Source organism: Miscanthus floridulus, chromosome 14, assembly GCF_019320115.1.
Source record: "Miscanthus floridulus cultivar M001 chromosome 14, ASM1932011v1, whole genome shotgun sequence".
Classification (NCBI taxonomy): Eukaryota; Viridiplantae; Streptophyta; class Magnoliopsida; order Poales; family Poaceae; genus Miscanthus; species Miscanthus floridulus.
The window spans coordinates 74,295,650-74,367,071 of NC_089593.1; the positions used below are offsets into that span (position 1 = coordinate 74,295,650).

Below are 71,422 nucleotides of genomic sequence, written 5' to 3' on the forward strand. Positions count from 1 at the left end.
CGCGGATCACGCGACCCATCTTCTCCGGCGGCGGCGGCGGGAAGGGGATGCGGAAATGAGCGTGGTGCGGCTTGGGTTGGACGAGGGAGGAGAGAGCTTTATATAATGCGTGGACGGGGTTTGGGGAGAGTTACCCTAGGGCGGACGGTGGAGATGGGGTTCACGGCTGGTTTGATCCGTCCGATGAGTGGTGGGACCGTCATGTCAGTGTGATTGGAACGAGCGAGAGACTGAGAGAGGCTGCGGCCTGCGGGAGGAGGAGTGGGCTGGTTCTGATGGGCCATCTGTGTGAAATTGGGCTCTGTAAGTGAGCAAAACAGCCCAAATTCGGTTCGGCGACCATTTGCCCCCGACCCCGACCGAACGCTCGTCTCAGTACGGCTGACGGGCTGAGTAGCTGACATCCGGTTCGCCTTTTACATTCCTGTACTAGCTAGCTCTGCAGGGCGTAGTACGCTGCCGTGCTTGCTTTTTTCTTCTTCTTCTTTTTTCCTACTTTTTTTTGTTTTTAAAGGTTTATATGTTCTTCTGATCTAGTTGAATTGAATTTTATGTTAAAAAATCTCATGTGCATATATTTTTTCCACAAGTCTTTGTATGTGTAATTTTTACTCACAAATCTTGTGTGCACAATTTTGTTTCACACGTCTTGTGCATAACATAATTTTGTTCATAAATCTTGTGTCTGTTTCACCATCTATGCCGAATTTTATCCACAAATATTATGTGTTTATTTCACAAATATTGCGTGCATAAATTTGTTTAAGGATGTTACATTGCATGCTAATATGTATGTAATCATTGTTTTGCCCACAAATCTTATTATGTATAAATCTGTGTGCATAACATAATATCTTATGCTCGGAAGCCATCATGATAAATATAATCATAAGCTTGTGCCACAAACGTCATGCACAAAAGTCTTATACAAAAGTTATATATATGCTTTTCAAAAAAAAGTAGAGAAGTTACTGAAACAAAGTTTCCTAAAAAAAGAAAAGTCATGGAGGATGTCTCATCATTTGTCAGTTTTATTCCTGACGAATGTTCGTTGATTAGTGGAGTCAACAAACATCTGGACGAGCATTGCTAAAGTTTTTTGTGCAAATGGTGGGCTAGGTTTTCTATGTATTATTCATCCAAGCATTTTAATTATTGTTTTCTAAGCTTTATACTCTTAACTACCGACCTCCTTTTCATGGCAATTTTGACATCAGTGTCTAATGTTTGACCACTCTTTTTATGTGAATGTTTGTACAAATAGCCAACAATATGTGAAACATTTAAAGTAATTTTGATAACATGAATCCAACGATGCATTTCTCACTTTATTTACTTAATAACTAAATATTTAAACAAATTTTGTCAAAGTGTCAATGATAAAAGTTTAAAACGAACATGTTTTTCTCTTGAATTGATTAATTTTCTCATGGAATGAAATTTATCAAGATTCTAATCTTCTTATGAAATCTTGATCCGACACAAATGATGCTTTGAATTGGTGATTAGAAATGATGCTTTGAATTGGTGATCCCAAAAGAGAGAATTATCTATTTGGCACTGAAACAAATCGCTCTTCCATATAAGGCACTAGAAATTTTGAACTTTCTTATCTGGTATCGAGTTGAAATTTTCTTCTATAAATGGCACTACCGTCCACTTGAGCTAGTAACAGTGTTAAGTGGCTGGCAAAATGACATGAATGCCCTTATTTGTAGCAGAAGTCTATGGTGCCAAATACAGAAAGGATAAATAGATAGGTTGTCAAATAAGAAAATCATAAATATCACAAACATACTTGTTCACTAAAACATGGGATTTTGGTAATCAAAGATTGCAAATAAATAATTGTTGGGTATCAGTATTAGGGATACCTGGAAGAAGAAAGTTGATGGCCGTTGTCGATGTTTCACCACCGATAGCCTGCCACGGGGGTACCCGGGGCAGTATGTTCGGGCTTCGGCGTATGCTGAACTCGATGGTTAACGCAAGAGACAGTCGATTTATCCTAGGTTCAGGCCCTCGATCGTAGATCGAGTAATAACCTTACGTCCAGTCGGCGTTAGCCTTTGCGTTGGATTGATTGTGATATGTTGTGTTGTACAATTGTCGTCCTCTTCTCTCAGGAGCCCTGCCCTCCTTTATATAGTCAGGAGGCAGAGTCCTAGTCGGTTTACAATGAGATTTCCTAGTAGGATTACTTAATAGTTCTACTACTAAGATTACATGGGAAGAATCCTAGTTGGACTAGATCTTCTCTCTCCCTTGCGGGGTATCCTGTGGGTCCCGCATCGACAAGCCCCCGAGCACTTCATGGTTGAGCTCTGAAAGTCTCGCTTTGCTCCTTCAAGTCTTGTTGAGTAGGAACAAAATGTCATCCGAGTGCTTTCTGGAGTGAAACCTTGTAGCGCTTCTTGGGATCTTCGAGTGGTGAGTGCTTTTTGAAGAAAAAGTACATCCATCTGGTTGTAGCCCCCGAGCCTCTTGCTATTTGGAACAAGGAGCTAGGAGGATCTTGTCTTGAAGTTGCTCTGATTGTTCGTTGAAGTTTTATAAAAAAGAACTCGAATATGGCTCGTTCCGGGTTCTTTTTGTCGTAATGTCTTGAAGTGGTCTGCGTTGAGGAAGTCTTTTGGTGACGTGCGCTTTTTTGAAAAAAGTGCACTCACTGAGTGTAGCCCCCGAGCCTCTTGCTATTTGGAACAAAAAGTTGGAGGGTCTTGATCCTTTATGTTGTTTGAAAATTTGTGTTCTGAAGTAGTCCCCGAGACTTGGATTATGTCATGTCATCATCCTAGTAGTTTTGCGGCATCTTTCCGAAGCGGCCCTTTAGTCTTGGATTAAACCATCATCCGAGTAGTTTTGCGGCATGCAGCCTCCGAGCTTATGTCCGGGTTCTTTTTGGGTGGGTGCAATTTTTCGTAAAAATTGCACTCACTGAGTGTAGCCCCCGAGCCTCTTGCTTTTGCTTGCAAAAGTTGGAGGGTCCAGATTCTTGTCTTCAAAAAATTCTAGGGCTATGTATCTCGCAGCCCCGTGCTTTCTCCGAGTTCTTCTCTTTAGAAAAGAAGTCGGATGAAGAGTCTTGATGTGTTGTCGTCGTTGTAGTCTTGAGTTTCTTGTATTCTTGGTCCTTTGTCTTTGGTTCCGAGCCTCCGGGAGTAGTTGAAATGAAGGCCGAGCTCCCTAGCTTAGTGTTGATTAAGCTATGATGCTGGCTGAGCCCCCGAGCGTATATCCGTGTTGTTTTGTTCAGGAAGAACTCGGATGCGAGGTCTTGGCGTATTCTTTGATAGTCTGCTGTTGTCAGATGTAGTTGTATGGTGGTGGTTGAGTGTAAATGCCTTTTGTTCACGGGTTGTACTGTGCTGGTATATTCTTCTGAATATGCCCGTCTTCGAGTACTGTTTCCTCTCGCCTGAGTCATCCATTATTGAGTCCTGTCTTTTCACTGTGTCCTTTGTTAGGCTTATTTAGTTGGTACTCCTAGTCCATGTGCGCCGCTCCTTTGGTCTATAAATACTGTCCTGGAGTGCTTGTTTTCATCCATTGGACATTCTGTTGAAACCTTCGTGGTCATGAACATGGTAGTTTGTGAAGTAGAGCAGCCCCCGGGCATATTTTTGTAGTTCCTGTGTGTCTTGTCATAGCTGGAGGAAGTCTTGTGATAGGGATTAGAGGTAGGCTAATCCCGCGACAGCATTGTGCCAGGATGTACGTGGCGGTAGTTGGAGGAAGTCTTGTGATGTGGGCTTCGTTTCTTCATCGGGCAGTTCTGGGTTGATCCTCGTCGCCTGTCTGAGACTGTCCGGTGCAGATCAACATCATATCCAGCATCACATCGGTCTTGGGTAGACAGATGCCCGCCGGCCTTCTCTGCTCCATGTTGTCTTATCGTGCTGCCGATTTCCGCCTTGGATGCACTGCGTCCGTCCTTTGAAGAAAATAGTGTAGCTGATGGCGGTTTGTCCTTCCGAGTAGCAATTTGGGACACGTAGTCGTTCCAGAGCCTAGCCGTGTCCGTGTTCCTCTTTGCTACTTTGCTTTTCGTGGTGCCGAGTTCGTTGGGTCTTGTAAGATTTGTAATCTTCTATTTTTGAAGTCGCTTGTAATGTAACGAATCTTGTCTTCTGAGTTGTCTTTTACTTTTCTGCTGTGATCCCTGTCGTTCATGAGATTACCGAGTTCTTTCTTAAATAACCGGGTTCCTTTGTTCCTTGCAAGGTAGCCCTTTCTTTCTTCTTGGTTTGACGAGTTGTTCTTGTAGCGATCTGATAACCTTGCCGTGGTGCTGGATGGATAAGTCTGAAATCTGCCCGTTGGTTTGTACCGTTGTGTGGATTCGTGCCCTCCGTCGTTTTAGCTGCAGTCGGTAAATGGACCGTTGCGTTCTCACACTGTGTTTTAACGGGCCTAGTGGGCCATTTTTATTACTGAAAAATCTATTTAAAGACCTTTCATCTTCCTTTCCTTTGCTGCTCAGCTCCTGCCTTTAAACCCTAGCTTTCAGAAATCCGCCGCCGTCATCGTCGCCGTCACCCGAGCACCACCATCCTAGCTTCATCTTCCCTAGTGCCTTTTTGCTTCCGCTAGTTCATGGGAAAGAAGAAAACCGCAAGCAAGTCTCAGGTGACCTTCGTGGACGAGGAGTCATCCCTTTCTTTGATCGAAAACCAGGAGTTCGTGGCCATGAGGGCTGCTCAGAAGGTTTGGCCGGCTCCAACAACAAGCGAAGACCAGCTGTGCGAGCTCGTTAGCGACGGCTTGATCCAAAGCAAAGTCATCACTGAATGGAGAGTTCCGGGCGAGCATCGGGTTCCAGCTCCGGGTCCTGGTGAGATTGTCCTCTTCGTTTCCTTTGTCCGCGCCGGACTTTGCCTTCCTGCTTCCGCCTTCCTTCATTAGTTTCTTGGTTATTTTGGGGTTAGTCTGAACCATCTAACTCCTAATGCCGTTCTCCATCTTTCTGTTTTCATTCATCTTTGTGAAGCTTTCCTTGGAATCCCTCCTTCTCTATCTCTTTTTTCGCTTTTTCTTTCGTCTGAAACCTCAACCTCGCCGCTGAAGAAACCAGCGTTCTTGGCGGTTGCGGGATTCAGTTTTGCCAGGGTCTCAAGATTAAGTTTTTTGACTATGACCTGGTCGATTCTGTAAAAGATTGGCGTGCCGAGTGGTTTTACGCTGCCAATTTGATCCCTTCCCTCGTCGTCCACTCTGGATCTGGTCCTGTGGTGAATGACCGATGGGACAAGAAGCTTGAGTCACCTGCTGAGATTCAAGTGATCCAGCCACTCCTTGATAGGATTAGCATGCTGAAACAGCAGGGTTTGACCGGCTTCGGATATTGTTTCGAGCTTTCTTCGTCGCCGGGTTCAGCCTTTGAAAGAGCGGGAGCATCTTGGCTTTGAGTATTCTGGGGCCGAGGATCCTTCACGCATGGTCCCAGCTCTTGAGCTGACCGGTGAGGAGGTACTCGAGCGTCTCCAGAAGATGCTGAAAGGAGTGAGCGTCATTCCTCCTGCTGTCTCGAGTTCTCAGCCAACAACCCGCCCCCAGCTATGAGTTGTCTATCTTTTTGTTTGAGTACTTTATGTACTCTTGCTGCATCCGTTCTTGCTTAGCTTTTCTTTGTCTCGGTGTTTTATCCTTTTTCGCAGGAGCTTGGGCGGAACTTTGTCGACCCGATCCCTCTTGATGTTCTCCCTACCGTGGCGGAGACTGGGGATAAACTTGCTGGAACTTCTGCAATTAGTAAGTCCCAAACCTCTACCGCCCTTCCTGGGGTTTCTTCCGGATTTGTTGATGTATATGAAGAATATGTTCCTCGTCTAGTCCCTCGCGGTCCTCGCAGTGTCCCGAAGAGGGGGTGAATGGATGGGTCTTCATCTGGCCTGCCTGTCTCCAAGAAGCCTCGCAAACCAAGTACTCCCTCAGGTACTCCAGTTGTTGCTAGCATGCTCTTAGGTGAGCACATTTAATACTCTTTGTTCCTTTATTTTCCTGTTTCTCTCTTGAACCGAGTACTTTTTATCCTCTTTTCAGCAGGTGCTCTGGTTTCCTTGGCTGAGGAAGAAGAGGATGATGAAGTACCCCTCATCATGCGGCGGTGAGTTGTTTTTCATATTCCTGTTGCATTGAATTTCTCTTCTTTGTCTTGACTTTTAGTCTTGAACTTTTTGAAGTAATCGGAGGTCGGGTGTGAGTTCTTCCGAGGCTCCCGTGCCTGACTTCTTCTGAAGCTCCGGTGTCGAGTTCTTTGGTAGCCTCGGTACCGAGCTCTACCGCTCCTCCAGTGCGGAGTTCTTCCACGGCTCCAGCCCCGACTTCTTCCGCGGCTCCAGTTGTTCGGCTATCCCGCTCCCGTCGCCAGGGTGGCGGGGATGTTTTCGCCGTCGTGGTTCCCCCTGTGAGGCCTTCTTTTGGCTTCGCGAAGAAGAAAGTGGTCGGGTGAGTAGATTCTGGCTTTTATCTTTTTGGCTTCTATCTTCCTTCTTCTGGTTCTTATCGGTGCTTCCTTTTATCACTTTTTAGTGTTTCGTCTTCTCTTGTTTCTTCATCGACTTCTTCTCTGCCTCCCGCCGTGCCAACGAGTTCCGAGCCTCAGGACTCACAACATTCTGTTGATGAGGTTGCTGTGGGGGCTTCGGAGCTACCTGGCGAAGTTGCAGGACTTGGCCGCTCCGGAGGTGACTGTGGCCAGTCGTGCCGGGTCCTTCTGAGGGTTTGGCTCTGGCTTCCCTAGAGGTTGCTTTGGTTGCTCCTTCTTCGCCCCAGCCGGCCTCTCCTTCCCCTTCTCTTGTTTCTGGTGGTCCCTCTTTTTCCGGTGATGTGGTGCAACAGTTCGACGCCACCCATCGGTTATCGGAGCTGACCACAGCCTGGGGGAGCTTGTCGACCCTCGCGACTTCTTTTGGTGAAAAGCTCCAGGTATGTTTTACTGCCACTCCTTTTTTGCGTGCTTGTTTTTCTTCTGTCCTTACGCCTTGTTTCTCTTTGCCTCTTTTTGCTCAGTCTTTTCTCGTGATCATTCTGGCTTCTTTTTCTCATCTGAAAATGAGAGAAAGTTGTCTTCTGAGGTGGACGCTCTGAAAGCCGATCTCGACCTTCTCCGGGCTGAGTTAGGAGACAGAGCGTCAAATGCACCAAAAGGAGGAGAAGACCCTTCATGCCCGGGTAGTGGAGACGGAGAAGCAGAGAGATGCCGCGGTGGAGTCTGCGAAGAATGAATGCAAAGGTGCCGCGGGTTCTGTCTGTTTCTTCTTGTATTTTGACTTCTTTTTTTGCTGACTTGTTCTTGGGTGTCTTGTCTAGTTCTCCGAGTTGAGAAGCAGAAGCTCTCGGAGAGTATCGATGAAATGAAGGCTCTTGTCCGCTCCAGTCATAACAAGGCTGAGGAGGTAATTACTCATGCTGAGGAAGAACTCGCCCTTGCTAAGCTGATTAGGCGTGGAGCTGACAGAGATCTTGTGCAGGCCCAAAAAACTATTGAAGGCTTGTCTAGGAAACTGGCGACGGCTACTGAAAATTGGAACGTTTTGTGGAAATCTTTTCGTTCAGTAGCTGATGTTCTCCGGACTCTAGCGGATGACGGGCAATCTTGGGCTCAGTTCATTCCTCGGATTCCGACTCGTTTCCAAGAGTTCGCGAAGAAGTGCTCTCAAGTATGTACCAAGAATGTGCTGGCCCAGGTCCGGGTCCTTGCTCTAGAGGCGCCTCTGTCCAAGATAGCGGAGGAAGCTGATAGCCAAGAATACCTTGATGCTGTTGAGAGGATGGAGTCTGAGGTCGAAGGTTTAGCCAGTAGGGTTGTAGACAGTCTTAACATTGATATTTCCCTTCCTGATGACAATGCCTGATCCAATTGATCAGCCTCTTGTAATATTACACTCCTCTTAAAATGAAGATTCTTTATTTTCGTTGATGTATTCTTTGCCCGGGTGTGGTCGGATTTACTTGACTTGCTGAGTACTTTGTCCTGTTTTTGTCTCTGGTCAACTCTATGTGTTATCCTGACGAAATCCCTCGATTTGTCGAGTACTTTTTCTTCTTCCTCTTTTGTGATCCGCCGAGTACCTTGTCCGCGCTTGGCAAACTTCGGCAGACTTGTTAGGTGTAGATCTTTGCGTTGACAACCTTTCGTCTGCGCTATGTAAAACAACTTGGCATTGAATGTTGCCTTGACAAACTTTGGCATCCGAGTGCTTTCTTGAGTGGCGCTTGTGCTTTTCTGAGGAAAAGAATATTCCTATCTGGATGTAGCCCCCGAGCCTCTTGCTTTTCGAAACAAAGAGCTGGAGGGTCTTTTTAAGCTTAATTTTCGGTCGACTAGTTTTGGGTGTTAGTTTTTAGCTACCCTCATCGGCGGGTTCAAGCGTCTTTTCAGCTATTTTGTTCTTGGCCGGGATGCTCAGGCATGTTTTCAGCCATCTTGCTTCTTGTTTCGGGTGTTAGCTTTTAGCTACCCTCATCGGCGGGCTCAAGTGTCTTTTCAGCTATTTTGCTCTCGGCCGGGATGCTCAGGCATGTTTTCAGCCATTTTGCTTTTTGTTTCGGGTGTTAGCTTTTAGCTACCCTCATCGGCGGGCTCAAGCGTCTTTTCAGCTATTTTGCTCTCGGCCGGGATGCTCAGGCATGTTTTAGCCATTTTGCTTTTTGTTTCGGGTGTTAGCTTTTAGCTACCCTCATCGGCGGGCTCAAGCGTCTTTTCAGCTATTTTGCTCTCGGTCGGGATGCTCAGGCATGTTTTCAGCCATTTTGCTTTTTGTTTCGGGTGTTTAGCTTTTAGCTACCCTCATCGGCGGGCTCAAGCGTCTTTTCAGCTATTTTGCTCTCGGCCGGGATGCTCAGGCATGTTTTCAGCCATTTTGCTTTTTGTTTCGGGTGTTAGCTTTTAGCTACCCTCATCGGCGGGCTCAAGCGTCTTTTCAGCTATTTTGCTCTCGGTCGGGATGCTCAGGCATGTTTTTAGCCATTTTGCTTTTTGTTTCGGGTGTTAGCTTTTAGCTACCCTCATCGGCGGGCTCAAGCGTCTTTTCAGCTATTTTGCTCTCGGTCGGGATGCTCAGGCATGTTTTTAGCCATTTTGCTTTTCATTACAACAACTCATTGAAAGTCATGACAAAAGATGCTGTGGATGAATATCATCTTTATTGATCATGAATATAAACTAATACATATGTTGTCGAAGAATATTGTCCTTCATCGATTGTGAACATTGGTCCCTTGTGACTTGCATATCCATTTTCTCTTGAGTTGTTTTTACGCGTAGAATCTTCTTAGCTGGCTGATGTGCCATGTATTGCTGATTTCTCTTCCATCTTCGGTTATTAACTTGTATGTGCCTGGTCCGGTGATTTTGTGACAATGAACGGACCTTCCCATGGACTGAGTAGCTTATGTCGTCCATCAGTCTTTTGTATCCTTCTTAGCACTAAGTCTCCGACTTGTAATGATCGAGGATGGGTACTCTTGTTGTAGTGTCATCTTAAACCTTGTAGGTATCTGGCTGATTGGAGGGTAGCGTTTATTCTGACTTCTTCTGAGCTGTCGAGTTCTAATCTTTTTATGTGTTCTGCTTCTCCTTCATCGTATTGTTCTATCTTTGGTGATGTCCAGATCAAGTCGGCAGGTAGTACGGCCTCTGTCCCATAAACTAGGAAGAAGGGTGAGTAGCCTGTTGCTCTGCTCATTTGAGTTCGTAGCCCCCATACTGCTTTAGGCAATTCTTCAATCCACTTGGCTCCATAGTCCACTAGTTCTTCATATAATCTTGGTTTTAATCCGACTAGTATGAGTCCATTAGCCCTTTCTACTTGTCTGTTGGCTTCTAGATGTGCAACAGACGCGTAGTCTATACTAAAACCACAGTCTTGTGCCCAGCTTTTGAATTCTGTAGCCGTGAAGGGAGAACCTAGATCTGTGATGATTCGATTGGGCATCCCAAAGCGGTGTATAATGTCTTGGATGAACTCGACTGCTTTTGTTGCGCTGTATTTTGTGAGTGGTTTGTATTCAATCCACTTGGCGAACTTGTCGATTGCTACAAAGATGTACTCGAAGCCGCCTTTTGCTTTCTTCAGAGGTCCTACTTGATCCAGCCCCCAGCAGGAAAAAGGCCAAGCGGGTGGGATGCAGATAAGATTGTGAGCTGGCACATGGGCTTGTCTTGCAAACATTTGGCAACCTTTGCATTTTCTGACAAGTTCTTCTGCATCTTTCAAAGCAGTTGGCCAGTAGAATCCGGTGCGAAATGCTTTGCCAACTAGTGTTCTTGAAGCGGCATGATTTCCACAGTAACCTGAGTGTATTTCGTCTAGGATCTCTTTTGCTTCTTCAAATGAGACACATTTTAGGAGTACTCCTGATGATGCTGCTCTTCTGTAAAGTCTATCTCCTACTAGAACATAGTTTTTGCTTCTGCGAACAACTTGGGTGGCTTCTGCTTTATCTGCTGGCAATTTATTTTCTTTGATGTAGTCGATGAAAACTTGGCTCCATGAAGTGTTGATTACCAAGATCTGAACTCCTTTAGCCTAAATTTCATGGGTTGTTTCATCGGGTTGTTTGATAGAGGGAACTGATAGCTCTTCTATGAATACACCGGGTGGAACCTTCGCTCTATCTGATCCGAGCTTGGCGAGGACGTCTGCTGCAATGTTGGAATCGCGCAGGACATGTAGAATTTCTAATCCTTGAAAATGTTTTTCAAGTTTCTATATTTCAGCACAGTAAGCACTCATGTTTTCTTTGGTGCAATCCCAATCTTTGTTGACTTGGTTGATGACTACTGCTGAATCGCCGTATACGAGTAATCTCTTTATTCCGAGAGTAATTGCCACTCGTAACCCGTGGATGAGGGCTTCATATTCTGCTTTGTTATTTGTAGCTTGCCATAATATCTGAAGGACGTACTTGAGTTGTTTTCCTTCTGGAGAAATGAGGAGAACGCCTGCACCGGCCCCGCCTAGTTTGAGTGATCCGTCAAAGTACATCTTCCAGTGGTCAAGGATTGTATCTGATAAAGGCTGTTGAATCTCTGTCCACTCGGCCACAAAATCGGCGAGGGCTTGAGATTTGATTGCTTTCCGCGAGGTGAAATCGATGTTAAGAGCTCCGATTTCAACTGCCCACTTGGATATGCGCCCCGTGGCATCTTTATTGTGTAGGATGTCTCCGAGTGGAAAATCTGTCACCACGGTAATCTTGTGGCTTTCGAAATAGTGGCGAAGCTTGCATGAGGTGATGAGTAGAGCGTAGAGTAGTTTTTGTACATGCGGGTACCGGATTTTGGATTCTGACAGTACTTCGCTAATGTAGTATACGGGATGTTGCACTTTATACACGCGCCCTTGTTCTTCTCTTTCTATGACTATTGCTGTGCTAATTATGGTAGAAGTCGCCGCAATATATAGCATCATATCTTCGTCTTTCTTTGGAGGTGTCAGGATAGGCGATGAGGTGAGGTATTCTTTAAGTTTTTTAAAAGCTTCGTCGGCCTCTATTGTCCACTCAAACTTGTCTGTCTTCTTTAGTAGTTTAAAGAACGGTAACCCCTTTTCGCCGAGTCTTGATATAAAACGGTTGAGGGCCGCCATGCATCCTGTTAGTTTCTGCACATCTTTGATACTTCTAGGTAGGCCCATTTCTGTTATAGCTCGAATTTGCTTGGTGCTGGCTTTGATCCTGCGCTGACTGACCAAAAATCCGAGTAGTTGTCCTGAGGGAACTCCAAATACACATTTGTTTGGGTTCAATTTCCATCTCCATCTCTTCAAGTTTTCGAAGGTTTGCTTTAAATCTTCAATCAGAGTGTCTGGGTTCTTTGTTTTCACCACTACATCGTCCACGTATGCTTCCACATTTTCACCGATTTGATTCCCAAGTCAAGTTTGGATAGCTCTTTGGTACGTGGCGCCAGCATTCTTTAGTCTAAACGACATGGTCTCGTAGCAGTAGGCACCAAACGGGGTGATGAAAGATGTCTTGCTCTGGTCTTGTTCTTTTAGTGTGATCTGGTGATACCCTGAATAGCAATCGAGAAAAGATAATAGTGCAGATCCTGCTGTTGAGTCAACTATCTGGTCAATGCGTGGTAGCCCGAACGGATCTTTTGGGCAATGTTTGTTGAGATCTGTGTAGTCGACGCACATGTGCCACTCGTCCGTGTTTTTCTTCTGCACAAGGACCGGGTTTGCTAGCCAGCCTGGATGAAGGATTTCTCTGATGAATCCGGCTGCCATCAGTTTTGTTATTTCCTTTTTAATTGCTGCCTTTTTGTCGGGTGAGAATCGTCGTAGCCGTTGCTTTACAGGCTTGGAGCTTTCATTAACATCAATTCTGTGCTCAGCCAACTCCCTTGGGACTCCTGGCATGTCGGCCAGCTTCCAAGCGAAGATATCTTTGTTGTCCCGAAGAAAGTTGATGAGCGCGAGTTCCTATTTTGCTGAGAGGTGAGCACTGATGGTTGCTGTCTTGGAGGTATCGCCTATGCCTAAGTCGATTTGCTTGATGTCGGCTTCTTTTGGTGGTGCGATGATGCTGGGCTTTTTAGCCGGTATTTCTAATTCTTCTTGGCTTGTCTCTGCAGCGATTGCGGCTATTTCTTTTCTTCCATTGTCGGCTTGTGCTTTAGCTGCAATTTGGATCGCCTGAACGTCGCAGTCAAAAGCACGCTTCAAATCGCTTCGAAGAGAAAGGATACCGTTGGGTCCTGGCATCTTAAGCAGTAAGTACGGATAATGTGGTATTGCCATGAATTTGGCCAGTGCTGGGCGTCCGAGGATTGCATGATATGACGAATCGAAGTCAGCGACCTCAAATTTGATAAACTTTGTTCGGTAGTTTGAAGGAGTTCCAAAAGTAACTGGTAAAGTAATTTGTCCGAGTGGCATGGCTGCTTTGCCAGGTACTATTCCATAAAAAGGTGTGCTTGTTGGCGTGATCATCCCGGCGAGTTGTAGTCCCATTTTCCTTAAAGTTTCTGAAAAGATGATGTTGAGTCCAGCTCCCCCATCGATTAATACTTTGGTGACGGTCATACCAGCAATAGTTGGATCTAGAACCAGTGGATAGTGGCCTACGTTTCCCACGCTAGTCCATTGGTCTTCTCTGGTAAATTGGATAGGATACTGTGACCAATTGAGATATCTTGGGGTAGCCAGTTCTGCTGTCATAATGGTCCGTAGTGCTAGTTTTTCTTGATGTTTGCTTCTGCAATCTAGAGCCCCTGAGAAGATCACTGCTACCGTTCCCCTGGGTTTTTGGAATCCTTTGTCCTCGTGGTTGTCTTCATCTCTTTTTTGATTGTCCTCTTTGGTGTTTTCCTTACTATCTTTTCTTGTGTATCGATCATTGAAAGTGTAGCAATTTCCGATGGTGTGCCTCCCATTAGGGTGCAATGGGCAACGTATGTTTTCAATGTCATCATATCTTCTGGGTTTGGAAAACTTCTTTGATTTGTCGGCCATTGCCACAGTATTGTCTGGTCTACGTTTTCTTTCTTGATGTCTGCTATTTCGGTGATTTTGCTTGTCCGAGTTGTCCTGGTTGCTTCTGTTCGGGAACCTCTCTCGTGTTTTTTCTTCTGCAGTAATCATCTTTTCTACTGTTCATCTGAATTCTTCATTGTTTCTCGGATTTTCTTTGCAGAAGTCTTGAAATTACCACCTAGCCATGATTCCGTGAGAGAAAGCTTCAATTACTTCTCGTTCGGTTATGTCATGCACTTGAGCTCATAGTTCGCCGAATCGTCGATAGTAATTTCTGAGACTTTCACCTCCCTTTTGCTTGAGTCCTTTTAGTTCTGCATGACTGATTGGGTGTGTAATGATTCCTGCGAAATTCTCACAAAAAGCTCTTTGCAAATCCTCTCAATTTCTGATAGATCCTGGATTCAGTTTGTCGAACCATTGGAGGGGCATGGCTTCCAATGCCATGGGAAAGAAGAGGGTTTTGATATTGTTGTCTCCTCCGACTAGTTCAATTGATTGTGAATATATTCTGAGCCATTGCCTTGGTTCAGTTTTGCCATCATACTTGGAGTGGTTAGACGGTTTGAATTTGTGAGGTAATCGTACCAATGCAAGCCTGTTCACGAAATAGGGGAATCTGTCGTGTGTTCTGGTTTCTTTGAATTCGCATTCGGCACCTTCTTCTGGCCAACTGTCGTTTTGATGGGAATAATCTTGCGAGGTTGTCTGGGTAGGCACCCTACTCCTGGTCTTCCTTGGTCATTCAAATCGGTGGCCTTGATTATGTTCCTTCCTACTTCCTTCGTCATGGCTTCCACCCGGCCCAAGTCTTTCGAAAGCAGATTTCCTTTGATTTTGATCTTCTTGCCTGTGGGTTGTTGATCTGGCGGGTAGTCTTGATCGAGCTCTCTCTTCATGCGTTCTCGGGATCATCGATCGGAGCAAGTCCTGGAGCTGTTCATACTTCTCACCGAGATGTGAAGTTGCTCCGAGTTCTTCTAATGCTTCTCGAATCTTATCGTAAGGCGTATTTGCCGTGCGTCTTCCTTCGACTTCTCGCTGCGATTTTCTTTTGTCGTACTCAACCAACTCTGACTTATATCTGATCCAAGCTTCCCTGCGCTGCCTAGCACGGTGTTGGCGCCCTTGCTTCAACTTGTTTTTTCTTTCTCTAGCTTGTTTTTGACTCTCGGTTTCTCCATCGTAGCCCTGGGCAAAGGGTGATATATTGGATTCTGATTCATCTGATGACCTGACATCGGGTGCTTCCGGGGGATTTAATGGTGACCGAGGACGTCGAACCATGAGCACTTCTCGTGCGTGAGCCGTTCTGTTATTGGCGTTAGTTCTCATGTTGTCGGAGTCGCTGATAACTTTAGTAGATGCCTCGATGTCGTAGATCGAGTCTCCTTCTTGGTAAGGTAGAATAGCTGTTGTTGTTGTGCCGACTAGTTGGGTTCCGCTATCTTCAGGAATGGAACCTGGCCAGTGGATGATACAGTCTTGCGATGTTATCGTTAGCACGAGACCCTCCTGGGCTCCTGTCAGTGGTATCCCAAACATTGGATTAAAGGATCTTTCGAACTATCCCTGATAGGATTTTGCCATGTTGTCGAGCCCAAATGGAAAAGAACTCGACTTCTTGAAAGAACTCTGAGGGTAATCCGAGTTGTTTTGGGTTGTGCTCTAGAATCTTGCCAAAAAAGAACTCGATTTCTTGAAAGCACTCGGATAAAACTTCGCCTTGGAACTTGAATTCGAATCGGATACGTGTGGCCGTGAAATCTGATTTGAATCGGATACTATGAGCTGCGCGAATCTTCTGGTGAGCTGATTTGTCATAGTTGTTGAAATAGGAAATTCTTTATGATGATCTGGATCTTTGAGGAGATGGCCCTGAAGCTTGCCGTTGTTGTCTGCCTCGCAGATCCATGAGCCGAAGATGAAAGTTGATCCCGTCGGGAAGATTATGTTGTCGAGGTCCATCGAGCTCTCGGATGCAAAGTCGCCGAAAGCCCCTACCTGGCGCGCCAGCTGTCGATGTTTCACCACCGATAGCCTACCATGGGGGTACCCGGGGCAGTATGTTCGGGCTTCGACGTATGCTGAACTCGATGGTTAACGTAAGAGACAGTCGATTTATCCTGGTTCAGGCCCTCGATCGTAGATCGAGTAATAACCTTACGTCTAGTCGGCGTTAGCCTTTGCGTTGGATTGATTGTGATATGTTGTGTTGTACAATTGTCGTCCTCTTCTCTCAGGAGCCCTGCCCTCCTTTATATAGTCAGGAGGTCAGAGTCCTAGTCGATTTACAATGAGATTTCCTAGTAGGATTACTTAATAGTTCTACTACTAAGATTACATGGGAAGAATCCTAGTTGGACTAGATCTTCTCTCTCCCTTGCGGGGCATCCTGTGGGTCCCGCATCGACAGCCGTGAAAGCTAACTCGCTTGGATGGTCAAGAGCGTATTTTGGTCTCGCCCGACCCCGAAGGTATGGGCTCCAGCTCGCCCGACCCCAAGGGTGCGTGCTCCACGTCGCCGACCCTGAGGGCGCAGACTCCATCACGTCTGACCCCGAAGGTGCGGGCTCCGTCTTGCCCGACCTTGAGGGCGCGGGCTCCGTCACGCCTGACCCCGAGGGCGCGGGCTCCGTCTCGCCCGACCCCTCTGGCGCGGACCTCGCCTCGCCAGACCCCTCGAAGGAGGATTACGCCTCGCCTGACGGGGGTCCATACCGCCTCCAACCACTACGGGTCTAAGAGTATGAACCTAGGGTTAAACTTCTGACACCAGAAAAGGATTGTGCACGTCTTGACGTGACCTGTGGCCACGATGGGCCATACCTAGGAGTTCACGTCGCCGACAGCGTCGAGCAGGGCAACAGTGTGCTGCCTAACCCTCCGCATAACTTTCGTCAGGGGTACCTGTTGACCATGCTGCCCGCCGGGACGGAATGGGGCGCCACGACTGGCTAACGACGCCCGCGTGTAGCGCCAGTGGCGAACAGGGTCCCGACGTGGAGCCGTTTCCATCATCATCTATAGAACCGACGGGACCCTCGTAAAGGAGATGAAGGACGACGCGACCCCGAAGGACTTCCTCCTCATTTCTCTCTCTATCTTTCTCTTGTGTAACATGCGCCTTCCCCCTTCATCTATAAAAGGGGAAGCAGGACGTCCCACGAAGGATACGACGGAACGAGCTCAACGAGACTCAACTCTATTCGATCCTTCCATCAGAGACTTGTGACCTTCTCTCTCTCGCCCGTTTGTAACCCCTACTATAAATAAGTACTGATAACACGAGTAGCCTCAAACTGGACGTAAGGACATTCTACCAGAACCCGTATAAACTCTTGTGTCCTCTGAGCATACCATCTGGGATAGACGTGCAAGCACAAATTTATTAGTCAGCGGTTCGAAACACCGACAATAATCAATAAATTTAAAATTCTAAGGTAACAACAGTTACACGTTAGTTTCATGCACATGTTTTTGGTGAGGTGAAAATTAATTATCTTCGTGGAATAAATAAAAAAGTTTATAATCTCATAGAAGACGGAGGCACAAGAATTTTTGTTTTCGATCTCTCGGTCTTGCATGTTTTTTCTTTTTTTTTAGACTATATTGGAACCCATTCTTTTTTCCTTTTTTGAGACTGTACACATTACGAAATAAATCACACACGAATTTTTTACGGATAAGGCGAGACTAATTTTCTTCCAAAAGCTAAAACTCTAAAAGGCAGCGCGTAACCTCTCATCATCATTAAAAAACAAATGAAAATGAGAGAGCCACATGCTGACTCCGTCGGTGCAGAAGAGAAAAAACATTCAAAATATTCAAGCTTTTATCTGATGGGAATGCCGAACGATATCCATTCTTGATCTCGCCGCAGCAGGACTGCCGCGCGCCTGTGCTGTGTTCATGCTAAGTTGCCGCCGGCGGACTGGACCGGAGACTGCACGACTGGGACCGCCGCCGGGGGAGGCCACCCCACGGGCCACGGCATCTGCGCGCGGAGCCGTAGGGCCCGTTTGGGGAGGCACCAGGCGACGCTGCCCCGCGGCCAGTGCGCGAGCCTGCCCCACCGCGTTGGCCGCCCCACCGCAACCACCGTGCCGCGACATGGGGCTAGCGCCGGCTGGCGAGCCCGCCCCGCCGCCGCATCCCCTGCCGGACCCGCGCCTGGATCTGCCACCACGGGGCGAGCTCGGCTGACGGACCCTCGCCTCGAGCTAACGGACCCGCGCCGTGATTTCCTGGGCGCCGGCGGCCGAAGGTTCCTCCGCCCCATCCTCATCTCCTCCGGCGTCCATCTAGTGTTTCGGTTTTTATTCAAAGAAAAACGACGGGGGAGAAGGCCAGAAGAGGAGAACGACGGGGAAGAACGGGAGATGCGTCCGCCCGTGTCCAGCATAAGAGTTGCGTGCGACCAAATAAAACAGGGTATTTCGTACTTCTAAAGAAAAAGTGACATGATCAAGAGGGTCAAACAGATGGATGGCTAATGGACGGCACTGCCATTTAAGGTAGAAATTTTCAAGTTGGTGCTAGAGAGAAAGTTTAAAATTTTTAGTGGGAATTTGTTTCGGTGCAAAATAGACAATTCTCTCATGTCTAAATGACATTCATGAGATAACAACAACTAGACCACTATCATTAGAAACTCCAATGCCTGAACCTCATCCTACACCACACCACGAAGCCGACGATGGTATGCAGTGCAGCGAAAGACACAAGCAGTTTAATGTGATCTCCAACATGCAAGGTTCAGATCACCAGCAGTAGCTATGTCATGACCATTGTCAGCTGAAAGCGTCCCACCAAATTGTTGCTCTCAAATTCACACACCCACGCACGAAGCACAGAAACAACATAGCGTTTCAGTCCCATTCAAGTTAGGGTAGGCTAGCACAGAAATAACAATCATATATCAAAATGTTCTTTCAAGCAAAAGTAACTTTCCTAGTTACAGGTCCTCCGAGTTAAGTCTCTGACAGAAACAGAAAGTAACCAACCAAAATTACAGGTCCACTTTTCTAACTGATGCTCACTTCGCTGCAGTTCATGGTGTGGTGAGTAAATGTGAACTTGAAAAGCTTTCGCTCAGCTCAAACTACCAAGAGTTCCTCCAGGCAAAACCACCAGCTACACCGTCAACTGCGGCCTATAACTAGATCAGCGTCTCTTCTTGCCTGCTTTTGAGCTGCTCTTTGATGGGGTCGCAACAAGGTAGATAAACAGTCCAACAAACGAGACAACAGACACAAGTGACCCGTATTTCGCCACTAGCCTCTGCACATGGATAACAAATTTGTTTGGTTAGTGTCCAGCTCAAATGAATGCTAAAATCTACCTGAGCAGCTTAATTAGATGAGCTAGGAAAATTGACCAAAGCAGAAGGAAAGAAAGAAATACCTTAGCCTGAACATAGTATGAGAGCATATTCAGATTTCCATGCGGAGGTAGCACCAGAAACAGCATCCAAACATCAGTATCAGAAAGAAACATGAACTAGGATGTGCATATGCAATGGCGTGATTACTTACCCATTCAAACTTCTTCTCTGGAGGTCTCTCAGCGAGAATATCCAGCGGGAAGATGGGAGTTGAGTAGGCCTCCTTCAACATATACAAAACATTGATTTAACTAAATACCACAGGTCAAGCAATAGCGATGTAGAAAATAAGAGGATAATACAAGATGCATAAGCATAACATAAGAAACACTACTCAATTATGTACAATAGAGGTAAAAGGGGGGAAAACCTGAAGAGCTGTCTTTGTGGGAACACGGTATGTAATAATAGCTGGTGAACCCTGGAACCTGCCCTGTGTTTTGGTCTCCAGGACATATGTGTGTGAAGCAGTGGCACCACTGAAAGAGTCAAAGTAATGAAATCATTTTCTGTACTGATGTACATGAACACATAAAGCAGAGATATGCATCACAAAATGTACTCACGGGTCAAGCCTTTCCAATGTCTTCGATTTCTCTCCAGTGACAAGCTCAAACGCTTCTGTTGGCCAAGAGTCGTCATTAATGGACACATCATAGGCAGTCCTGCAATAGGTATTACAAGTAAGTCCATGCCGATGGTATGAGAACATATGATATTGATTTGCCATCATATGAAACAGAAAGGAACACATACATCATGCAATGAATCCAAATCAAGAAAAATACCAAATTTGAGCACATCAAGTATTACTGGAACCATACAAGAGAAATCAGTAGCACATAGTGATACCAACAATTGTTGTAGGAGAAAGGGAGTAAATCCGCTGCGCATATACATATAGTAAAAATTCTAGGTCACTTTATCAGGCGATTTAATGTTTAATATAACCAACTAGTCCAAAAGTCATGTGTTTGGACTTCCAGATCTAGCCAGATATATACTATAAGCATGTGACACTACAGGATATATTGGAACAACAAGATATCTTTAGGTAAGCAAAGGACCACAAATTGTGATGTCCCATACAAAATGACTAGTAAAAATAGAATGCATGCAGCTGCAAAGGTACCAATTGCCTTAAACCCAAAGCAAACTTGATACGCAGTTCTGTGAATAAATAGAAAGTTCATTTCCTTTTAGAAGTGTGGACCAAAGAGTAACCTCCTTGGGAAACCGACAATGCATCAATTTCTGTATGAAATAAATTGCAAAGCTCTCTTTTATGCAAAAACACATTACAAATAAAGATATCATTAACCATCTGCATGATGACAACATAAAAGTTCTAGTAAGATGTAGAAGACAAAATAGACGATGCAATGTTCCACATGGACCCTATGAACATTTTCTTTGTGACACAACTAGTACATGCAAGTTAGCACCAGTGATTTGGATGGAGTGATTGAAACGTTGGCCTTATTAGTTGTTTAGCTAGATAACCATTAGCATGCGCCGAATATGCACGAGAATCATTGATTAGTTCGCAATTGAGGACAACAAATTCTTGATCTAAAAGCAAGGACAGCACTCTTGATCTAGTAGTCAATTAAGAGCAAGGACAACACTCTTGATCTAGTTGTCAATTAAGAGCAAGGCCAGCACTCTTGATCTCGCAGTCAATTAAGAGCGACGGCAGCACACAGGGATAATGGCCTGCCCCCGTTTCCAGCAAAGGATAGGGAGAATTGGGGATCTATAAAAAGCAGAAGAGCAGGCGCAGGTTAAAAATTATCATTTCTTCGCTTCTCTTATACACAATTAAGCAAATCTATCATTCAGATTTAGCGGACCTACGATTAAAAAAAATTGGACAACTAAATCTCCGGCTAAGGTTTAAGAAGTAAACCTCGCATCACTCGCTCACCGCATGATGCAGATCCAAGCAAGTGGAGGCGCGTTCAAATCTCCCAGGAAAGGAAGGCATGCCGAGTCAGATCAGATCCCGGGAGCAAGCGAAACAACTACAAGCAACAAACGAAAAAATTGCAAAAATGACACTCGAAAGATTGACTCTTGACTATGATGACACTCATGAAAGTGGGTCCATGTGTATATAAATGTGGGTCAAAGTGTCAAATCTGCAAACGACCGACGTTCGTTTGGCTGTGGCCGGTTGTAAACGATCCTAAATTTCCAGCCGATTTTTCTCCGTCACAAAGCGACCGGCCGTACTTCTTTACGACCCAGCAATCCGAACAGGCTTTCGAGTCCCTTTTTTGCAAATCCAAACAAACCGGATCGGCGGTGGGGGGCTGCGGTACTCACGCGGATCCCTGGTTATAGAGGTCGAGGGAGACGGCGACGCGCTCGACGCCCGGCTTGGGGCGGGAGAGCGAAACCTTCTTGTGCGCGACGACGAAGGGCGCGTCGGCCGCGGCGGCGGCGGCGACGAGGCCGAGGAGGAGGAGGGCGACGAGCGCGAGGCACCGCGCCATGGCTGCTCTCTCCGCCTCCGGCTTGCGAGCTAGGGTTCGGGGTACGAGTCGAGGCGCAGCGGCTGCGCAGTTGGGAATGGATCTCGTCTCGCTCCCTCGCTCGCCTCGTCGTCTGGTAATAGCCGCCGGGGGCGTGACGCGGCTCGTGAGGCTGCACGTGGGGCCCACCACGCAGCCGCCACGCCTCGTCAGCACGCGTGCGAATGCGTGAAGAGGCTTGTCTTTCTTTCAGTTGCAGCCAGCAAACGGCGAGCCGCGAGCATGATAATTGCTTTTTTTTTTAGTTTTTCTTCTTTCGTCCCTAGTTATCTCTGATAAAAAGACGGAATCACATGAAATCTCTCTCTCCCCTTGTAAATTGATCAAGTAAATCTCTCGAGATCCTGCAAAAGCCTTCGTTTAGCATTGCAACATGTTAATTGTAAAAAGCGTTCTCAAATTTTTCCTTCTCCTTTCACAAAATTCTCCAAAGTTCGGCCGCTGGGCCATGTATAGGCAAAACTGCCATTCCCAATAGACAGTAAATTCAACCATGGCAGAAGAACACGTAATGCATTTACACTATCAAATGTCAAATGATCTTGCAATACAATATAAGCATATTCGAGTGGAACAACGAGCTTCAGCTCCTTAGATTTCACGCGCTTGTGCTTTGATTCGTGGGCAACTGCAATCAGTTTCTTGAATAGCCAAAGCATCGGAGCTCCGGCAACTGGAGAGAAAATACGTACGCCGGAGCAAAAATATTGTGTATGTGTATCTAGTTTAGATTAGAAGGGCCTCCCTGCAGCTTCCATCATCTCCTTTGCTCGGATCAGCTTCTCGATTTGCCTCACGATCTGGGAAAGAAATCAAACTTACGTGAGAATGTGTCCAATGTTAAAATCAGTTGTATTCAGGCCTGTTTAGTTGGCGAATTTTTTTGGGAAAGGGTACTGTAGCACTTTCGTTGTTATTTGACAATTAGTGTCCAATCATAGTCTAATTAGGCTTAAAAGATTCGTCTCGTGAATTTCGTCTAAACTGTATAATTAGTTTTATTTTTTTATTTATATTTAATGCTTCATGCATACGTCTAAAGATTCGATGTGACGGAAAATCTTGAAAAATTTTGCAAAATTTTGGGAACTAAACACTACCTAAGTTACAAAGTGCGCTGTGCCTAATTGTCCAAAATAAAGACATGTGTGGTCTGAAAGGAAATAAAATATCACTGACTTACTTCAAGGACCATGTCCTCAAGCGTGACCGAGTCAACGCTGCTGTACCCCCGCTGAGAAGCCACACCTGAAAGGTGTTGAGGCATCTCAGAAAAAGTTACACCCGATTCTAAATATTTACTACCATTTATTAGTTGTAACTCAAAACGAATGAAAGGTGGTTTGAGGATCTATCTTTACTTTGTACTGAAACAGTAATATCAGAAACTCCATAGCGCTCTTTCAGTTCATCGTACCGCTGGCGGAGCTTGCTCATCGCCTACACATGTAGATAGATAGTAAGGTCAGGCTAAAAGATAAACATGCTAATAACTAACTATCCAGATGACGTGGCAGCATGTTTCACAAATAACACTTGAATTTCAGTCAGTCGTCACATCCATAGAGAGCATCAAACAACTGGCTATCGGAAATATAGGGTAACCTGAGAAAAAGAGTCTGGATCCATAGTAGCTTGTGTTCCCGTGCTCTTCAACATGTCATTTGCTGCCATTTCGAGAGGGACATCAATCCAAATGGAGACACCATGCCTCAGCAGCCCTCTGGAGATTCATTAAATAATAAACACCAGCATCAGTAGACTTAACTAATAACTTAACATGCGTGACAAAAGTAATAGACAATGGAGATACATCCATACATACAGATTGGTTGAATTCATAAAAGCGCCATCTCCACAGCACAGCACAAGGCTACCTATGGACGTGAGCTGCTTTAACCCTTCGGTCTAGCAGCGAGACAGAAGAATGAAAATTGGTGCTAGGTAATGTAGGGGCAGTAACATTTCGGGCAAGAAAACTAGTAAAAAATAGAGGGAGAAAGAAGGAAAAACACCTCGACTTCAAGATAACCGTTCTCATCAGATTCTTTGAAGGCTCTGAGGGCGTCCTTGCCACCAAGAACATCCTCAAGCAGTTCCTCACTGCAGAGGTAGCGGTATATTATGGAATTCGCGAGCAACTTGGCGATGTTGCGCTTGGCTGTGCAATCCGTACCTATGCATGAAGGAACAATCCAGTAAGTGTCTGCATCTTACTGGCCTGGATTAGCCCTATTTGTGCCCCCCCCCCCCCCCCCCCCCCCCACCACCACCACACACACACACACACCACCCCAATGTCAAGAGTGAGATGTTATGGTTCTAGTAAACTCAGATGGGAAAAAATAACATGGATCATAATGAACACACTCCGTGATGAGGCGGACAAGGAATTCCACTGCTGTCATGCTAGCTAATGACAGCCAGGTTAAATTCTTGCATGAGCATGAAGATTGAAGCAGATTTAGAATAGCAGGCTGGACATGGTACTTTGAAAGAAATTGCACAGGCAGTGTACATCTTGGCCTAGAGGAAAACTTGGAAGGTTGCAGGCTTGCAGCAGAGCTCTTCAGAACAGGACCTGGATGAAAAGGGCCATCCCTTCAATAATTGTAGCATTTTGTTAACCTTTGGTCCCCTATTCAAGGCACAGATTTAACACATGAAGAGAAGACATCCTGGAGCTCATCTGCTCGTGGAAACTACACAGAAATCCGCTTATGAGGAAAAAATGTTTGGTTGGTTAACAAAAAAAAGATTGGATGCTGATTTGGATGTCATAGGTTGAAATCAAATGCAAGTTTGAAAACAACTGTGGCTCCTAATGCGGAACAAAGTGGTCACAATGGACAAGCTACTGTCAAGGATTGTAATGTCGATCAAATTTGCAAGCTCTGTAGGAACCAGAAAGAAACAGACCTTCCCCTCACAGTAATCTACCTTTTCTCTCAAATAGTTTGGCAGAAATTTGCAGGCAGGGTGTGGGACTACAATTACTTAGCTAGATGACAACAAATCCCTATTCTAGTGGTGATCAACCGTAATTGTGGGAACACAATGACAGCAAAAGGAATTGGACACTCAACTAGAAAAAGTTTGGCAACTTGTCTTCATTTGCTGTAAATTGTGGTAGTCAAAGAAACTGCTGAGATTTGAATTCAACAATGTCCTCACACCAATGACAGTTATTTTCTCTTGTGCTGTTTAGATGCATACTGACCTGACATTTGTATATAGGCACCTTGTAAATACTCTGTCCATTATAATAATTATAATGACAAGGCAGATCACATCGCATATATTCCCGAAAGACTCATAACCAAGACCTGGGCTAAAAGATGTCGGTTGGATCGAGAACAAGCCCAATTTTTTACGAGCAGTTTCCTCACTTTTGGGATGCTAAGTGTAATGTTTGTTAGTTTGTTGTGCTACCAAATTTAAACTGTGTCTAAATTTGATTGTTGTGGCTAACAATTGGTTTGGTTGAGGCCTTTTAATCCTCAAAAAAAAAAAATCCAAAGGAAGCTGAGAAGCATACCAACAATATAGATTGGCGTTTTCCTGAAATCGCCGACGGCCTCCCCAGTTTTCCTCTGCATTAGATTGCAACCAAGAAAACCATGCAAAGTACGTCCATAAGCAGGATAAATAGATGACAGAAAGAAGGGGGAGGGAGAGGGATGGAGCCTACGAGTAGATCGATGGATGGGTTGAGTTCCTCCAGAGGTATTTCCGAACCTGGGAATGGAGCGAGAGGAATGGGAAATGGGAACACCAAAAGGACGGAACGGAGGGATAGCAGCACTGTACTTGGGAAGGCGCGGAGACGATGGCGCCGGATGCAGCGCACGGGGGAGAGTGACGCCGGCGTTGTGGCGGACGGGAAGCGCCTCGGAGAGACGGAGGACGGAGAGAAGAAGCCTGTCGCCGCCGCCGTAGCTGCTCGCATCGCCATGGTGCCGTCCCGTCGCTCGCCCTCCTCCCCGTTATCCGCAAAGGCGCAGAGCCGAAGGAGGCGAAGGCGAGGCCTTCTTCGCCTTTGATGCGAGAGTGGACGGTGCTTGATCGATACGCCTCGTGGGCCCCACGTTCCAGAGGGACACGTTCGATATTTTAGCACTAATTGCCAACAGTCAAAAGCACCGCATAACAGTCTTTCTAATCTATGTTTTTAAAGTTCTTTTCCACTTCTGGTCTTTTTTTTCTAGAAACTTTTCTCGAATTCCTAATTTTATTTTTTATTTTAAACTTTTCATGCAGATGCAGTATTAAAAAGAAATATTTTTCATCATCTTTTGAGAATATTTCCCTCAGATATAAACAATTTGAAAAGATATCATGATTTCGCAAAAACATTGAAAAAGGACTTTAAAATGCACATAATAGTCCACATGTTTTATGATGTACATCGAGTCATCGACAAGTCGAGCCGGCAATGATTGCTCGAGTATGCATTCGATGGGTTCTCCCAAGCCGGTCACGCCGCACTCGTCAATGGCAATGACCACTCGAGCACATCCTTGACGGGCTCCCTCGAGTAGGTCACGTCATTTTCGACTATGTTGTCGACTACACTACTCGAGCACGCCCTCGACGGGCTCAATTTGAGCAGGTCACACCGTCATCGACCATGTCGTTGACTTTGACCACTCGGGCACGCCATCGTCAGGCTACCTCGTGTCGGTCACTCTATCATCAACCACGTCGTTGACTTTGACCACTTGGGCATGCTGTCGTCAGGCTACCTTAAGCCGATCACACCATCTCCGACTACATCGTCGACTATGACACTCAGGCCGCCGCCATCAGTCCTCACCTGAATCGTCATTGGGTATGCTTAATGCGTACTCAGGATCAGAAGAATACAACGACTTCAAGTCGACCCTTCGACCGATTCTCCAAATCGCTCGAAGGCTCAGGGGCTAGACCCACCGAGTCCGCTCACGCAAACCCAATCTACTATGACAACAAAAGAGCATTTGGCCATAAAAAGTGCTCGCATTCAAACTTCGTTAAAGACTAACACTCCACCTGATTCTCCTAATCGCACGAAGGCTCGGGGGCTACTGTCATTGTTATGGTACCTAGGTACCTCACCGCATGGAAAATAGCCCAAATAGGATGAGGTACACCAAGCAGGCTACACGAGAAGTCCAAAGCAGATGAGGTACCTCATCTACTTGATGGACAAGGCATAACAAGATGTACTTAGAAACCAACTTTATCCTATAGATTTTCTTAGAGTTAAATACACCGGCGGCCCTTAAACTTGTAGCTCTGTATCACTTAGATCCACGAACTCTCAAAATCGAAATCTAACTCCCTTTACTTGTTAAGTCATGCACTGCAGGTCCATACCCCCTCATGTGGCTGCTGACTAGGGATAAAAATTTATGAAAAAACACCTCCAGCAATGCCCAGCTTATCCTCCGAGTCCCGGACTCCCGATTCACCTGCTCCAGCTATGACGTGATCTCCTGCGCATCAAAGGGGCTCTGGCACTTCTCCACGAACACACGCAGGGCGCTCACAGCGTCAGCCATGCGGTCGTTGTATGCCGGCATGTTGGTCACCCTGGCCAGCGCATACGTCGCGGAGCGGAGGCAGTCCTTGTACAACGCCGTGCAACTCATCACCAGGCGATCCGCCGGTGTCCCTCATGCCCCGTAGCTAAGGTTGAACGCATGCAGCCTCACCGATCTCCTAGCGGCAGTCAGCGCGACGATGGTGAGCTCCCGGATCGTCGTGGCGCGCTGCGACTCCGGTTGCTGGACTCTCAAGTAGGGAGACTCAGAGGCGCTGGTTGGACGTCCTGCCATAGGTCTGGGCGACCAGGGACGTTATTCGAGTGAAAATTTTCATGATGGAAAACCTGTTAGTTTTAGTAGATGAATGATCAGTCTCTGGAGAAGGCGGAGGCCGGCATCATACGCGCCCAAGCTAGACGCGGACTCCACGTGGCTGTGCACCACGGCGACGTACCAGGTGGCCTTCGGCCCACAGCCACGCCAGCCCATCTGGTTGCACCTATCCTACGAGGTGGCGGCGTTGGTCGCGTCCTACGTCCGCGCGCGTGGGGCCTACTCTCGTTCAGCGCGCGGCCGCCGCCACCGCAGGCGCGTCAGGGCAGGCTGTACAACTCGGGTGTGGCCACGGACATGGCCGCCTCGACAGTGACGGCGGTGGTGGCCGCCAAGGATGAGGTGCAGCAGGAGGTGGCCCGTGACCTGCGGTCGCCGTTGTCGTCGCCGTGCGAGTGGTTCTTCTGCGATGAGGCGGACGTGCGGACCCGGTGCCTCGGCATCCAAGGCTCTGACTCGCTGGTGTTGTCGCAGGGCAACCTCCTGTTCGAGCCCACCGAGTTCGAGGGCACGGGGGTGCTGGTGCACCGGGCATATCTACGAGGCGGCCAAGGGCATCTACAAGCAGGTGATGCCAGAGATCGAGGCTCACGGACCACTCGCTCGGCGGCAGCCTCGCGGTGCTCGTCAGCCTGATGCTGTTGGCGCGCGGCGTGGTGATGGCCGACGCGCTACACCCGGTGGTCACGTTCGGGGCACCCTCCATGTTCTCTGGTGGGAGCCACGTTTGGACGTCGCGAGGCGCATGTTCGGTCCGTGGCCATGCACCGCAACGTGCACTGGGCCTTCTCGTGCCGCTACCCGGGCCACGCCATCGCGTTGTGCCTCAATGGAGTGCTCCGCAGTCCGTACTCACCCGTGCCTCAACACGCACAAGGTGCTGTACACGCCCATGGGCACGAGGTACATCCTGCAGCCCGACAGCGGCTTGTCCGCCGCGGCACCCGTTCCTCCCCGAAGGCGGGGCGTTGTTCCGATTGGACTCGGAGGATAAGTTGGGCATTGCTAGAGGTGTTTTTTATAAATTTTATCCTAGTCAGCACCCACATGAAGTGCACGACTTAACAAGTTTAGAGAGTTAGATTTCGATTTTGAGAGTTCGTGGACCCTAGTGGTACAGAGCTACAAGTTTAAGGGCTGCCAGTGTATTTAACTCATTTTCTTATAACGAACTAGAAATCCTTTATGGAAACCGACCGAGAGTCTATTTGTAACCTCACCCCTTAGACTATATAAGGTGGGGTAGGGAGCCGCTATTAGTACCTCGATAGATCTCATTAGATCAAATAGTAATCTAGGCTTTTATAGCTCGACAAACACATCAGTGCCCTTGTAATATCTGAGCATACAAGATAAGAGATCGATTCTTCACCGGATGTAGGTGAAAGTGCATTTAGCTCTTTAGTGTTTTTTGGATTAAATGACAACACGATTAAAGGTCTAACAAGTTTGCTAAGTGTTGAATAGGAAATTGAGTATATTCCATACACTTGAAGATTGTATAACGAAAAGTGTATCAAAGGTTCAACAAGAAAGCAAACTCGATGGCATTTCACAATGTGTTCAAGTGAAGGTCAAAATTGTGCATTGTTGTGTTAGAAGAATATGCATGGAAATAATCTAGTTCAAGCACAAGACAACAATACAAATGGAATTGATGAAATGGCTTCCATGTTGTGGGATATCATGGCATCATATGAAAGCAAGCATATTTAACAAATGGCAAATGAATCTTAAGAGGAATGAATATGGTTTGGTCTCATATAGGTGGTTTGCTTTACATGAACAAGAAGGTATTGATCAAGAGTGATGCTATTATGAAGATAAATATTGAACTAAGTGTTAGGAGTGTGAAGCCAAAATGAAGAGGATATAATGAATGATGAATTAGCTTGACTATATTGATGTTCATCAAGATATGTGATCAAAATAAGATGAGCCAAGTCATGGAAGTGTGATGGACAATACTTAGGTATGAGTTAGTTATGGATAATGATTGTTATGGGACTTCAATTGAATGCTTAATGTTGGTTCATGATATGATGTGACTTGAGGATGTCTCAATAGGGTGAAGATAACAATGAAAGAGCTTCGAGGGACTAAGTGAAGGTGAAGGACAAGCGATGGCTTAGAGACTGAGGTACCATGGTAAAAGTGAAGAAGAGAGTACTTGTGTTGAGTTGATGTACTAATGGAGCTATGAGGAGTCATATTATGTGGAGGATCAAATCTTTGTTGATTCATAAGTGGAAGTGACCTGAATCCATGAATGGATCTCACATGTGTTGAAATGCTTCAAGTCACATGCTCAAGGGTGGGTTTGCTCAAGAAGAGTGAGATAAAGATGTTTGCAACTCTTATGAAGAGATATTCAAAAGAAATTACATATGAAGACACTGAAGACTCAAGTGGTTGAAATAGACATATACATTTGATCTTGAGTATAGGTATGTCATACTATCAAGGGGGATGCAACACAAATCATAGACAAGTCTTAAGCGCTCAAACTAATCGAACCCCGAGTGCTAACATGAGAGAAACAATTACACAACACTTGCACCTATTGATCCTGGGGATTGTTCTTGGTTGGGTTGGATAGCCCTTGGAATAAGATTTCAAAAAGTCAAAGATCATTGAAATCAGAGTTCAAAGCTAAGAGTTATGGCATTTTTAGTAATGTGACCTGTGCAGTTTTTGAGAATTGCGGAAGTTTCATAGAATTATGCGGAAGTTTCATAGAATTATGTGGAAGTTCCATATTTTTACATGGAAGTTCCGCACTCTGCAAATCATAACTAGTTTTAAAGCTCCAACAACTAGTTTTGGGAGTGGGGGTTGTTGGGGATTTGACTTCACCGAGAAAACTTAGCCCCTAGAACTTTGGAGTTGAAATTATGATTTCCATAACAAAGTTTACCTACAGGAAAAAACAGAGTGAAGATGAAAGTTTGACTTCGCCAAGAAAAGTTCATCTTTGCTGGGGAAACTTCATCTTCACTGGAGAAGACAAGGATTTGACTTCGCTTGACATTTTGAAGGCAGAAGAAGATAAAATGAAAAATAGCCAAGTCCAAAAGACGAAGACATCAAGAAGATAGATAACCAAAAGTTGAAGAATGAAGGCTCAAAAAGAGAAAAAGACCACTTCGCCCTTGTAGTTGAAAGGGTTGTAATTATGAGAGTTGGGGGTAAAATGGTCATTTTATGTGAGATACGAAGACTAGGACCTCTATAAATACCCCCTCTGACATGTACAGTATAATCATGAAATGAATATAACTTTGGTTTGTGTTCAAACTTTAATGCTTGAATAATTGTTTTACCCAACATCTGGCGCCCACCGTTTGTGTGTGCTCGAAAAACTCCCAAGACCACGCGAAGCTAATGGTCAGGCCTAACAAGAAAGTTACCACTGGGATAACCAAAGATGACCCACCAACAATCGAAGACCAAAGCCTTGAAAAAGATGCACCCAAGACCCAAACTCTTCATGGGCAAGCAAAGCCGAAGAACAAAGACTCAAAGAACTAGAAGAACAAGTGTTGAGAAAGCAAAAAGAACTCGAAGAATGTCGCATAAGAGCAAGAGAAAAGTCTTTCAAACAAAGAATAGAAGAAGCCAAAGCCACCCTTCACGAACTAAATGAACAACTTCAAAGCGCAAGTCACGAAGTCATACATTTGGAAGAACCAAATTCAGCAACCAAAGTCTCTTAAGAGAAGAATTCCCAAAAGTCATTCATATCAATTGACACAAGATCTCCCTTGTCAATAAACTTGCAGCTAGCTCAATGGCCCTTGGGATACGAATTTAACATGATACCAACATTTGATGGCCAATCTAACCCAAGGCAATTTCTGATGAGTTTTGAAGCCATAATAATTTCTGGAGGCGGCGATGAAACTATGTTAGGAAAATCTCTTGTCATGGCAGTTAAAGGACCAGCACAACAATGGTACTCTTCGCTAAAAGCAAAATCCATACATTCATGGGATCAACTTAAAACAAATTTACTTGTTGACTTCTAAGGATTCCAACTAGCTGGCCTCATAGACATATATTCGTTCAATTGCAAGCAATAAATCAAAGAGCCCCTGAGCCAGTATTTCAAAAGATTCATCCAAATCATGGCACAAATTCCAAATATCCTAGACGAAGTGGTAATAATAGCCGCAATCAAAGGGCTTTGAGTAGGCCAATGTGCTTCCTGTCTCGTCCGAGAAAAACCAAGTATAGTTGCTGAGTTTTACGAAGTCATTCAAAAATATGGCAAGTCTGATGATGATTACAGAAAAAGAATTGAGGAAGAAAACAACTTCAGGGCTCAAATTAAGCAAAGCAACAATAACTTCCACCCTCCAAGACCAAACAACTATGAGCAAAGACCATTTACACCGCACAACCAAGTCAATCAAAACGAGAATGACAACAATTCAACAGCTGAAAGTGATTATGCTCACCAAAATCAATACAACCACCGAAGTCAATTCAATGAAAGAATATTTAAAAGAGGAGGCTTTGACACAAGAGGAAGAGGAAGAGGAAGAGTACCTTTAAAACCTAAAGATATGTACTGCCTCATTCATGGCAAAGGGGCTGGACATACATCCAAGATGTGTCCCAAAGTAAAGAAAAGCATTGAAAAAGCCTAAGAAGAAAATAGGGCACCAAGCCAATCAAAAGTTGTCAATCATGTCAGGCAAGAGCAACAAAGTTCTCATCAAACTTATTACCCAATGCACTATGGACATGCCCAAGCACTACTTATAGGGCCACCACCCGCATACAGCTATGAACCCCTAGCAATGTACCATCCAATGCAAAATCAATGGAGGCAAAATCAACCTCAGCAATCCAATGTTCAATCAACACAACCTAAAGCTTCGGTTGCAAACAACAACCCACAAAACAGTCAAGCCAAACAAGAAAACAACTCTCCATCAGCTTCAGCAGTGAACAATAATGCATTCATCCCAAGCAGAGGAAGAATATTGACAATCACGGGAGGAAATACCATGGACCATGAAAATAATAGTCAAAGAAGAAACCACTTTCGAAGAGTAAATTCAATTTCAGTGGAAGGCCCACATAAGAAAACAAGATGGTCCCATTTACCAATCACATTTTCAGAAGAAGACCTTCCGCTGAAAGATTACCCACATATGGATGCTATGAGAATCGAAGCAAACATTGATGGATGGGTAGTTTCAAAAATTTTGGTTGATGGTGGCAGCTCAGCAGACATTATATTCACATCAACAATAGACACCATGAAAATTGATCGCAAAATATTGGGGAGAGCAGAACACCCGCTTTATAGCTTTGGTGGGAAAAAGATACACTCAATTGGGAGAATAGTTTTACCAGTCTCCTTTGGAACAGTAAGCAATGCAAGAACAGAGCAAATAGCATTTGATGTGGTTGACATGTATTATCCATACAACGCACTCTTCGGAAGAGGAACCTTAAATGCATTCGAGGCAATCATAAGCTACTCTTATTTGTGTATGAAACTGCCAGCAATAAATGGAGTAATCACAGTCCACAGAGACCAAACTGAGGCAAGAAACATTGAAAAAGAATATACTCCAGGACAAAAGAATGTTCATGCAATTACTAAAGAAGAAAAAGAAGAAACTAAAAATGCGAAGCCTCAACCCAAAGCTCAAGCTTGTGAAGAGACAAAAGAGTGCCTCTTGATCTATTAGTACCAGACAAACAAGTCATCATTGGTACCAGATTTTCTCAAGAAGAAGACAAACTCATAGAATTTCTTTGAAGCAACAAAGATGTATTTGCTTGGTCATCCAATGACTTAGGAGTCAATAGAGACATAATTGAGCACAAACTAGACATTGATCCAAAATTTAGACCGATAAAGCTAAAGTTGAGAAAACTAGCCGAAGACAGAGTTTAGGCTACCAAAGCTAAAGTTCAAAGGTTGTTGAATGCAAAAATTATAAGAAGAGTTCAATTTACAACTTGGCTAGCAAACATTGTCATGGCCAGGAAAAAGAATGGAAAATGGTGAATGTGCATCGATTTCATAGATCTCAATAAAGTATGCCCAAAAGACAATTTCCCACTACCAAGAATCGACACATTAGTTGATCAAGCAACTAGAAGTGAAATGCTAAGTTTCTTGGATTGTTTTTCCGAGTATCACCAAATTTGGATGAGAAAAGAAGATGAAGAATTCACAAGTTTTATCACACCATTTGGGACTTACTGTTTTGAAAAAATGGCAGAGGGGCTTCGCAATGCTGGCACAACATTTATCAGAATGACTTCAACAGTGCTACATAATCAAATTGGCAAAAATCTACTCACCTATGTTGATGATATAGTAGTCAAAAGCAAGAAAAAAGAAGATCACATTAAAGATCTCTAAGAAATATTTGCAAATATCCGAGAAGCAAATTTAAAGTTGAACCCCGAAAAGTGCACTTTCGAAGTTTAAAAAGGAAAAATCTTAGGCTGCATTGTATCAGTAAAGGGAATTGACCCAAACCCAGACAAAGTTCAAGCAATCCTAAACATGAAAGTTCCAAAAAATATAGAGGATGTCCAAAAGTTGACAGGAAGACTAGCTGCCTTAAATAGATTTATCTCAAAATCAGCAGAACGAAGCCTGCCGATATTCCAAGCACTCAAGGGAATAAAAAAAATCTTCACATGGGGACCTCCGCAACAACATGCATTTGAAGAAATAAAAAAGTACTTATCAAAGCCAAATACCCTAGCTACACCGACTCTAGGGGCTAAATTGCTTCTATATGTCTTAGCAACAAAAAGTGCAGTAAGTGCAGTCTTAGTTCAAGAGCAAGAAAATGAACACTCAAAGAAACAAGTCCTGATTTACTTTATTTCAGAAGCCATACCTGGCTCAAAAATCTACTACTCAGAGATTGAAAAAATAGTTTATGCAGTCTTAATAGCAGCAAGAAAGTTGAAGCACTATTTTCAAGCTCACAAAATCAAAGTACCAACAAATCAGCCTCTGAAAGAAGTCTTGTAAAGTTGCAGATCATCTGGAAGTTTTGGAAAATGGGTAGCAGAACTATCTCAACATTACATCGAATTTGAAAAAAGAACATCAATAAAATCTCAAGTCTTGGTAGACTTCATAGAAGATTGGACTCCATCTAAAAGTCTAAGCGAAGAAAAGAGGCAACCAGACTAGATCATATATTGTGATGGAGCATGGGACTTCGCAGGGGCTGGCGCAACAATAATAATCACATCACCTTCAGGGATAAAAATGAAGTACGCTGCAAGACTTGTATTCTAATGCACAAAAAAAATTATAGAATACGCATCCATTTTACTCGAACTCCGAAAAGCAAGAGCAATGGGAATCCAAAAGCTAATAATAGAAACAGACTCACAAGTTGTGGCTGGACACATCAAAAAAGATTACAAGGCAAGAGATCCTAAGCTGGCAAAATACCTACAATTTCTAAGAGAACAAGAGAAATATTTTGAAGGTTTCACAGTCAGAAACATCTCAAGAACAGATAACTCAGATGCTGACAAAATAGCAAAAGTTGTATCACAAAATATAAGTTTGCCTTAAAATGTCTTCTTTCAAGTCCTAACTCAAGCTTCTATCAAAACAAAGCAAGAAGTCCCAAGAGAAGTTCATGTAATACAAAGTGAAGGTTAGTGAGCACCAATCATGGCATATCTTCGTGAACATTATGAACTAGAAGACGAAGTTAATGAAGTCAGAATGAAACACAGAATAAGGAATTACAAAATCATCAACAATCAGTTGTACAAACAAAGAATTTGTGAGCCACTTCTCAAATGCATATCAGCAGCAGAAGAAAGAGAATTGCTATGAGAAATATATGAAGGAATTTGTGGTACACATCCAGGTGCAAGAACCATGGCAGGAAAAGCATTTTGACAAGGATTTTATTGGCCCTCAGCTCTAAGTGACAGCAAAGAAATAGTCAAGTCTTGTCACAATTGTCAAATTTCTACAAGCAAGATAAAAGATCTAGCAACAAACTTATAAATAATAGAACCAACTTGGCCACTCGCAAGATGGGGAATTGACATAATAGGCAAATTGCCTTCAGCCCAAGGAAATTATCAATACGCAGTTGTGGCTGTAGAATATTTTACAAGATGGATTGAAGCAAAGCCAGTAACAAACATGTCATCTTTCACAATGAAGAAATTCCAATGGCAGAATATCATATGCCGCTTTGGGTCCCAAGACACTTTACATATAACACCCTAAAATTTGCTTCTCTTGAAATACAACTAAAATGATTTAATTTTGTATTTTTATGCTCAAGAAAACATGGGGAAATAATAAATTTTCATTAGATTAAAATTTATCTTAAGGTAGAAATGTGTTTGTTGCATTCATGCCGGTCGCACCTTGTGTTTCTACATGCAAAATGTGTTTTTTTTAAAATACGTTTAGGAGACGAATATATATCTCTAGGAATTTTCCAGCTTCTTTCTGGAATTTAATTCCTACATCCTTCACCTTAATCTTTATGTTCCAAGTTCCCAACAATCTTTCCATGAGCTCCAAATACTTTATTTGGCTTCATCATGTTCCAAAGTGTCTCTGGGAATTTTGACCAAATTTTCGGAGGTCTCGGAGTATTTTTCGTGGCTTAAATATCAATTCTGGACTTTTTAGAATTATTTTATTTGCGAAATTAATTAATTTTGAAAATAAATAATATATCTCATTTTCCAACCAACTCTCAAAGCCCATGTGCAATAATCCTAATAAATCTCAAAGGCCCATGCATTTATTTAGTAATGGGCTTTAATGATTATTTAGGTCTATTAGTAAATGTGGTGGGTGCAACATCAATTAGTACCATATTGCTAGTTGATATAGATCGTAATGTCAATGGGGAATTCCCTGTCGGGGGTTACTGCCCCATCCCCGTCCCCGCGGGGGCAAATTTCCCCCGTCCCCGTCCCCGTGAAGGCTCACGAGGAGCACTTCTTCCCCATCCCCGTCCCCGCTCGGGGATTTAATCCCCGTGGGGATCCCCATCCCCGCATCAACCCCTCCCCCTCCCCGCTCGCCCGTGCAGTCCCCTCCCAGTCTCCCACATAGTCTCTCCCTCCCCCCACTCTCTCTCTCAATCCCTCGGTGGCCCTCCCTCTCCCTCCAACCACGCCGGCGGCCCTCCTCGCTCCCACCATGGAGGCACCCTTCCTCCCTCTTCCTCCAACCACGACGGCGAGCGCGGCCTGTCTCGCTTGGCGGCGTGCGTGGTGGCACGGATCCGCCCCCACCTCCTCCCCGGTGGCGGATCTGGTCCCGACCCTGTCCCCGGCGGTGAATCTAGCCCCTAGCCCCCACCTCGTCCCCGGTGGCAGATCCAGCCCCCACCTCATCCGTGGCGGCAGATTCGGCCCCCACCTCATCCCTAGCAGTGGATCCAACTCCCACCTCATCCCCGGTGGTGGATCCGGCCCCCTGCTCGTCCCCGGTGGCAGATCCGGCATCCTCCTCTCCGGCGTAGGTGGATCTGGCATCCTCCTCCCCGGAGCCAAGGCTGCCGTCGTCGCCCGTACTCTCCCTCTGCTCCGCCCTCTCCTCTCCTCCTCTGCTCCACCTCCACAGAGGGCTACTGAGCTCCCTCTCTCTCTCTTTGCTTCCCCTTCTCCCTCTCTACTCCGCGCTCACCGCCGCCCACCGCTCTGCTCCCCTGTCGGATCCGGGAGGGAGGGAGAGCCTCCCTGTGTCATCGTCGATGGGCTCGGGAGAGAGCTGTGCGCCTATGCCGTCGGTGGGAGAGGGGCAGCCTCGGGAGGGAGGGATAGCCAGCAGAGATGAGGAGGCGGGCGTGGAGCTGCGTGCCTACGTGGCGTGAGCGGGGTGTTGGAGACTTGGAGCCTTGGAGGCGCGCGCGGCGCAGCGCAGAGAGGAGGGCTGTCAGCTCACGGACGCTGCCGCCTCCCGTGCTCATGCTCGGCTGGAGGACGGGATGACCGGATGGGGAATTGGGGAGTGAGGAATTAGGGTTTGGACGACCGACGACGCGTTATATACCTCCATGACTTACTGGGCCTTTACATGTGCTGGCACCGCTGCCTGTTGCGTGCTTCGTGGCCTCGCGGGGTGGGTTGGTGGGGATCGGGGTCGGGGACCAGGCAACCATCCCTATCCCCGCCATCCCCGATGGGGACAACCTTCCTACCAAATGTTTCCCCGTGGGGATTAATTTCCCCCCATCCCCATCCCCTAATGGAAGAATTCCCCACGGGGAATCGGGGATCAGGTCCCCGTTGACATCTTTAGATGTAGATGTGGGGCGTTTTTCTCCCTATAAATATGTACCAACCCGTTGGGCAAAACACATAAAAACTACCATAAGGGAGCCCCTAGTTTGGGAAATCCCTCGTGTAGTAAATTAGATTTTTCTCCTCTTTCTCTCACTGTCGCCATCGCCGCCGTGCTGCCCGACGCCGTAGACCCACCATCGACCGCAAGAAGGCCCTAGGTGAGTTCACCGTCTTCTCCTCTTATTCCCTGTGCTCTCGGCTCATCAAACCGTGGCCTCTAGGACCCAAACCATGCGCTCCGGGGAGCTTCTCGCCGCTGGTAATGGAGCTCCGCTGCACCGGTTTTCTTCTCCGACTGGTGACTCTCTCTCCCCCTCCTTTCTAATTTGGGCCGTCTAGATTAAATCCAACGGTCCAAGATTGCCCGTACCCCTTTGCCAGGTTTATTTGCAAAAGAGCCCCTACAGTTTCGCATAATATAACCTGCAATCCATGGCACACTTCCAGAATACGTTTTCCTATTCTGAAAGCGTAGTTTCTTTCTCGTAGATTTAGAATACGTTTTCTCTTTTAGAAAGCGTAAAATCCCTCTGTTAGATTCAGAATACATTTTCTTCTTTTAAAAATGTAGTTTCTTCGGTTAGATCCAAAATACGCTTTCATCTATTTATAGTTTTGCCACTAGTCTTATTTAGGCCATAAAATCTTCGTTCTAACTCTGTTTTGATCCATTCAAGTTACGTTAGATTCATAATTGAGTAATCTACATGTTCATCCTACTGTTAACTATATTTTCAACTTTTGAAATTTGAGGTTAGATTTAATCTATTATTTTATTAAAGGAAATCTTGTTTAATTCATAACTTTTTGGTTATAGCTCCGATTAGAGTGCTTTTCGCGTCTGTGTGTTCATAGCGAGATGTAGATTCGTTTTACAAACTTTTCATCTTGATTTTATGTTTGATGTACTATTCTAATTTAGATCTATTGTTTGCTTCGTGTATGATTGCATGGATGCTTGTGTGGTGCTTTATGATCATGTCTAGTCGGTGAGCTTTGTGTTAGTGATATAAAAGAAGTTGGTGATCCAGAAGAAGTCCTTTGGAGGTTACAATTCAATAGAAGAAGAATTTGAGTTTAAGGCAAGTATAGCATGGGATCTTCCTTATTGTCCTATTCACTTTAATAATTTAATCATATGCATGTGTCTATCTTGGCAACCGTAGTAATTTTCCTAGCTATTTGATATCCTAGATTCCTTGATTCTTATGGGTTATTGCATTGGGTAGTATGGTGCTAGTGCTCAACTAAAGCCATGATCTTGTAACTTGACTAATGGAATATGCAATGAACACTAAAAGATGCTTTTTAGCAACATGGAACAAGGGGTTAGAGCATTGGGCTATTTTATGGTGCTCTAGATTCCTCTCCCTAAGGACTTATCTATAAGCGAACTTCTAGGACTTATAGTACAACTGTGAGGTTTACATGGCTCTGGCTTTAGCTCAGTATGAGGACTTTTTCTAGCTTGTTAGTGGTTACCTTTATGGCGCAAGAGGGGCTCTGACAGGTATGATCTCGGCCTGCCAAGAGGGTGCACTTTGATTTCTTGGTATTTTGTTAGTCACTCCTTGGAGGGGGGTTCATGCTTATTGATGGGGAAACCTTAGTGGCCCTAACTTGTGTGATGAACCTTTGAAAGGCTTCATAGTGAACCCTGCCAACCTTGGTAGTGGGTCAAGAGGTTGGCTGCCTTGGACAAAAGGGTAAATCATGACTCACAGTGAAAGTGTACAACTTCTGCAAAGTGGAAAACTGGTATATCAGCTGTGCTCATGGTCACGAGCGGCCTTAGACCCTTACGGAATAGATGATAAACACTGATAATACTGATGATGAAGATGCTCACTAATGATTACTGTTTATACTATTCATTATTCATGTTTACCTGATCATGTGTTTATGTGGGCTTGTGGATAAACTTGTTGCCACCCTATTGCTAAAATCATGACTCATTAAAAGCTAATCGCCTTTAACCAGTGTCAGCCTTTTGAGCCTCATGAACCCCATGTTATATTTGTTGAGTACGACATGTACTTACGCTTGCTTTACTTTTTAAATCTTTGGAAAAATCTCGGATGGGTACCAGATTGCTAGAGTTTGGAGGAATTAGGCTTGTGATCAACTAGTCAGTTATCCCTGTGGAATTAGAGTCTTTACCCAAAGATCAGAGTTGTCTTTCTGCTGTTTGCTGTCTAAGGTTATATCCTTTATACTAAGTAGTTATATATTAAGTAATGCTAACCTATCTAGATAAATATTTTTGTTTACTTTCGGTTCTTTCAAATTCACTAAGGTGAAATATGACTTCTAAGCGAAGTCTATGTGTTGCCTTCGCAAAAAAGTGAAGGGATGACGTTTTTCAAATTCACTAAGGTGAATTATGACTTCTAAGCAAAGTCTACGCGTTGCCTTCACAAAAAAGTTAAGGGACGACGTTTTTCAAATTCACTAAGGTGAATTATGACTTCTAAGCAAAGTCTACGCATTGCCTTTACAAAAAAGTGAAGGGACGATATTTTACAAATTCACTAAGGTGAATTATGACTTCTAAGCAAAGTTTACGTGTTGCCTCCATAAAAAGTGAAGGGACAATGTTTTTCAAATTCACTAAGGTGAATTATGACTTCTAAGCGAAGTCTACGCGTTGCCTTCACAAAAAAGTGAAGGGACAACATTTTTCAAATTCACTAAGGTGAATTATGACTTCTAAGCGAAGTCTATGCATTGTCTTTGCAAAAAAGTGAATGGACGGCATTTTCCAAATTCAATAAGGTGAATTATAACATCTAAGTGAAGTCTACGTGTTGCCCTCACAAAAAAGTAAGGGGACGGCATTTTCAAATTTATTAAGGAAAATTATGACTTCTAAAGGAAGCTCGCATGTTGCCTTCGCAAAAACTTTACACATCAATACAAAAAATATACAAACTCCAAATTCACTTTGAAATAGAATCATTTATTACAGATTATAACATAGGGAGGCAAATTGTACATAAAAAGTTACAATCAATCACTTTTTGAAGTTTCAATAGTTGTAGCTTCACTAATTAAGTCTTCAACAACTTTATCCAACACATGATCAACTTCTAAGCATAGAAAGTCTTCAGAAACAAAGCTTTGTGAAGCACTTGAACAAGATGACTGGGAAAAATAAAAATGTCAAAATATTCCTATTTACACCAAAATTTGGGAAGAAGAACGTGGGAACTCAAAGCTTCTAGGATTGTGTCATCAAGGAATCGATTGGATGAGAATCGGTATCAGCTGATTTAGATGTAATGTCAGAATCGACTATTTTATGGATGACATCAGCAGACGGCGTCAATGGGCTATACTTGAGTGGCGACAGGGAGACGTGTCGAACTCTACGAATAAGGAAAATTAGGGTCCAAGTTATTATTAAGTTAGAAAGTTTTCTTTTATTCCAAGAATTGTAATGAGTCGTATTTGAGTAGGATTCATGTTTAGGTTCTGGGTATAAATATTAGACCCTGGTTATTGTAAAAAGGGACGAACACACAATCAATACAATCTTTCTGGCTTTTGCCATCGCATTAGGAGTAGGAGTACTGTAGATCTCGGCGAGTTCTTCAGCAAACAGGGCTGCATCGATCTGATCGACCTCCAGCTTGCTTGTGAGTACCGTCATGACTTGTATTATGCTTGTAAAGCTTGCATCAGCTGATTGATCTTTTATGAGCCATAATATAAGTTAGTTATCGATCTGTATCGTAGTTTGTAAGGCTGCATCGGTTGATTGATCTCTTACGAATCATAATATAGATCAAAGTTATCGATTTTGTGTTAGATAATTTATTGTTTAACATAATATCACCAGTTATCGAATCTGTTGAGATTAGTAAGATTTTTCTTGCTATTTTTGGTTGATTCACCAGTTATCGATCTTGTTATAATTAATGTTTTATTAATTATAACAAATCATCTGATTGAGATAGAGATAGATTGACATCATATCATCCTAATTGGTCGTCTTCTAGTCTAGTCACGCTTTAAATTTTATGATTGATGGCTTAATTCCGCTAGATCGGATGTTCTATCTCTATTCTAATCAAACATAGTATGCATTCAAAGACATGTTTCAATCTTGAATAAACTTACTAGTTAATGAGATCTAATCTAATGATACTACCATAGCTGCATCGATCTGGTCGGACCTCACTGGTAAGACTTTAGATTAGAGATTATCGATTAGTGGTCTTGTTCATGATCAAGATATGTACTTTAGTTTGTTTGCTATGGCCGCATTGGCTATTTCAGTCGATTTACCTATACTCTCACGCATACAACATGTTTTCATGAATCTGTCGACATGTAGATGGTTTTATAGATTCTTTGGCTTTAGTTTATCATTATTATCATAGCTGTATCGATCCGATCGAGCCTCACTGTTGATGATAATAGATTAGATTCAAAATATTTGTAGATTCATTTATACTAGACAGTCGATTTATTCGTATGTTATACTCTTTTCATCAAACTTATTGGTTCAACACTTTATATCGATCATGTTCCATTTAGATGATGATGCTTTATTGTATCACTTCTTATGGATACGCTGGATATCAGACTATTTAGTCGATAGTCTCATTGAATCGGCTATTTAGCCATACATTTGAAACTGTTCGGTGCAACACCGACATGTTCCACCTTAAATTACTGATAATATTTTCTCTCCTTGTCAATTGCAGGTCAAATTGACTGGCACGTCATTGGGTTTTTAGAATCGGCTGGTTCTGTGTTGAAGCCAATCAGATCTCTGGTCTCGTTCCACTCAGATCTTCTGGCTTGCTGTGTGTTGATCACATCATCACATTTTTGTGTCAACACACTTTTTGGCACGCCCGTAGTGGGACCACAATCGTCATGGTGGTTCACAACAACAAGGACATTCTTATGGTGCTCTTATGAAGACTTGCCTACTGAGGATAAAGATTGTCATTGGTAAAGCTATAGAGGAGTTTCAGAACAAGTGCTTTGATGTCATACACCAAAACACGTGACAATAAAGTTATTCAAAATATCCACTGTCGAGAGTTTTGATGTATGGACAGTCAGATACAGATGAAGCTGATGATATGCGTTTCTTTGTAGAAGCTTTCAATCAAATCTGTTCATGATGCAATGCTGAATCATAATACAACTTTCTTGAATACATTCCACGAATACCATGAAGGAGGTGTTTCATGGATTTCACTTGATCAGGTTGGACCAGCTTATTACAATATTCCACATCCATTAACTTAGGGGATTAATCAAGCTAGTACTAGCCACTCAAGAAATCAGCACTAGCTAAGAGTGATGATGCCCAGGCAATTCAGAATTCATCTGAGCAAATTCAGGGTGCTACTACTAATCAAATGCAATATAATCCTAGATCATCAGTACAACATGTGCAATCAGTCGACAGGGCAAGTTCAGAATCAGATGGTTAATTTTGGTACATCAGGCCAAATACCACCGTCGGCTCAAAAAATAGCACCATCGGTTCAAAGGATTCGTAGAGATATAGATCTTAATGTTTTTAATCAGAGATTTTAAGCAGCAAATCAGCAAGGGACTCGACAGATAGATATTCCTCAAGGATATCGTTATGGTTCAGATTATAATACCCTCAATATGATTCCAAATCCAGGATATCAAGGCACTAAAAATTTCAATCCACAGATGGGTCAGCAATTGCCAAGAAATTCAAACTCAAATGCTGATGAATTGTTGCTCAGAGTAATCGAAATGATGAAAAATCAGTTTGGTTTAAAACCAAAAGGGCAGACCTATTCGTACAAACGTCCATATCCTAGAGTGGTATGATCTAGTGGCCCTTCCTATGAATTACAGGCTTCCAGAATTTGCTAAGTTCACTGGTCAAGATAGCACAAGTACAATAGAACATGTTAGTCGATATCTTACTTAGTTGGGTGAAGCCTCTATTGAGTAAGCGCATCGAGTTCGTTTTTTCTCTTTGTCCCTGTCAGGACCAGCTTTCACTTGGTTTTTATCACTAGCGGTTAATTCTATTGCCAACTGGAGTGATCTTGAAAAGAAATTTCATACATATTTCTATACTAGGATAGGGAAAGAAAAATCACATATTTGACAACTATAAAGCAAAGGGCTAATGAATCGGGTGCTGAGTTCCTTCAGAGGTTCCGAGAAACAAGAAACTTATGCTTTTCGTTGAATTTGACTGATGATCAGCTAGCTGCATTGGCCAGTTCAAGGAATGTTGCCAACATGGAGAGAAAAGTTGCTTGGGCAAGAATTTGACAATTTAGGTCAATTGGCTCAACGGGTGGCAGCACTTAATAGCCAATTCCAGAATATGCGCAGAGATACCCGATTATAGAAGAATGCTGCAATCGCTGAAACTTGTAATCCATATTTAGTCGATGAGGATGATGATGAAGAGAAATTGCTATAGCTGAATGGAATTGGGGTAAAAAGATAGTAATGGTTCCAAATCCTTGGGGAAAAGATGTCGAAGGGAGTTATGATTTTGATGTTACAAAAGGCAGACAAACTTTTTGATTTCTTGCTTGAGAAGGGACAGATTAAACTGCCTGCCAATCATGTTATATTACCTCCCGATCAGTTGAAGAATAAGAAGTTCTGCAAGTACCATAATACTACCTCTCATACTACTAATGATTGCAAGGATTTTTCGACAGCATATTCAGAGGGCTATTCAACAAGGGAAGTTTAAATTTGATACAACTCAGAAAATGAAAGTTGATGATAATCCTTTCCCAAAGGATCAGAATATGGTTGATGCTAAGTTGTTCAAAGGGGAAGCTAAAGTTTTAACATCAGCCAGGGCAAGAGAAACGGGAACAGTTGATCCAGAGATGTAAATATCGGCTGATGAATATAGAGAAATTAAAAGGCATCGTGACCAACAAAAGAGTCGATATGAACAGGGAGAAACATCGAGAGATGGTGCGATGAGACCACGTGTTACATCTCGAATCCTATTGAATAAGTGGCAACGGCAGAAGGAGAAAGATTATCAGCGCTGGTTAGAAGAGAAGGAATATCAACGTCAACAACAAGAAGAGAGATATGAAAGAGAACAAGCTGAGTCACATTGAAATTGCCCTTTCTTTAGACATTGTTGGAACGAAGGTTTCGACATTACCTACTAGGAATAATTGCCCAGAATGTAACGAATAATATTGGGAGTTTAGGCATCTTAAGTGAACCACCGGTCTATCCATGATCGAATTGAATATCAACGTAATGATGTGGATCGGCGCTTAAAAATAGAAGCATTCATGATCGGCTTAGAAAGCGAGTTGTTGACCAGAACAGGGCTGATTATGAAGAAGAAGATGATGAAGAGTATATTTCGTAGGAAGGATAGTGGTGTCCAGAGGTTTAACAAGAAGTTAGAAGAGAAGAGTACAACACCTAAGGAGCAGAGAATTAGAACATGCTCAGAAATCTAGTAAACCGCAAGTATGGCGTGCTAAACAAACAACCGATAAGGGTCAACCATCGGCTAATATTCAAATGAGCTTTTCTTTTACCATCTGAATTTAAAGCTCCAGCAGATCAAGAAGTCTATTCGGATTTTGATGAATCAGAGTATGAAGAGATGGCAGCCCAGTTGACATTGATACAACAAGCTATATTTGATAAACCAATTAAGCATCGACATTTGAAGGCTTTATATGTGAAAGGTTTTGTCGATGGGAAGCCAATGAGTAAAATGTTAGTTGATGGAGGTGCTTCTGTTAATTTGATGCCTTATACTACTTTTCACAAGCTTGGTAAAGGAACAGAGGATTTGATTGAGACTGACATGATGCTTAAGGATTTTAGGGGTAATGCGTCTAAGACCAGGGGCAATAAATGTTGAATTGACAATTGGAAGCAAGACTTTGCTCACTACATTCTTTGTCATTGACAGGAAAGGGTTTATATAGTTTACTCCTTGGTCGTGATTGGATTCATGCCAATTGTTGTGTACCATCGACTATGCACCAATGCTTGATTCAGTGGCATGGAGACAATGTTGAGCTAGTTTATGCTGATGATTCTGTGAGTATAGCAATAACTGATCCAATGTATTGGGAACTAGAAGATTTTGAGTGTTTTTCTAGTAAGCGATGGGAAGGAGGCTTCATTAGGATCAATGATGAAGGCCAACAGCCTATCCGAGCAGTCGGCTCTGAAAGTTTATTTTAATGGATAATCCAATAGATGGTGCAGATGGTAAATTAGGACATGGCTTTACGTCGACCGATGAGTTAGAAGAAATAGATATTGGTCCTGAAGATAGGCCTAGGCCGACGTATGTAAGTGCTAAATTGGATCCTAGGTATAAACAAAAGTTGATAGATTTGTTAAAGGAATTTAAAGATTGTTTTGCTTGGGAATATTATGAAATGCCTGGTTTAGATCGGTCAATTATTGAACATCGGTTGCCAATCAAACCTAGATATCGGCCATTTAAACAAGCTCCAAGGAGATTTAATCTGAATATTCTTGATGATATTAAGAAGGAGACTGAAAGGCTATTAGAAGCAAAATTTATCCAACCTTACCGATATGCAGAGTGGATATCGAGTGTAGTTCCTATGTCTAAGAAAAATAGGAAGTTGAGAGTTTGTATTGATTTCAGAGATTTAAACAAGGCTACACCGATGGATGGTTATCCGATGCCAATAGCCGCTATGTTGGTAGATGCAGCGGCCGGGCACAAGGTAATTAGTTTTATGGATGGTAATGCAGGTTACAATCAAATTTTTATGGCTGAAGAAGACATAGCAAAAATAGCCTTTAGGTGCCCTGGTGCAATCGGCTTATTTGAATGGGTTATGATGACTTTTGGGTTGAAGAATGCCGGTGCAACTTATCAGAGGGCGATGAATTATATTTTTCATAAGTTGATCGGCAAGATTGTTGAAATCTATATTGATGATGTGGTGGTAAAATCCAAAGGGTATAAAGAAATCTGGCTGATCTACGAGAGACTTTGGAGTGCACAAGAAAACATGGTTTAAAGATGAATCCTAATAAATGTGCCTTTGGAGTGTCAGCTGGTCAATTTTTGGGTTTTATGGTCCACAAGAGAGGAATTGAGATTGGCCAGAAAAGTATGAAAGCAATTGATGAGGTAGTACCACCAACTAATAAAACAGAATTACAATCTCTGCTTGGTAAAATTAATTTCATCAGAAGATTTATTTCAAATATGTCAGAAAGGATTCTGCCATTTTCTCCTTTGTTGAAGTTGAAAAATGATCAAGAATTTAAATAGGGGTGACGTACAACAAAAAGCGTTTGAAGAGATAAAAGAGTATATGAAATCTCCACCTATGCTAGTTCCTCCTCAGCAAGGTAAGCCTTTTAAGTTGTACATGTCGGCCGATAGCCAAACGATTGGATCGGCCTTGATGGAGTTTGAAGGAAAGGAACGTGTTGTTTTCTATTTAAGTAGAAGACTTTTGGATCCAGAAACAAGATATTCTCCTATTGAAAAGTTATGCTTATGCTTATATTTCTCCTGCACTAAATTACGACATTATTTATTATTGGCTAGTGTACAGTTGTGTCTAAAGCTGATGTGATCAAACACATGTTGTTAATGCCGATATTAAATGGAAGAATGGGAAAGTGGATTCTTGCATTATTAGAATTTGATTTGAGGTATGAATCGGCTAATAGTCAAAGGGCAAGTGATGGCTAATTTTATTACTCAACATCATAAACCAAGCATCGGCTATGTGGAACCTATGCCATGGACATTATTCTTTGATGGATCATCGTGTAAACAAGGGGTGGCATTGGTATTGTTATTATTTCGCCTCAGGGGGCAAGTTTTGAGTTTGCTTTTCAAACCAAACCAATGACCATCAATAATCAAGCAGAGTATGAAGCTATTTTTATGGGACTTCAACTTCTTCAGGAAGTAAAGGCTGAGTCAATTGAAATATTTGGAGATTCATAGTTGGTTATTAATCAGTTGATCGGCCTGTATGAATGTAAGGACGATATTCTGAAGGGATATCATGATGAATGTCAAAAGTTGCTTGAGGGGTTTCCTCTTACTTCTCTTCAGCATATCCCAAGAGCACAGAATCAAGAGGCCAATCGCTTAGCTCAGAATGCATCGGGCTATCGAGTGTTCTAGAAAATTTTAAGCAGTGAAACTTTGGCTAATGATTGGAGAGTTGAGATAGCCAATTACCTCAAGAATCCATCGCATAAGGTTACTAGAAAATTGAGATATAAATCGACTAAGTATGTTTTGTTGGATGATCAGTTGTATTACAAAACAGTCGATGGAGTTTTGCTTAAATGTTTAAGTCAAGAAGAAGCAAGAGTATTGATGGGAGAAGTACATGAAGGAATATGTGGAGCTCATCAATCGGCTTATAAAATGAAATAGGTTATTCGTAGGTCTGGATATTTCTGGCCAACAATATTAGAAGATTGTTTTGAATATTACAAGGGGTGTTAGGATTGTCAGCGTTTTGGTAATATTCAGAAATCACCTGCATTAGCTATGAATCCAATAATTAAGCCATGGCCATTCCGAGGATGGGAATTGATTTGATTGGCCAGATTTTTCCACCTTCAAGTAGAGGGCACAAGTTTGTATTGGTAGCAACAAATTATTTTACTAAGTGGGTTGAGGCGATTCCTTTGAAAACAGTAACTTCAAAGAATATGGTTGATTTTGTCAAGGAGCATATTGTTTATCGTTTTGGGATTCTTCAAACCATTACTACTGATCAAGGAACAATGTTCACATCAGAGGAATTTAGAGATTTTGCTACCAGTATGGGAATTAAATTATTAAATTCTTCTCCTTATTATGCTCAAGCTAATGGCCAGGCATAGGCATCCAATCAAATTTTGATTAAATTGATTAAGAAGAAAATGGAAGAGCAACCAAGGAAGTGGTATCTGACACTTAATGAAGTATTGTGGGCATATAGGATGGCTTGCCATGGATCAATTAAATCATCACCTTATGAGTTAGTATATGGGCATAATGCAGTTCTTCCTTGGGAGATTCAGACTGGATCAAGACGTGTTACATTGCAAAATGATTTGACAGCTGAAGTCTATAAAAACCTTATGATGGATGATTTGGAGGACTTAAGTTGTCATAGCTGTGCGCTCTTGAAAATATTGAGGCCAATAAATTAAGAGTTGCAAGGCATTATAATAAAAAGGTCAAGAACAAACAATTTTGCGAAGGAGAGTTAGTTTGGAAAGTAAGATTGCCGATTGGGTCGAAAGATGGCAGGTTTGGCAAATGGTCTCCTAATTGGGAAGGTCCTTATCGGATTAAACGGAGTGCACCTGATAATGCTTATATTTGGAAACGCTAGAAGGGGAAGAGGAATTTGATAGAGCAATCAATGGAAAATTCCTAAAGAAATATTATCCTAGCGTTTGGATTAATACTTGATAGCTGATTTGTTTAGTCGTCGGCTCTAATAGCTGGTACCAAGAAAATATTGAGGCCAATAAATTAAGAGTGCAAGGCATTATAATAAAAAGGTTAAGAACAAACAATTTTGCGAAGGAGAGTTAGTTTGGAAAGTAAGATTGCCGATTGGGTCTAAAGATGGCAGGTTTGGCAAATGGTCGCCTAATTGGGAAGGTTCTTATCGGATTAAACGGAGTGCACCTGATAATGCTTATATTTTGGAAACACTAGAAGGGGAAGAGGAATTTGATAGAGCAATCAATGGAAAATTCCTAAAGAAATATTATCCTAGCATTTGGATTAATACTTGATAGCTGATTTATTTAGTCAGTCGGCTCTAATAGCCGGGTACCAGGAGGGTATCGCCTTAGTTAAAAAATCAACCCTAAGGGAAAAAGCCGATCTGATATGTATCGCCTATAGAGTAAAAATACACACAAAGACAATCAAGACTTATATTTCAGTAGATTCAGAAACACTATTCATGAAGAGAAGCAGAAATTGTATTCATTGATAGTTTGTTCCGTAGTACAACACTAATCAAGAACTTTAGTTGATTACATCCTGGGCGGAATGTAATGTCCACGAATGGCCGCATAGCTACATCGTCGAAGTCTTTCGATCAAGTCCTCGTGCATGTTGGGGTCGTCGACCATCGGGAAGCCTAGCTCCATGGTGTGGAGCTCGTGCCCGGTCTAGGACTGCGTAGCATGGCCAGGGCCATTGCTGCACCGCGGTGGATGCCGTGGAGGGCTGATCTCCTAGGACACGTGCTAGGATATCATGTCAGGCAGGTTGATGAGTAAGGGGCCAGTGGGTGTTGACAGCCGCCGTAGCTACGTTTGTCGCCAGTTGGAGGTTCTCCAACTACACCGTCAGAGCTGGCAATCATAGAAACAAAGAAACTATCAAAGACAAATGTAGAGAAAATAAGAACAAAGGTTTTCTTAGAATCCATCTTACCCGCCACCATGGCATCCGATTTAGCCAACCACGCACGGGCGGCGTTGGTTTCTTCCTCGACAGCGAGGAGGGCGGCTTAAGAGGCCTTGAGGTAGATCTCAAGCTGACCGTTCTCCCAAGTTGCCTCAGAGTAATGGTCCTTAGACGCCTTCCATTCTTGGAGGAAGTGCCGGGCGTCATCGCCCGTTTAGGAGTCGAAGGAGTCTGACGATGAATCTGGCATGGCGGCGGTAGCAGACTCAGCATTGGAGGAGGAGGAAGCCTATTGTTCAAGACAAACCTATAGACACATCAAAAGGTGATCTGTTGATAGGAGCAGGAGTCATTTGGTCCTACCTCATGCGGTGAAGCCGCTGGCTCACTAGCATCTCCTCCTCCGATAGATTTTCTATTGCATGCTTGCCATGGTTATCTTCGCCGGCCATGGGTGCTGGTTTAGATCTTGAAAGTAAAGTTAGAAACTGCTATAGGGTTTGTGAGATGAAGACCAAGAGAATGAGAGCTAGTTGCAAATGTAGATGTGTTTGAGGCCAAAGCCCTTGGCTGGTATTTATAGCCACAAAGCGAGACGGTAGATATCTTGGGACGTGTGAAAGTAACCCCAATTAATGGAAGGGAAAGCGTTCGCTTCACCAATACCGAAGGAACGTGGCATTGATAAATGAGAAGAGATTCGAAGGGTTTTGTGATGAAAGCTCATTTTCAGATTCAGTTAAGTCAGAGTAAAGTCAGAAATCAGAAATCGACTAATTCAAATCGACTCTTCTAGCCAAACCAAAAATACAACTATCATCAAGTTTATGTGCTATAGATACTGGAGTGTAAATTACAAGTTAAGAACATCATGGATTGCTCATAGTGCTTTCAGCCAAATAGCATCAACTTCTACAATCTAGTTGTTTATCTTCTTCGGCTGATCCGAGAATGCTCTCAAGACTGCTGCGAATAGCTTTGCCTTCTTTGACCTTGATTAGCATTTCTTGCTTCTTCTGTTTGATAGCATTGGGGATCTGAGTCAAGTTGGACTTCATGACTGTTCGATGGTGGCCTTCACACTTTCTTGTTCTTTTTCAAGTTTAGCACGCCTAATTCTCAGCTGATTTAGTTCTGGTTCAATTTTGAAGAAGAATTCTTTAGATTATCGATCAGTTGTGCCAATTCTTTGGCTTCCTGCTTGTTAGAGTTCTTCTTAGCCATCAAAGCTTCATGGTCCATTAGGTTTCTTTGAGCCTTTTTCACCTTGGGAGCTTGATCTTCGATGTTGGACAAATGGTGTCAAGGCTTCAGCAAGATTTGGGGGTAGATCCTTCTTAATGGTTAAGAAGATTCTTCTCATTGGATCTGCATCTTGGACCAAATCATGCTATGTTCCTCTCGAGCATTGGCAGCATGTCTTTTAGCCGATTTTTGGTCTCATCTGATAAGATTTCTTGAGAAGAGATGGCTGATGAGCTAATCTCACTTTCATCTATGTATTCTTCAAAGTTGAAGGAGTAGCTCAGAGCTGGAGAATTAAGTGTCTACATGTGAACAAAGGAGTTTTATTAGGAATGGTAGATAAGTTGACAATGAGATGAATGGTGAGGAGGACACGATACCTTTTTTGGAAGAAGCTCTGGCTAAGGAGAAGGAACAACTGATGATGTGCCAACATATTTTTCAACATTTGGTTGAATCGGCTCTGGACTTTCGATGCTAGTGTCTGCAAGCATCAAGAAGCTTTTCGATTTATATTTGTTATAGAAGGACAAGAATGAGCATATGAGTTTCTTACCATCGACTGTTTGCTGAGTTGGAGAATCAATGGTTTGGATATCAGCATCAACAGAGTCATCTTCAACTGTTGGATTGTTAGACCTTTGCACTTGTGCAGATGTTTTCTTAGGTGGTATCTAATAAAGGAGGCTGATCAGAGAAGAGTAAGGATTACACTAAGATTAAAAGGCTTGAGGAGATACCTTGGTAGTATCAGGAGGTGAAGTAGAGAGGTTCTCATCTTCTGCTATTTTGGGTCTGTCAGAAGAATCAGTTATTTTAGTTGTAATCGGCTCCTTAGGAGGATTAGCCTATGAGAGGTTGGTAGGCACCAATTCAAATGCTTGGGACAACAATTTCGGCACCCAAGGTAGATTGAGATGCAATAGTCAGATGGCTGCAAGAAAGGAATTGAATTAGAAGTTGGATATCATCTTAAGAGTGAAGATAAGTTAAGTTACCTGAGCAATTGGTGATTTTGTTCTGCGAAGTCTCTTCCCAGTGGTGGTTTTCTGAGTTACACCTTGGGTTGTCTTGCGTTTTAAAGGACTGATATGTGAGTACTTGTTGGGGCAACTGGGGTTTTCATCAACTTTTTCAGAGTAGGTGCAGTTGATCCCATTCTTGAGGCTGGACTATGGTGGATAATATTCTATGGGATGCCCTTTCCTGTCCATGCCTGGTGGATCAAATTCGGTATCCTGCAAAAGAATTTCGTTAGATGAATTGATAGGAGAATTTGTTGGATAATCCTTCTGAAAGGAAAAAGTAGTAAATTACCTCACTATCAGAAGCAAATTCTTCATCTAGGGCTAAACAGTTGGGATGAATTAGACTGCAAAAGAGGTGAGAGTGCCATTCTTGCCACCAGGAATCAAACAAATTTGAGGAGAAGGTAGCTCTTGTCCATTCATGCAGGCAAAAAGAAGGAAGGTCTGATCCTAGTTGAAAAACTCTAGAAGCTTCCATCATCTCACTGATACCTTTCTCTTGGCTTCAGAATGTTCCTAAAGAATAGCCGAGGAGGTAGTTGACCAAGGCCGAATTGACGGGCCACAAAAGAAGGATTATAGAATTCATAAGTTGGAAGGTTATCTAGGAGAAAAGAACTAGTAGCCATTTTACCACGGCCATGGCAGAAATTTGGCTAGCAGTACACAGGGTTTGATAATACAACTAAAAATTACAGCAGCTATTTCATCTGAGCAACCTGTTTCAAACCTAAATTTGATTGGCAGAACTAGTTCATTGTCTTCATCTTCATTATAAGGCAGCCAAGTCAAGATGTTTGCATCAAACCCTTTGAAAATTTCTTGAAAAGGTGGCCTACATCAATAGCAATTGTTATGGCTGAAGCAGCTTCACCATAATTCATACACTGTCGAGTTCTTTCCTTCTTTTCCTTTATAATCTTCAGCAAAGTTGGAAGAAGGGAAGCTTAGATTCCTGAGATCGGGTCTTACAATCTTATGCATGTATAGATTCAGCCACAATTGTATTAACCACCAAGGGCCACTGATGGTATGCACTGGTTCATCTTTCAGTAATTGAACAGATACTTGGTGCATCAGGTGATAGGCAGACCCCTAGTAGATATTTTTCAAGAGGGATTTCATTGCCAGCTACTCGACGCTCTGCCATGTATTTATGATTATAAGTTGGCCCACAAGATGACCCATAGAAGATGAATTTTTCTAGCCACATGTTCAGGAAAGCTACATTCTCTCTTTCATCAACAATCGATCCATCACTAATATGGTTTAGAATATAGCTTGTCCATTCTGTGCAGTCTGATATTTTGGCTAATTTCTTGGACCCAACACTTAAGAAATCATAGGGTTGCATTGATCCTGTTATTCTAAGGCCGGTCAACATGTCAATATCGGCCAAAGTGATGGTCATTGGACCATGACAAAAAACAAAAGCATTCAAAGTGTTGGACCAAAAGTAAGATGCAGAAATCAGAAGTGAGTCATTCCTCTCAATTCAGACAGTGAGAGTATCAGGTATTGATTCAAGTCATAAATTTCCCAATCTCCAACCTTTTTCTCTAATACCCTACGGAACCAATCCCTCCATCCCTTAGGCATTTTGGGCCAGTTTCTAAAGGGAGTCTTGGTGTTCCAAGAAGATAAATCTACTATAGATTGTTTGAATGGGATTCAGTTGGTTTCTTGATTGATGAAATACGGATCGAGGTCACCCATGGGTCCAAGATAATAGGCATTAGGAACAATAGCTAATGGAATTAGAATTTCGTTCCTCATTTCCTAGAAACCAATTGGGATGAATTTAAGAAAAAAGGAAAATACAAAATAGCAGCTAACACTCGAAAGGCAGAAGTTTGAAGACATACCTCGGGAACATGATCGCTGGTTGCCATTGTAGCCAAAATGGATCTAAATTTGAGGAAGGCTACTTGAACAACAGCTTGGTAGAGCAGAGGATTTGCTAGGGTTAAGGCTTTTGGCTATGGCGGCTTTGGCTGTTGAAGTTTGTTTGAGAAAGAAGGGCAAAGTAAGCAGGCCGAGCGAATTGGAGATGATACTGTTGGGGTATTATATAGAATTTGGCCTGAGAAGTCAAGAGCCATGCGTTTATTTTGGAATGAGCGGTTGCAACACGGGGAACAAAATAGGAATTTTGGAATAAAATTATTTTTATCCCAAAATTGGGGGCATGTGTTTACACCAAAATTTGAGAAGAAGAACGCGGGAACTCAAAGCTTCCAGGATTGTGTCATCAAGGAATCAGTATCAGCTGATTTAGATGTAATGTCAGAATCGGCTATTTTATGGATGACGTTAGAAGATGGTGTCAATGGGATATACTTGAGTGGCACTAGGGAGACATGTCAGACTCTATGAATAAAGAAAATTGGGGTCCAAGTTATAATTAAGTTAAGAAGTTTTCTTTTATTCCAAGAATTGTAATGAGTCGTATTTGAGTAGGATTCATGTTTAGGTTCTGGGTATAAATATTAGACCCTGATTATTGTAAAAAGGGACAAACACACAATCAATACAATCTTTTCGGCTTTTGCCATCGCATCAGGAGTAGGAGTACTGTAGATCTCGGCGAGTTCTTCAGCAAATAGGACTGCATTGATGGATCGACCTCCAGCTTGCTTGTGAGTACCATCATGACTTGTATTGTGCTTGTAAAGCGGCATCAGCTGATTGATCTTTTATGAGCCATAATATAAGTTAGTTATTGATCTGTATCATAGTTTGTAAGGCTGCATTAGTTGATTGATCTCTTATGAATCATAATATATATCTAAGTTATCAATTTTGTGTTAGATAATTTATTATTTAACACAATATCACCAGTTATCGAATCTGCTGAGATTAGTAAGATTTTCCTTGCTACTTTTGGTTGATTCACTAGTTATTGATCTTGTTATAATTAATGTTTTATTAATTATAACAAATCACCTGATTGAGATAGAGATAGATCGACATCATATCATCTTAATTGGTCGTCTTCTAGTCTGGTCACGCTTTAAATTTTATGATTGATGGCTTAATTCCACTAGACCGGCTGTTCTATTTCTATTCCAATCAAACATAGTATGCATTCAAAGACATGTTTCAATCTTGAATAAACTTATTAGTTAATGAGATCTAATCTAATGACACTACCATAGCTGCATCGATCCGGTCGAACCTCACTGGTAAGACTTTAGATTAGAAACTATCGATTAGTGGTCTTGTTCATGATCAAGATATGTACTTTGTTTGTTTGCTATGGCCGCATCGGCTATTTTAGTCGATTTGCCTATACTCTCACGCATATAGCATATTTTCATGAATCTGTTGACATGTAGATGGTTTTATAGATTCTTTGGCTTTAGTTTATCATCATTATCATAGCTGTATCGATTCGATCGAGCCTCACTGTTGATGATAATAGATTATATTCAAAATGTTTGTAGATTCATTTATATTAGACAGTCGATTTGTTCGTATATTATACTCTTTTCATCAAATTTATAGGCTCAACACTTTATATTGATCATGTTCCATTTAGCCGATGATGCTTTCTTGTATCGCTTCTTATGGATATGCCGGATATCAACTATTTAGTCGATAGTATCATTGAATCGACTATTTAGCCGTACATTTGGAACTGTTTGGTGCAACACCAACATGTTCCACCTTAAATTACTGATAAGATTTTCTCTCCTTATCAATTGCAGGTCAAATTGACTGGCACGTCGTTGGGTTTTCCAGAATCGGCTGGTTCTGTGTTGAAGCCAAGCAGATGTCTGGTCTTATTCTACTCAGATCTTTTGGCTTGCTATGTGTTGATCACATCGCCACATTTTTGTGTCAATAATTCCTTATCTAATTCAAATCTTATAAGAAAAATAAAGAACCAGCAACTACCTGAGAGAAATTGTCCTTACACATTAACAATGGCATAACATCAACTCCATCCTTCCCATTCAATATTTACAAACATCAAAACATCCTTTAAAACTCACCCCTCAACTTAAAATCTAAAAACTAAACTATGAAGACAACTAAACTGGATGATCACCAACATCATCATCTCTGGCATTTTTCGCATCTCTTCTGTCTTGCTCCCTCTGTAACTTCTCATCAGCAGCAATTTCTTTCTCGAGCTGCTACAAAAAGAAAGCAAAAGATTAGAATGAAAAACAAATAAAAAGAGAGAAATAAACAAAAGAGAGTAAAATTTTTCAAATCTAACTTTTTCCATCTTCTTCTTCGCCTTCATAAAAGTGTGCTCACGACCGCCTTGATTCCAATACTCATAGAAATACTTTTTTGGAAAGAACTTGAGTCCTTGAAGAAACTTGGTTAAGAGAATCCACTAAAGGAAACTTGTAGTTCTTGTCAAGCAGCTGCTCGTACATTGGATCTTTGGCCTCTTTCATCAAATGAAAAAGAGCCCTTGTTGCATACATACAACTCAAATCAGCAGTCATCTGTAGAACAATAGACAAATCTTCATATTGACGATAGAGCCAACCAAAGAAAGGATCAAACTCCCCTAGCTCCCAACAAGCATCTTCAGGCTTCGCGCCAAATTTATCATAACAATTCCTACAAAGCTCCCACAAGCGATTGCATTTCTCATGGAAACTTTGATCCTTTTTAGCTGCCTTCTTTTGAAGATATTTCTTTTCTCGTTCAATCTTCTCATAATCTTTCTTCAAATTTTCAAATTCTTCAGTCTTTCCCTCAAGCTTTGCCTCCATTGAAATACACCTTGTTTCAAAAACATGAAGAGTATCAATAGTTTCCACTCTTTCCTTTTCTTTAGCAGCAAGTTGTGATTTCAAAGATTTAATATTCTCAAGCAAACTTTTCTCATGAAGGGCCACATTCTTAGCTTCTTCTTTAAGAGATTTATGCAAACTTATTTGCAAAAGAGCACTCTACGCAAAAAATAACACCACAAAAAATATCAAGTTATGAAGCCAAATCAATATACTAAGTCAAACAAAGATATATGTACCTTATAAATCATGGTAACGCTAGCATCCGCCAACTCAAGGGAAGATTTCCCAGCAAGTTCAGCTTCAGCATCAGGAACTGTGAAGGCATCATCAATGTACTTTGACAACTTTAGCTCTGATTTCTTTGGCATAATGCGAAGTCTATCCAAGTGAAAGGTCCTAATGGCTAGGAGGGGGGGGGGGTGAATAGCCTATTAAAAAAAATTCTACAACAACACTAAGGCAAGTGATTAGTAAATAAGATGGCGAAGCGAATTTTGCTCTAGCACTACACTTGTGTTACAAGCCACCTACCCAATTCTAAAATCTATGATCTCTAGTTTCAACTACCACAAGCTCTACACAAGTAAAGGCACAATGTAATACAAGAGAGTGGTAGAGAGGTATACCGCCATGGCAAGTGATCAATCAATGAATACCAATGAATACCAAGGAGACAATCAAGACACAATGATTTTTCCTTCGAGGTTCACTTGCTTGCCGGCAAGCTAGTTCCCGTTGTGGTGATTCACTTACTTGGAGGTTCACGCGCTAATTGGCATCACACGCCAAACCTGCAACCGGGTGCCGCACAACCAATAAAAGATGAGGATCCATAAGCCACGTGCAATCCACTAGAGTTGCCTTTGGTGCTCTACCGACGAAGGCACAAGAACCCCTCACAATCACAATGATCGGAGCCAGAGACAATCACCTTCCTTCGCTCGACGATCCACCAATCACCGGGCCATCTAGGTGTTGGCAAATGTAACACCCTAAAATTTGCATTCTTTCGAAATAGTTAATTTGATTTATTTGTGCAATTATGTGAGCATTCAAATGTAGGAAATAATAGTTTTTGTGAAAATAAAATCAATAATAAGGAATAGATACATGTTGATGCATTCATACTGCTGCATTTAATTTATTGTGATGTCTGGTTTTGACCCAAATGCCAAAATGATTCAAAAACCCTTTGAAAACAAATTTGGAAAATTGGTTCAGAAAATAAAAAGGAATTCCTTCTCCTCTCTCCTCCCTTCCTCATTTTGGCCTGCTGGCCCAACTCCCCCCCGTCGGCCCGCTCGCCCCCTTCTCCCATTTTCTTCCTGGGCCAGCCAACCGGGCGAGCTGGCGCAACCGTTGCCACGCTCCCCCCCGTCTCTGCTACTGACGGCCTAGGCCTGCACGTTAGCGTTGTCCCCCACCTCCTGCGCGCCCCGCGTCGGTCAAGCCGCAACCGCCGCTGCGCCCATCTTGCGACGTGGGAGCATCCTCCCCCACGCCCGGCCTCTATAAAGGGGGTCCAGACCCGTCACCGCCCTCCCTGCTGCCTCCCCCGCTCCATTTTCGCACTCGCTGAGCACACGGAAGCCGCAACCACCGCTGCAGCCATGATCCGCTGAAGCTCGGAGAACTACCGCGCGGACCGTCGTCCCCGAGCCGTCTTCGACCTCGTTTTCATCTGCGGTGAGCTCTGTTGTCTTCTCCTTCTCCCCATGCTTTTACTATCGCAAGTCATGGCATCTAGGGCCCTAGCCGCGTGCACCGGGAACCTCCGCATCGCTGGCCATGGCCACCACCGCCTTGGTCGTGCCCTCCGCCCGCTTTCTCGGCCTAGGCGAGTCCGCCTGCACCCCCTCTCTCCCCCGGTGCCCTCGGTTCGTCGAACCGTGGCCAATAGCCCCTGAACCACGCACGCCGGTGAGCTCCTCGTCGCCGGCCATGGCTGTGCCGCCGTGCCGGAGCCCTGTTCCGGCCGTCACCCTTTTCTCTCTCCCTCCCATCTTTTCTCTGCCGTCCATCGCTTGATCAACGGCCCAGGGTGGCCGATACCCCTTCGCGGGTCCTTTTGCTAAAGAGACCCCCAAGTTTTGTTATTTTGAACCCACAGTCCTCGACCTATTTAAAAATCACAGATTTGATTTAAATCCAAAAATAGTTCATACTAATTACAGAAATGCCATTGGATTTGTTTTGCTCATAAAAACTTCGTTTTAACTCCGATTTGACCCATTCCACTTGCGTTAGTTTTGTAATCGCATAATCTATGTGTTAATACCACTATTAACCATGGTTGCAACTTTTAAATTTCATTGTTAGGTTACTTAATTAAATTGCTATAGGAAATCTTGTTTAAATCATAACTTTCGCGTTTTAGCTTCGATTTTCGTGAACTTTGCGTTGACGTGGTCGTAGCGAGACATAGATTCTTTTCATAAACATTTTATCCTGTTTTCTATACTGTTGGTGTACTATTATAACTATAGGATTGTTTGCTTTGCATGAATGTTCCTGAAATGTTGTATGTTGCCGTGTTGGTCGTGTTCAGACGGTGAGGAGAACGTTGGAGACCAAGAGTTCTTTGATGACCAGCAGGACCAGTAGGAGTTTGTTAACCAAGGCAAGTATAGCATGGGATCTACCTTGATGTCCTATTCACCATTTATTAATTACTCATTTGCATGTGTCTAACTTTGATACCCGTAAGGACATCCTAGTGGTTGATTATCCTATTCCCTTGTCTCCTACGGGTTATATGCATGTGGGTAGTTTGCTAGCGCTCAACATAACTGTACATGATCTACATATTGAACAATGATTCTATGGAAAGAAAAGGTAAAAGTTGCTTTTAAACAACTGAATTATAGGGCGAAGGAGCAAATGACTTTTGATCATGATGCTATCGGCCCTCTATAAGGACTTATCTATCGGCAAAAGCTAGGACTGACAGTGCAACTGTGATGGTCACATGGCTCTGACTTTAGCTCAGTAATAGGACCTTTTCTAGCTTGTTAGAGGATACCTTTATGGCGCAAAAGGGGCTTGCCACGTTGGATATAGGACTGCCCCTGTTCTTATGTGTATAGCCGCGAAGGATTTGTGCCATAGGAAAGGGGGGTTCCTACATCTGCCTGCCGAGGAAACCTAGCGGCCCTAACTTGTTAGAAAAACCTATGAAATGGCTTCATAGTGTACCCCGCCCGCTCACCTTCACAGTGATATGGGAGTAATTAACCGGGCATATATGAATCACGACTCACGGTGAATGTGCACAACCTCTGTAGAGGGTTACAAACTGTTATAACAGCCATGCTCACAGTCACGAGCGGCCCAGAAAACTCACAGAATAACTGGTTATTTATTGCTGTTCATTTATGATGTTCTATGATGATAATATGATACAATTGATTCTGATATCTGATCATGTGGGTTTAGTTGGAGCTTAAGCATAACTTGATAATAGTTGATGATAAAATCTAGACTTACTAAAAGTGCTAATTGCAGTAAACCAGGGTCATCCTTTTTGAGCTTTCATAACCCCATGTTATCTTGTTAAGTCGGAAAGTACTTACGCTTGTTTACTTTCAATATTTGGATAAAAATCCCGGATGGGTAACAGATGTCAATGAGTATGAGGAGTTTCTAGAGGACTTTTAGGCTTGTGGTCAACCATTTGACTGTCCCTGTGTTGGAGCTTCCATGAGAGAGCTGTCTTTTTATTTTCCGCTGTGTTGTGTAAGACTATGTTATGGTATTAATCGTGATGTAAGATACACTGTGATGATACTTTTGTAATTTGTCAACTTATGTGTGTGACTAATCCCTGGGCACACATGGGTTCAGTGCATTCAATTTTATCCTTAAAATTGGGTGTGACAAATTGGTATCAAAGCCGTGTTGACTGTAGGACGCAAGCCTAGTTAGAGATGGTCGTTTTAGCATCTTTGCTCCACTGGTTCCATGCTTACTGTCTCATTCTTGTTATTTTATTAAAATACTTATGCTTTTCATACCTTAATCTATTATATAAAATTGTTGATTCTAATTCTATCTTACTCTAAATCTATAGATGCCTCGTAACCCAAAGACTGCCCACCTCAGCACTGCAGGCTACCGTGCCATGTTCACCCCCCATGCTCCATAGGTGGAGAAGGAGATTGTGGTCATCTCCGATGATGAGGTGGAACCCTTGGTCGAGGAAGATGAGGAGTGGATGACTACCCCGACTCCTGCACCAGCACCTGCTCCTACTCCAGCTGTTGCAAATATCCATGCTGTTGCAGCCACACCAACGGAGTCATCAGCTACTTCACCAACGCCTGTGCCACCCCAGCTGTCCCTGTGGTGGATGAGGAGATGGGCTGGACGTGCAAATACTACTTCAAGCAAGCCCCGAAGATGGCCTACTACCACACCCTCCTTACCCAGGTGCTGGATGAGTACTACACTGACCTGCACGCCTCCATCAACTATCACTGTGCAGAGTACCAGCATCCTTTGGAGGCAACTTTTTGGAAGGTAGAGCTGGTTGTCATCGCCTTGAATGACATAAAGAATGCACATGAGGTGGAGACTATCCACAGTGCCACTGCCAGACGGACTCATGCATTGGATGGCATGGAAGATGCAGCATAGGATGCCTATATCTACTACCATGGTTGTTGTTTTGAGGCCATGAAGGAGGATCATTTTAGGTTCCTTCCTCGCAATGATCAGGAGGGTAATTGGCAGGTCCTGGCACCACTAGAAAGTGATCCAACTCTAGAAGCAACAGTGCAACATGTCCATGCCATGCAGGGGGTAGATGAAGAAGTCAAGGGAGAGCTGCGTGCATCGCAGAGGGCTGGGAGGCATCTCCAGAAGCAAGTTGACGAACTGCGTGCTCAGCTTGGGCTGCCACTGTAACACCCTAAATTTTACAACAATTGAAAGTAGGGAAAAATTGATTTGTTAAGCATTTTTGTGAGCATTTAAATTTAGGAAGAATAATAAAGTTTATCAAGTTAAAATTAAATATAGGTTAACAACAATGAATGTGCATTCATGCTGCTGCATATAAATTTTTGGAATGGTTTGATTTGAACTCAAATTTGAACTTGATTTGAATTTTGTCTTCAAAATTGCTTTGGAAAGTTATTAGAAAAAAGGATAAATTCCTTCTTCTTCCTCTTTCTGGCCCGTAGGCCCACTGCTGCCCGCGGCCCACCTTTTCCCCGTGCCGGCCTGCGTCTCTCTTTCCCCCGCAGTGCTCCACTCGGCCTATTCCAGCGCCGGCCGACGCTCGCCCACGCCGCAAGCCGCTGGAGGCAGCCCAGCTTGCACGACCTAGTTTCGCTGGCCAGCCGCAAGCCACGCCCGCGCGCCTTCCTCCGCCCGCTAACAGCCCTGGCCCGCAGGTCAGGGGCTTCTCCTTCCTGGTGCCGTAGCGAAGTCAGACACTGTGTCGACGCCGTCAAGTCCGCCCTTGCCATGACCCCGTGATGCCGTGCCGCCCAAGGGATTTGGCCCCATAAATAGCGCCCAAACCCCTCCTCTATCTCCTATCCCATCTGGCGCCCATTTTTTTCGCCAAGCAGCCACAGCCGAGCTTCTTTCCAGCGCCGCCGCCGACCACCGCTGTCCACCGAGCGCTGAGCCGCCGTCGCTGCTTCCCGCTTGCGTTTTCCGGTTCGGGTGAGATTCCCATCCCTTCCTCTCTCTCCCGGTACCTTTCTTTGGTTGAATAGTGCACTGGAGGTCGTGAACCGAGTGCTCTAGAGGCCGGCCATGGCGCCGCCATTGTCCAAGCCACCGTCGGCACTGTTCCGGCGCCCCTTTCTCTCTCTATTCCTGCCAGATCGGATCTCAACCGCCCAAATCTAATCCAACGGCCTCAATCGGAGGATACCCCTTCGCGTGGCCGTTTTACTTAAGAGTCCCTATATTTTGCAAAAATAGAACCCGCCTTCCTTTGCGCGTTTCCCAGTTTATGTTTCTTTCTTTCGAAAGCGTATTTTCGTTCGGTTGGACTCAAATATGTTTTCAATTATTTATAGTTTTGCCATTCAACTTGTTTTAGCCGTGAAATCTTCGTTTTAACTCCGATTTGATCCGTTCAAGTTGCGTTAGGTTCATAAATAAGTGATCTACATGTTCATGCTACTGTAAAGAAGGTTTCCAACTTTTATAATTCGAGCTTAGATCTAAACTATTATTTGCCTATAGGAAATCTTGTTTAATTCATAACTTCTCCGTTTTAGATCCGATTTTTGTGATCTTCGCGTCTATGTGTTCATAGCGAGATGTAGATTCGTTTTCCAAACTTTTCATCTTGATTCTTTGCTGCTGGTGTACTATTCTAATCTATAGTCTTGTTTGCTTTGCATGATTGCTCCTGGATGCTTGTATGTTGCTGTGGTTATCGAGTGTAGACGGTGAGCAGTTCGTGGGAGATCAAGGGTACGACTTTGACGAGCAGGACCAGCAGGAGTACTTTGCTCAAGGCAAGTATAGCATGGGATCATCCTTGTTTCCTACTCACTTTAATTCATTAAATTCATGTTGCATGTGTCATCTTGATAGGGATTTCCTAGAATTGGACTATTGTCTTGTCACCTCTGGGTTATGCATTTGGGTAGCTTAGCTAGAGCTCAATTAAACCATGATCGTGTAACTTGACTAATGGTATATGCAATAAACATTAAAATATGATTTTTAGCAACATGGAAACAGGGGGCTAGAGTGTTTAGCTACTTTCTAAATGCTTCAGATTCATCTCCCTAAGGACTTATCTATAAGTGATCATCCGGGACTTACAGTACAGCTGTGAGGGCTATATGGCTCTGGCTTTAGCTCAGTATGAGGACCTTTTCTAGCTTGTTAGTGGTTACCTTTATTGGCGTAAGAATGGCTTGCCGAATCGGGTATAGGACATCCTCTACTCTTATGTGTATAGCTGTGAAGGAATTGTGCCATTTGACAGGGGGGTTCCTATAACTGTTTGCCGAGTGAATCTAATGGCCCTAACTTGTTAGACGAACCTTTGAAAGGCTTCATAGTGACCCCTGCCTGCTCACCTTAGAAGTGTTTTGGGAGTAATTAACCCGGGCATATGGGTATCACGACTCACAGTGAAAGTGTATAACCTCTGCAGAGTGTAAAACTGGTATATCAGCCATGCTCATGGCCACGAGCGGCCTTGGAACCCTTATGGAATAGATGATCACTAAGTATTACCTGTTTATGCTATTCATTATTCATGTTTACATTTGATCATGTGTTTTGCAATGGGAATTGAAACAACTTGATGCTACTCATAAGCTAAAATTATGACAACTAAAAGCTGCACGCTGTTAAACCTGTGTCAAGCCTTTGAGCCTCATGAACCCCGTGTTACACTTGTTGAGTATGACATGTACTTACGCTTGTTTATTTTCATTATTGGATAAAAATCCCGGATGGGTAACATATGACTTTGGGTATGATGATTTTCCTGAGGACTACTAGACTTGTGGTCAACCAGTCGACATCCCTGTGAAATGGAGCTTCCGTGAGAGATCTTTTTATTACCTTTGCTATAATTATGTAATAACTCTGTCTTATTCATGATGTAATAAACATTGGTGATGATACTATTCATAATTTGTCGGCTTATGTGTGTGACTGATCTCTGGGCGCACATAAGGTTTTGCTTCCCATTTTATCCTTAAAATTGGGTGTGACAGATTGGTATCAGAGCTGTGTTGACTATAGGACGCAAGCCTAGTTAGCAATGGTCGTTTTTAGCTTCTTTTGCTTCACTCATTTCATGCTTTCTATCTCACCCTTGTTATTTGCTAAAGTTTTATGCTCCTTTTGCCTTATTCTATTATGAAAATTATTGCTTCTAACCTAATCTAACTAAGTCTAATTCTGTAGATGCTTCGTGCCCACAAGACTGCCTGCATCAGCATTGGAGGGTACTAGCCGCCTCATGGTTTGTGCATGGAGCCTGAGGAGGAAGAACCCTAGGAACATGAATTCGATCCGCCAACACCAGTATCTACGCCTGAGCCCGCTTAGGAGGAAGCTCAAGAAGTCGAGGTTGTCGACTTGTCCAAAAATGAAGAGGAAGATATTGTTGAAGAGGATGAGCCGATCCCGCCACTGGGGTGGACAACAAAGGTGTGGTATAAGCCGGGGTGTGAATCCTCCATTTCACATCACCGACTCATGAGCATGCTTCAGACCTACTACAGTGACTGGGATGCAGCTGTGGAATATGTCTGCGAGGAACATACTGTAACACCCTAAAATTTGAAATTCTTTTAAAAATAGTAAATTTGATTTAAATATGCAATTATATGTGCAATTCAAATTAGGAAGTAATATTTCTTTTATAAAATTAAAAGAAAATGCAAGAATAGAAACATGTGATGCATTCATGCTATTGCGTATTTAATTCTGTGACGGGTGGTTTTGTTCAAATGCTAAAAGATCTTAAAAACCTTTTGAAATTGAGTTTGAAAATTTTATTTATAAAAAGAAAAAAGGAAAAATTTCCTTCCATTCCTCCCCTTCCTCTCATTCGGCCCGCAGGTCCTTTCTTTCCGCGCAGCCCAGCTCCCACTCCTGCTGGCCTTCTCCTCCTTGCCAGCCTGCCGGCCCAGTCCGCGCGGCCCAGCCGCACACCAGCAACCGTCCGCCGCCCTTTCCTCCTCACTGACAGGCCGGGCCCGCCTGTCGGCGCCGGCCCCCAACCTCCCGCGCCCGCTCCCGGTCAAGGCGGAACCGCCGTTCAGCGCCCTAGCGTCGTGGGCGCGTCCTCCCGTGCCCCTCGGCCTTGTTAAAAAGGTAGCCGAGCCCCCCCCTCGCGCGCCCCCTGCTGCCCCGCTCCATTTTCGCCTCGACCCGGCCGCAACTGCCGCACGGAGGAGCCCCGCCGACCACCGTCCTCGCCGTCCGCGTCGCCATCGTCTCCGAGTCGTCTCCGCCTTCGATTTTCGCCCGTGGTGAGCTCGCCGTGGTCCCCTCTCTCTCCCCGATTTTTTTTATTTAGCATTTGGTGGCTTCAAGCACCGTAGCCGCGAGCTCCGAAGACCTTGGCCGCCGGCCATGGCGGCCACCGCGCTACCCGCCATTCCCTGGCCGTGCTTTGTCCTGGGGTGGACTCGCCATCCTCCCCGCATCATCCTCCTGGCTTCGGTTGGGCACACTGTGGTCCGTAGGGCCTTAACCGACCTCGACGGAGAGCTCCTCGCCGCCGGCAATGGAGAGTCGCCGCGGCTGCCCCTGTTCCCCGTCGGCGCCCTTTTCTCTCTCCCTCCCATCTGTTCTAGGCCGTCCGTTCCTTGATCGACGGCCCACGTCGGCTGATACCCCTTCGGGGGTAAAATTGCTAAAGAACCCTCCTGTTTTCGCGTATTAGAACCCGCCGTCCTTAGCGTATTTCCTCGAGTACGCATTCTTGTTTTGAAAGCGTAAAGCTTCACTGTTTAAGTCAAAAGTACGCTTTCAGTATTTACAGAAATGCCATTCGAACTGTTTCGCTTATAGAATTGTCGTTTTAACTCCGAATTGATCCATTCAAATCGCGTTAGCTTCGTAATTTCATAAGCTACATGTTGGAGCTACTGTTAGACAAGTTTGGAACTTTTTAATTTCATGATTAGAATTAATTAAATATAGGGCTATAGGAAAACCCGTTTTAATCATAACTTTCGCATTTTAGCTCCGTTTTTCGTGAACTTCGCGTTGACGTGATCGTAGAGAAACGTAGATTAGTTTTACAAACATTTTATCTTGTTTTCAATACTGTTGGTGTACTGTTCTAATGATAGGAATGTTTGCTTTGCATGAATGCTTTTGGAATGTTGTATGTTGCCGTGTTGGTCGCGTTCAGACGGTGAGGAAAACGTTGGAGACCAAGAACTCTTCGACGACCAGCAGGACCAGCACGAGTTTGTGAACCAAGGCAAGTATAACATGGGCCTTCCTTGATGTCCTATTTCACTTTAATCAATTACTCATTTGCATGTGTCTAATTTTGATAACCGTAAGGACATCCTAGTGATTGTTATCCTGTTCCTTGTCTCCTATGGGTTAAATGCATATGGGTAGATTGCTAGTGCTCTAACTGAACTTGATATACATATAGATGAATGATACTATGGAACAAAGTGAGTAACATGAATTATAACAACTGTTCCATAGGGCGAAAGTGCAAATGACCTTTGTTCATGTTGCTCCCGGCCCTCCATAAGGACTTATCTGTCGGCAAAAGCTGGGACTGACAGTGCAACCGGGAAGAGTCATATGGCTCTGACTTTAGCTCAGTAATAGGATCCTTTCCTAGCTGGTTAGAGGTTACCTTTTTGGCGCAAATGGGGCTTGCCACTTTGGGTATAGGGCTGCCTCTGTTCCTATGAGTATAGCCGCGATGGATTTGTGCCATAGGAAAGGGGGGTCCCTACATCTGCCTGCCAAGGAAACCTAGCGGCCCTAACTTGTTAGGGAAACCTATGAAATGGCTTCATAGTGTACCCTGCCCGCTCACCTTGGTAGTGACATGGGAGTAATTAACCCGGGCATATGGGGATCACGACTCGCGGTGAATGTGCACCACCTCTGCAGAGGGTAACAAACTGTTATAACAGCCGTGCTCACGGTTACGAGCGGCCCGGAAAACTCACAGAATAACTGGTTAATTGTTGATGATCGTTTAAAGTTGTTCAATGATGATATATGGTACACCTGACCCCGATATTTGTTCTTATGGGAATTAAATGGGAGCTTAAGCATAACTTGATAATACTTGAGAATAAAAGTTTGACCTATTAAAAATGCTGACTGCAGTAAACCAGAGTCTATCCTTTTTGAGCTTCATAACCCCATGTTAGCTTGCTAAGTACGGAATGTACTTACACTTGTTTATTTTCTTTACTTGGATAAAAATCCCGGATGGGTAACAGATGACAACGGGTATGAGGATTTCCCGGAGGATTATTAGGCTTGTGGTCAACCAGTTGACCTTCCCTGTGATGACGGCCACGAGAGTTCATTCTATTTTTATTATTCCGCTAGTGATGTATGAGACTAAGTTCTATTATAACTCTGATGTATGAGACACTGTGATGATACTATTGTAATTTGTCAGCTTGTGTGTGTGATTGATTCCTGGGCACACACGAGTTTTGTGCATTCAATTTTATCCTTAAAATTGGGTGTGACAAATTGGTATCAGAGCCGTGTTGACTGTAGGACGCAAGCCTAGTTAGAAAATGGTCGTTTTAGCAGCTTTGCTCCTCTGGTTTCTTGCTTACTGACTTATTCCTTGTTATTTTATTAAAACATTTATGCTTTTCATACCTTAATCTATTATTTAAAATTGTTGATTCTAATTTCTATCTCACTTTAAATCTATAGATGTCTCATAATCCGAAGACTGCTCGACTCAGCACCGCCGGCTATCGTGCCATGTTCACCCCGCGTGCCCCACCAGCGGAGAGGGAGATTGTGATCATCTCCGACGACGAGGAGATGGCTACACCGACGCCTACACCTACCCCTACACCAGTCGCTGTGCCCGTCTACCCTGTGGTAGCTACACCTGAGGAGTCGACGGCTACTTCCCCTACACCTGCACCCGCCCCAGCTGCCCCCGTGGAGGAAGATGAGATTGGCTGGAAGTGCAAGTACTACTTCAAGCCAGCTCCAGAGACAGCCTACTACCACACTCTCCTCACCCACGTGCTGGACGACTACTTCCCCGACTTGCACGCCTCCATCAGTTACCACTGCGCCGAGTACAAGCACCCACTGGAGGCTACCTTCTGGAAGGTAGAGCTGGTGGTCACCGCATGGAATGATATCATCAATGGACATGAGGTGGAGACTGTCCACAGTGCCCCTGCCAGGAGAGCCCATGCTTTGGATGGCATGGAGGATGCAGCACAGAATGCCTACATCCACTACCATGGTCGTCGCTTCGAGGCCATGAGGGAGGATCGTTTCAGGTTCCTTCCTCGAAATGATCATGAGGGTGTTTGGCAGGTTTTGGCTCCACTAGAGAATGACCCCACTTTGGAGGCAACGGTGCAGCATGTCCACACTATGCAGGGAGTGGATGATGAGGTCAAAGGAGAACTACGTGCATCTCAGAGGGCGCAGAGACGTCTTCAGAAACAAGTGGATGAACTTCGAGCACAGCTGGGACAGCCTTCCATCTACAAGAAGAAGCGCCGTTCCTTCACCATGATTGACACCGCTCCATAGGTGTTAGGTGCCTTGATCTAGATTATCACGTCGTTAGTTCGTGTCCTTATTTAGTCTTGTTGGTCTTGTGAACTTGGTTGATTAGATGTTTGATTTGTGAACTTGGTTGAGTTGGTATTTTGCTTGATTGCTGGAAGTTTGTGGGCATGTCCACAACTTCTTTAGATTGGAACTTTAAATTTTAGAATGAAATCTTAATGCAGAAGTATCATTTTACCTTATCTCTGCTGTGCTGATTTCTGGAGCAGCCTGTGTTCTTTATCTGGTAACTCGAAATCTGGGATGATAAAAATTCTGAAATTTTTGTGGAGATAACTAGACCTCTGTATCTTTCAAGTGTCTTTGGAATCACGTCAATAGCTATTCAGGTTTGGGAGATCTAATTGGCACAAGTTGATGTTCCTAGCGCTGTCTGGAACTTCAGAACAGTTTCGGTTTAGCTCTATTTTTGACTATGTGCGAGTTCGAATCTGTAAAAGTGGTCTAAATGAAAGTTGTAGCCTGATGTCCTAAGCTTTCTAACGAATCTTGGTGCACCTCTGTTGGATCTCTGAAACTCGAGTTATAACAGTTTTACTGAACTGCTGAAATTGAATCTTGCCCAGAAAATTTTTAGCATTGTTCTTATCTCTTGTAAGCTCTCTATAATTGGAAAAATCTCTAAATTTTGCACATTTGTTGGAAAACAGATGGCCGCAAGAGGAGGAAGAGGCAGAGGCCGTGGTCGTGGGCGTGATGCTCTTATGAATCCACCACCGCCACCTGTGACCATGGAGCAGATTTTGGGAATGCAAGCGCAGCTGATGCAAGCTATGATGCAGCGCTTGGACAATGAACCTGCAAGAGGTCCACCGCCTGTCCAGGTTAGAGATAAGCGTGGAGAGTTTATGAAAGGTCGTCCACCGGTGTTCACACATGCCACAGACCCTATGGAGGCCGATGACTGGTTGCGTGCTGTGGAGAAACAACTGAACATAGCACAATGCAACGACCTGGAGAAAGTGTTGTATGCTTCCGGGCAACTCCAAGGAGCTGCTCAGGATTGGTGGGAATCATTCCAGTTTGGACGTCCCAACAATGCTCCTGATATCACTTGGCAGGAATTTAAGGACAGTTTCCGATCATACCATATTCCTGATGGACTAGTGGAACTAAAGCAGGAAGAATTCAGATCTCTCAAGCAAGGATCAATGACTGTGGCGGAATATCGGGACAAGTTCGCACAACTATCTCGCTACGCTCCTAATGATGTGGCAGAATGACAAGGATAAGCAACGCCGTTTCCTCAAGGGACTCTATGATGGACTGCAGCTCCAGCTGATGTCTAATACTTATCCTAACTTCCAGTCTTTGGTGAATCGCGCAATCGTGATTGATGATAAGCGCAAGGAGATGGAAGCTAAGAAGAGAAGGCTCCAAGGGCAAGCTTCTGGAAGCAACACACGCCCACGTGCTTTTCCCCAGCAAGGTTTCCAGCAGAGGAATCAAGGACCAACTCATCAGGGAAACCGTGGTCAGTATCCTCAGCGGAACCAGTTCCAAGCAACGCCCTCAGTATCAGCAACTAGTTTGGAAATCAGCGTCCTCCGCAACAGACTAGCAATCCTGCAACACGCCAGGGAGTGCCTAACAATGCTCCTGTGAAGAGTGGCGCATCCAACAATCCCAATGCCTGTTACCGATGTGGAGAAGTAGGTCACTATGCTCATCAGTGTCCTAAGAAGCAGAACCAGCAAGCACCTCAGAATCAGGCCAACAATCAGAAGTTCAACGCCCGACCACCTCTCACAGCGAAGGTGAACTATGTGTCATCTGATGCAGCTCAGGAGACGCCTGAGGTCATGTTGGGTACGTTCAGCTGTCAACTCTATTTCTGCTACCGTACTTTTTGATTCTGGTGCTTCGCATTCTTTTATCTCCCAAGCTTTTGTTAGAATGCATAGCATACCTTTGTGTGCCATGAAAAACCCAATACTAGTGAATTCCCCGGGAGGTAGTATGCCCGCTTCTTATTGGAGCCCCTCAACTAGCATTTCCTTAAGGGGGGTAGACTTCAAGGTGAAGCCTATTGTGTTGAGAACAGCGGGAATTGACCTTATCCTGGGAATGGATTGGATGAAACAACACCGGGCAGTGATACAGTGTCAGG

At 43.7% G+C, this 71,422-nt stretch overlaps 3 protein-coding genes and 1 pseudogene across 4 annotated transcripts in view; 1 reads left to right on the forward strand and 3 right to left on the reverse strand.

The window, feature by feature from the left end:
• Positions 1 to 87, reverse strand: part of LOC136504473 (large ribosomal subunit protein uL2) — a 1,792-nt gene extending 1,705 nt beyond the window's left edge. The window contains exon 1 of the mRNA XM_066499410.1: positions 1 to 87. This exon is cut by the window's left edge and continues 421 nt beyond it. Coding sequence (XP_066355507.1) covers positions 1 to 19 — 19 coding nt within the window. The 5' untranslated portion in view covers positions 20 to 87.
• An 18,297-nt stretch (positions 88 to 18,384) lies between these two features.
• On the reverse strand, positions 18,385 to 21,457 carry LOC136504574 (uncharacterized). Its single transcript, XM_066499523.1, has 6 exons — positions 21,202 to 21,457; positions 19,440 to 19,538; positions 19,244 to 19,352; positions 19,025 to 19,096; positions 18,894 to 18,899; positions 18,385 to 18,770 (listed from the first exon to the last, which is right to left on the reverse strand). Exons 1-6 carry the CDS (start codon positions 21,369 to 21,371, stop codon positions 18,654 to 18,656), a joined length of 573 nt encoding a protein of 190 aa, XP_066355620.1. The 5' UTR covers positions 21,372 to 21,457; the 3' UTR covers positions 18,385 to 18,653.
• Positions 21,458 to 21,904: 447 nt separating this feature from the next.
• On the reverse strand, positions 21,905 to 25,419 carry LOC136505158 (probable inactive shikimate kinase like 1, chloroplastic). 2 transcript variants are annotated; one of them, XM_066500269.1, is made up of 9 exons: positions 25,221 to 25,416; positions 25,102 to 25,148; positions 24,949 to 25,003; positions 23,426 to 23,586; positions 23,236 to 23,318; positions 23,016 to 23,133; positions 22,772 to 22,850; positions 22,594 to 22,658; positions 21,905 to 22,210 (listed from the first exon to the last, which is right to left on the reverse strand). In XM_066500269.1, exons 1-9 carry the CDS (start codon positions 25,363 to 25,365, stop codon positions 22,142 to 22,144), a joined length of 822 nt encoding a protein of 273 aa, XP_066356366.1. In that variant the 5' UTR covers positions 25,366 to 25,416; the 3' UTR covers positions 21,905 to 22,141. The 2 variants fall into 2 exon arrangements, with proteins under 2 accessions (XP_066356366.1, XP_066356367.1); XM_066500270.1 differs by lacking the exon at positions 22,594 to 22,658 and having other exon boundaries at positions 25,221 to 25,419.
• Positions 25,420 to 27,568: 2,149 nt separating this feature from the next.
• Positions 27,569 to 28,353, forward strand: LOC136503753 (phospholipase A1 PLIP1, chloroplastic-like; annotated as a pseudogene).
• The last annotated feature ends 43,069 nt before the right edge of the window (positions 28,354 to 71,422 follow it).

Bases quoted from the DNA above. Each gene is read 5' to 3' on its own strand.
- LOC136504574 (XM_066499523.1), bottom strand. From the start codon at position 21,371: ATGGCGCGGTGCCTCGCGCTCGTCGCCCTCCTCCTCCTCGGCCTCGTC. The intron at 19,539-21,201 runs GTGAGTACCGCA...TACCTATTGCAG, and splicing joins CTCTATAACCAGGGATCCGC to GACTGCCTATGATGTGTCCA. The intron at 19,353-19,439 runs GTGAGTACATTT...TGACTCTTTCAG, and splicing joins ACATTGGAAAGGCTTGACCC to TGGTGCCACTGCTTCACACA.
- LOC136505158 (XM_066500269.1), bottom strand. From the start codon at position 25,365: ATGGCGATGCGAGCAGCTACGGCGGCGGCGACAGGCTTCTTCTCTCCG. The intron at 23,587-24,948 runs GTATGCTTCTCA...CTTCATGCATAG, and splicing joins AACGCCAATCTATATTGTTG to GTACGGATTGCACAGCCAAG. The intron at 23,134-23,235 runs GTATGTATGGAT...ATGAATCTCCAG, and splicing joins TTTATGAATTCAACCAATCT to AGGGCTGCTGAGGCATGGTG.